The 64,245-nt window shown below is 41.6% G+C and overlaps 2 protein-coding genes and 1 long non-coding RNA gene across 3 annotated transcripts; 1 reads left to right on the forward strand and 2 right to left on the reverse strand.

Moving 5' to 3' along the window:
* Positions 1–28,290: 28,290 nt before the first annotated feature.
* LOC130550692 (uncharacterized) lies at positions 28,291–29,503 on the reverse strand. Its single transcript, XR_008962469.1, has 3 exons — positions 29,389–29,503; positions 28,877–29,209; positions 28,291–28,734 (listed from the first exon to the last, which is right to left on the reverse strand). It is a non-coding gene; the product is annotated as an uncharacterized LOC130550692 (long non-coding RNA).
* Positions 29,504–43,639: 14,136 nt separating this feature from the next.
* LOC130550689 (zinc finger MYM-type protein 6-like) lies at positions 43,640–46,255 on the reverse strand. Its single transcript, XM_057328189.1, has 3 exons — positions 45,444–46,255; positions 44,493–45,316; positions 43,640–43,932 (listed from the first exon to the last, which is right to left on the reverse strand). Exons 1-3 carry the CDS (start codon positions 46,253–46,255, stop codon positions 43,640–43,642), a joined length of 1,929 nt encoding a protein of 642 aa, XP_057184172.1.
* A 4,957-nt stretch (positions 46,256–51,212) lies between these two features.
* LOC130550690 (taste receptor type 1 member 1-like) lies at positions 51,213–57,857 on the forward strand. Its single transcript, XM_057328190.1, has 6 exons — positions 51,213–51,521; positions 51,876–52,616; positions 52,751–52,963; positions 53,056–53,176; positions 56,494–56,921; positions 57,840–57,857. The coding sequence occupies exons 1-6, from the start codon at positions 51,213–51,215 to the stop codon at positions 57,855–57,857; spliced, it is 1,830 nt and encodes a 609-aa protein (XP_057184173.1).
* The last annotated feature ends 6,388 nt before the right edge of the window (positions 57,858–64,245 follow it).

The following is a 64,245-nucleotide window of genomic DNA, read 5'->3' on the forward strand; positions in this document are numbered from 1 at the left end:
CCAAGTCCTGTTGGAAAATGAAATCTGCATCTCCATAAAGTTGGTCAGCAGCAGGAAGCATCAGAAGCGTCTCGCCTGGGCTAAAGACAAAAAGGACTGGACTGCTGCTGAGTGGTCCAAAGTTATGTTCTCTGATGAAAGTAATTTCGCATTTCCTTTGGAAATCAGGGTCCCATAGTCTGGAGGAAGAGAGGAGAGGCACAGAATCCACGTTGCTTGAGGTCCAGTGTAAAGTTTCCACAGTCAGTGATGGTTTGGGGTGCCATGTCATCTGCTGGTGTTGGTCCACTGTGTTTTATGAGGTCCAAGGTCAACGCAGCCGTATACCAGGAAGTTTTAGAGCACTTCATGCTGCTGACCAACTTTATGGAGATGCAGATTTCATTTTCCAACAGGACTTGGCACCTGCACACAGTGCCAAAGCTACCAGTACCTGGTTTAAGGACCATGGTTTCCCTGTTCTTAATTGGCCAGCAAACTCGCCTGACCTTAACCCCATAGAAAATCTATGGGGTATTGTGAAGAGGAAGATGCGATATGCCAGACCCAACAATGCAGAAGAGCTGAAGGCCACTATCAGAGCAACCTGGGCTCTCATAACACCTGAGCAGTGCCACAGACTGATCGACTCCATGCCACGCCGCATTGCTGGAGTAATTCAGGCAAAGGGAGCCCCAACTAAGTATTGAGTGCTGTACATGCTCATACTTTTCATGGTCATACTTTTCAGTTGGCCAAGATTTCTAAAAATCCTTTCTTTGTATTGGTCTTAAGTAATATTCTAATTTTCTGAGATACTGAATTTGGGATTTTCATTAGTTGTCAGTTATAATGATCAAATTAAAAGAAATAAACATCTGAAATATATCAGTCTGTGTGTAATGAATGAATATAATATACAAGTTTCACTTTTTGAATGGAATTAGTGAAATAAATCAACTTTTTGATGATATTCTAATTATATGACCAGCACCTGTATAATATATTATAATTGTAAATAGTATCATTGCTATACTAGAACAGTAAAACAGTAGATGGTTTAAAACTTTTTAAATCTAAAAATAAATGATGCTCCTTAAAGTCTGGGTAAAGTGAATTCTGAGAAATGTTCCTTAACACATTATAGATGTTAGAAATGTTTTGCTGAAACACATTACAAAGAGTTAAAGCGTTAAACAGTTTTTCACCAATTCTCTGTTCAGGATTTTTTGGGTGGGGCTAAAACGTGGGATCGATGACGAAACGGAGGGTCCGAGCATGCATGGCCCCTCCCCTATCACTAGAGTGCCTAGCATCAGGTGTCTGCTCAATCACAAGCTCAGGGTTTTAAGCTTTCACGCACACGCTTTCAGGCTTTCACGCTCTCCACCTGCTCAACTAAACAAATCTCACGCCAAATAACAAGCAAATGGTAACACAGATGCAAATGGACGGGGGAGAATGACTGCGCATGATCGCGATGTGCTTCAGTGAATGATGTTTAATTAAAGGAGTCATGTGACACGGCTAAAACTAATATTATGGTTTGTTTTAGATGTAATGAAATGTGTATACACAATTTAAGGTTAAAAAACACTGTATTTCCACATACCACGCATGTTTGTATCTCCTCTTTGCCCCGCCTCTCTGAAACACATGAATTTTTTATATTGTATGACATAGCATGATAGCTCCTCTTCAAGTTTTCTTAAAGCGGAGTAAATTATGACCGATTTTTCCATTTTTGGGTCAAGTACTTATAAATGATGAAATACATTAAGCTCCTTACTCGGTTTTAGCCATGCTCGCTCCTCAAGAGGTAGATGGGCACAAAGAGGGTACAGATCATCGTTGTGATGATGTACATTTTGCAAATGAATCCTTATTGACCTTCATTTGACCACGGTTTCCTCTCCAGTCTTTGAAGAGACTCTGCACTAGTAGAGGTGATTGACAACACTCTTTCTCCAGCATCACATTCTTTCCCCAGTGCCACTATTTTCTTTGCAAGACCTTCGACAATGAAGGCTGAAAATGTCAAATTAGCTCAAACCAAGAAATGCATCTTAACTAAATTTCTTATCCAATAAGAAAACATGCATGGATCTGCACGCTCTGAGACATAAGTCATTTTCACACAAAATTATTATATACAGATGCTTCTCCTGTTTTTTTAATCCTGTTATAAAGGATATACCCTTTGATACATACCATGTGTCATAATAATGCCGGATGTCTGGTCGCTGCTCCCTCGGGTACTTTTAAATTGAGAGGTGGCGATCAGTGACAAGTGCACCAATCTTCATCCCTGCAGATTCTAAGTAGTTGATGCTCCTCTTGAATCCTTTTAGTTCCATCCGAGAGCTTGCACCCACCTCATTACTCTGACAGAATAAATTATTTTATATCAATCCTTTGAGACATTCAATCTCTCCTAAAAAATTATAATAATGTGGTAATACTTTTATTTACCTGCACTAACTGTATGTCCACAACCCTGCTGTCATCAAAGTTCATCATCGTGTAGCTACCGTACTTTGCACAGTGTCCTTTAGGAGAGAATAAGAAAAGTTGTTTTGTAATTGCATATGTCAGTGTCTTATTAGTGACAGCATGAATAATGGCTTCACATTTAGACAATTAAATACTAAATGACACTCAAAAGTATCACAAACCTGGTGAATCAGCTCTCTTATCACCACCCAGAACTACAGCCTTTCCAGATTGTTTTGCCTTTTCCAAAAGTGTTTTTTGTGCTAACCTCCAGTGACACAAAATGGTTGGAAAGAAGAAGGCCTTTTGATGGTTAAAATATGTCCTGAGACACATCCATTCCAGACGCAGAGCAGAGAGAACATTAAAAACCAACATAATAATCATTACTGACTGTCTGGGAGCTTTACAGAACGATGATACATACAAATTTGGTTCCAAAATAAGATTGTCATGATTCGGGGTGAGAGACACGGAGATACAAGAACTCCACATGACTGGACATGGCCTGGATGTCAACGAGACAGGGGGGAAGTCGGAGGCTGGGCAGCGCTCTCTGGCAGCTGGGCTGCGATCTCCGATGGCTGGGCAGCAAACAAGGAAAGACACAACAAACAAGACAAGGGGTCAACTCAACAGGCCTGGGTAACAGCTGGGACGCCGGCAGGGATCCGTGGCGGGAACAGGACACTGGCAGTCTCGACCCTGGAGGGGAATCCAACGACCTCAACCCTGGAAGGGAGCCCAGCGGTCTCGATCCTGGACGGGGTTCCGGCAGTCTCAACCCCGGAAGGGAGTCCGGCGGTCCCGTCTCTGGACAGGAGGCCGGCAGCCTCAACCCTGGAAGGGAGTCCGGCGGCTTCGACCCTGGAGGGAGTCCGATGGTATCGACCCCTCCCGCTGAGATCCCTCTGTCTGCTGGGTCCAGAATGGTTGGGTCATTCTGTCATGATTCGGGTGAGAGACACGGAGATACAAGAACAGAGGACCCAAGTGCAGACAGGAGGTAAGGGGTTAACAAGACTTTAATACTAATAAAACATGGACAAAACAAAAACCCACGATGGGGTAAAATAACCTAGATATAAACAGGAACACGGACTAACTAAACTAGACAGGACTAAAAAAATAACATTTACCATATAACTACAAAAGACTAGACTACACTGACAAGACATGAACTCACCCCAAGCAACATGACACAGCACAATGACCAAACACAAGACAGAGAACACAGGGGCATTAAATAAAGGGACAAATCAAAGGGGAACAGGTGTGGGGCATGAACTAATAACAACCAATAACAAGAGATACAAAAGGGTGGGAACACAGACAAAGACATGAGAGAGTCTCGAAGACCAAAAGGGTCAAAAATGACTCTCTCCACAAATAACAAGGGATCCTGCTATGATTCTGCCACAAGATCAAGAAAGACATGACAAGATGAGGCAGAATCACGACAAAGATAACATTTTTTTATTTTTTTAAAGCAGAGTTTTTTGTACATTAAAATTAATATCATTCAAACTGCATTTGGTTTGTTTTGATTTAAGTCATAATAACTCAAAAAGTACAGGTAACTAACTCAATAAAACGATAAAAACATAACATAATAAAAAACATGATTTTTGAAAAATGTAAAAACAGAGTTCTCATTTTGGAACCAAACTCTTCATTTGTACACACATATAAAGAGCAACACAAACCATATAAAGAGCAACACAAACCATATAAAGAGCAACACAAACCATATAAAGAGTAAAACAAACCATATAAAGAGCAACAAAACCTTATGAAGAGTAACACAAACCATATAAAGAGCAACACAAACCTTATAAAGAGCAACACAAACCATATAAAGAGCAACACAAACCATATAAAGAGTAACACAAACCATATAAACCACAAACCACATCCAGCACACTCACACGTGCACTCACACACATCACCAACACCTCCCTGCTCACCGGCACCTTTCCATCCACATTCAAACAGGCCCAGGTCACACCCCTACTGAAGAAACCCACATTGGACCCCTCTACTACCGACAGTTACAGACCTGTCTCTCTTCTCCTATTTATTGCAAAAACACTTGAAAGGGCAGCTTTCAACCAGGTGTCGTCCTACCTATCCCAGAACAAACTACTGGATGACAAGCAGTAACACAAATCTTATAAAGAGTAACACAAACCATATACGTAAAGAGTAACACAAACCCTATGAACTTGTGTATAGGACGGCCCACTGAAAGCTACTGCTGCTGACAATTGCAGATTGCCTGCTAGGATATTGTTGATGTAGGGCTGTCTGTTTCACTGTCTGTTTTGTCTTTTTGGAGACCGTGAGAACATAACTGTGTAATAGGCAATACTATTTCAATAATAATATGTGAAAACAAATGTTCAGTTTAGCATTTTTCTTTTCTTTTAAATAACTTGTTTGTAACTTTTTTCACGTGAAAGTTATGATCACCTGTGTGATAGATAGACACAAAAGTGCCACTGAAAAATTTGGTCACAGTGCAGGTATGCATACATGCTGAAAAATTCCTAAATAGATCTAAGCAAATTGTCCTCATAGACCATGTATTTTGGTGGACTGTAGAGAGGTTGGCAAACCCTATACAGAACGCAGGACACATAGGCTACACATTTGTACAGAACAATATTCTGCAACTAAATAACAAATTCAAAAACACAGCACTAACGTACTTTTGACTGTCCTCCTTAGTCACATCGGGCTCATATGTAGAATCACACGTTGTTGATCCCCTTAGTGTACTCAAAAGAGGTGTTTTTGATCTCAGCCGCGCTTTCTTCCAAACGTGGCCTTTTGATTGGTGTAGATGTTAGCAATGGAGCATCAAAGATGGAGCCAAAATCCTTCACAGAGCAGGACACAGAGCAGCCAACAGGTTTTAACTGAATCGCTGAAATTTCAATAAAAAGAAAAGATCAATCCAATGACACATACTATTCACTACCAATATCTAAGCTTTACAAGTAATAGATTATACTGTAACTTTACCTTTACTTCGTAGTTTTGGCTTTCAACGTGAGATGGCTGCTTGCACTCCAGTGCACCTCACAGAGTTGATGGGACACTGGCATGCCACATCTCGTGTAAGTGGCTGTCAGACGAATTCAACGTACAAAACGGCATTTAAAAATATGCAAGTAGACATGCGATAATTTCTAGTTAATAGCTATACTAACCTTCACATTCATTGACACTCCAACCGTGTACAGAAATGGCACAGCCGTGTCTGTCAAATGCAGACACCTGGCGCTGCCCATTTCATATTGACTCAAATTTGTGAAACAGTCTTTTGTAAAATGCCTTCTACACACACGCGAAGACTCATTTATTCCTCCTTCTTCAAAATGTAGGAATTCGAGCCAGCGGGAACGCAGAGTTTGGGGATAGAAAAGAGAACTTGGGGAAGAGCGCAGCCAAATACACAGCGTACCACCATTTTTTTTGTGACTGACACGTGGCCTGGAGAGGACGGCTAAAAATGCCTGAAGGCCATTGGACAGTCATTATAGTCCTACCCCCTTTTTGCTGCTTACGTCATGTGGTGAAGAGGGGAAAGGGAGCTCTATGTTTTTGATTAAAGATTGCGAGTGCAATTTAATTTAAAAAAAAGTGTAAACGGATAAATCAATTATAATAATCACTGCAACACTGTGTAAAACAGTTAGAATTTTTCAGTTTGATTTCATGGCAACTTTAAGCACCAGGGGTACAGAGTACCCGGTCAACCCAGTTCTTGACACACTATCTGAAAGATGCACAATTGCGTGTTCTTCATAAAAGCACTGAGTCACGGCAGTGCTGCTGATGTGGTGGCTCTGAAACAACTTGTTCACAATAAAGGAGGGAAGAGCCATGTATGGAAATAATTTGGATTTGAGGCTGACGACAAGGGGACATCGTTTTCAGATCGGTTTTTGATGATTAATGATGTCAAATTTTTCTCTCAAAAGGAGGAAACACTTCAAACTTAAAAGGGAACGCACCCTGGAGAAAAAAAAGTACACAAAAAGTATCCTCATCACATTGCGTTGCATTCTACACTGGGTTCCAAATTATTATGCAAATGATATCTTTCTCTGGTTTTCCTAATTTGTCGATGCAAATGACAGTCAGTATAATTTTCAAGTAATCAACAGTTAGGGTACATTTGGAATTTTATTGAACAAACCTCCCACTGACAACAGTATTTATTTAAAAAATGAAAAACTCAAAATGCACTGTTCCAAATTATTATGCACAACAGAGTTTGAAAACATTTCATAGGTTGTAAAAAACTGAAAATGGTCATTTGTTGAATTTGCAGCATTAGGAGGTCATATTTACTGAAATCAAAAGCTATTTCAATCAAAAACATCCTAACAGGGCAAGTTACATGTTAACATAGGACCCCTTCTTTGATATCACCTTCACAATTCTTGCATCCATTGAACTTGTGAGTTTTTGGATAGTTTCTGATTGAATTTCTTTGCAGGATGTCAGAATAGCCTCCCAGAGCTGCTGTTTTGATGCTAACTGCCTCCCACCATCATAGATCTTTCGCTTGAGGATGCTCCAAAGGTTCTCAATAGGGTTGAGGTCAGGGGAGGATGGTGGCCACACCATGAGTTTCTCTCCTTTTATGCCCATAGCAGCCAATGACACAGAGGTATTCTTTGCAGCATGAGATGGTGCATTGTCATGCATGAAGATGATTTTGCTACGGAAGGCATGGTTCTTCTTTTTGTACCATGGAAGAAAGTGCTCAGTCAGAAACTCTACATACCTTGCAGAGTTCATTTTCACACCTTCAGGGACCCTAAAGGGGCCCACCAGCTGTCTCCCCATGATTCCAGCCCAAAACATGACTCCGCCACCTCCTTGCTGACGTCGCAGCCTTGTTGGGACATGGTGGCCATCCACCAACCATCCACTACTCCATCCATCTGGACCATCCAGGGTTGCACGGCACTCATCAGTAAACAAGACTGTTTGAAAATTAGTCTTCATGTATGTGTGGGCCCACTGCAACCGTTTCTGCTTGTGAGCATTGGTTAGGGGTGGCCGAATAGTAGGTTTATGCACAACTGCAAGCATCTGGAGGATCCTACACCTTGAGGTTTTCGGGACTCCCGAGGCACCAGCAGCTTCAAATACCTGTTTGCTGCTTTGCAATGGCATTTTTGCAGCTGCTCTCTTAATCCGATGAATTTGTCTGGAAGAAACCTTCCTCATTCTGCCTTTATCTGCACGAACCCTTCTGTGCTCTGAATCAGCCACAAATTCTTCACAGTACGATGATCTCGCTTAAGTTTTCGTGAAATATCTAATGTTTTCATACCTTGTCCAAGACATTGCACTATTTGACGCTTTTCGGCAGCAGACAGATCCTTTTTCTTTCCCATATTGCTTGAAACCTGTGGCCTGCTTAATAATGTGGAACGTCCTTCTTAAGTAGTTTTCCTTTAATTGGGCTCACCTGGCAAACTACTTATCACAGGTGTCTGAGATTGATTTCAGTGATCCAAAGAGCACTGAGACACAATACCATCCATAAGTTTAATTGAACAATATAAAATTAAATGTTTACGACACTTAAATCCAATTTGCATAATAATTTGGAACGCAGTGTAATGAGGAGTCAAGAAAGCTCCAAAACTACATTAACTTGCGTTCTGCGGGAAAACGGAGGTCTCTAGAGACAGGGGCGTAGCTACATGGTTATCCACCCCCTGAATGATGGATGGCCACCTATCTGGCCACCTCTGTTGTGCGAAGCAGTTTTAAGATGCGTGTGGAGTTTACGGAGTGCTGCGCAGATCATTTAGCTATGCCCTGAAAGTAAGCGAGGACATTACTCTCGCGTTAATATGATGTCATACGCTGACGCACTGACGCAAACAGTCGGAGCGCTATTATCTGAACAGCTGCTAACCTCTTCGCTTCGTGACAGTGTACTGTCTGTGTACCATGGAAGTTCATCCGTCGCGAGCAGAAGGATCAGGGTAGGGTTGCACCAGCCATTCGTAAGTTCTTTCTTAAACGTGAACGTAAAGTCCACACTAGAGGCTTAGTAACTACTACTAGCTAGTTTGTAACTAAATCTGTAATCTGTATGTTATTCGGTTGCACCATTTGGTTTTAAGGCAGAACGTAGCTATCATAAGCTCTCCGTAAAGTAATGCGTAGTGCATAATATGACGTTTACCTTCAACAGTCCAATAGCAGCCTTTAAATTCGTGAGAAAAAGTTGTTGAAATGTTGTGAATTTCAAAACATTCTTGATTTAAACTTATTTTACCTCACATAATAACGGTAAAATCGGTATATAGAATACTACCTTTCATGAATAACATATTTAAAAGTAAATTTAATAAACAAATGCTGTTTAAAACAATACAGCCTACTTAATGCAATAATAAATGACATGCAATATGGGTGATTTCATTTTACTGCCAACCCCAATTAAATAAAAAGAAGATTATTTCATTTGACTGCACAACACAGCAGATATACACACGGAGGCGCGCTAGGACGGTTCCTGTTAGAGCAGTCAAAAATTAAATGTCATCACATAATGTTCTCTATTTTAAAAGGTAAGTGACTGTAAATGTCAGCATTATCATGTGTGTAAATCATTAAAGAATGTCGAGTGAAACAAGAGCTTATTCCGTTAGTTCAGAGAGTATGCGATTTTATTCCTACAGTTATTCCTGATAGGAGGCTTCCATAAATATTTAGTTTTTACATATTATTACGCTTCAACTAAGTTGAATGGTGCATCTCAAAAATATTTTGTAGTGCGTAAGTTGTAACTTAGTGCCCGTTTAAGTCAAAACTACAGTAGGCTAAGTTGTAACTTACGCACAGCTGGTGCAGCCGGCCCCAGGTCAGTAAAATCAGTCTTGTTTAACTGTATTTCATTCATTCATTATATTTTCGCGAAAGTTTAAATTGGGGTACTGCAATGTTTATTTACTCTAAAAAATGCTAACTTACTCCAAATGATAGCTAGCAAATTATTTTAAAATAATGTTAGCACATGAAAGCATTGCAAATAAATTGTTTACTTTACGTTCTTTGTGTATGTTTTTGACCAGCAAACTATGTGTAATGAAGAATTGATGTTAATTACAGTAGAATTTAAAGAATTTCTGTCTGTAAGGATTTTTGGTCACCCTAATAAAATCACTGGGTCTTACCTGGCCACCTCTAAAAAAAGTTCTGGCTACGCCCCTGCCTAGGGATGTTAAACTGCTTGAGGGTGAGTAATTAATGGCAGAATTTTGGTCAAAGTTCCCCTTTAATAAAACTCCTCAAAGACCGATACATGGACCTAATGAAGTAGTGGGTTTGATTAAATCTTATATGTAGCGATTACGTTATAATCACGATCACCACTTGTAGTGCCACAAGAGAGCATTCTGCCCATCACCCGGACTGCCATTACACACTACACTCCCATGATCCAATTTTGGACTCATTATGTTGATCACGATCACCGGTGTCTTGTTAACCTGTTTCACTCCATGTATTTAAACCCTGTTGTCACATTCAATCATTGCAAAGTCTTGTATGTGTTACAGCTGCATTTCTGAGTGGTCCCTGTTGGAATAGTTGTTATTTATTTGATTGTACCAAGTTTTGTGAACATCTGCTGCCTGCCCCGCCCCGCCCCTTGCCTGTTCTGTTTTGAAGTATTAAAGCTTCATTTACATCTTCATCCTTTGGAGGCTTAAACCTGTATGGTTGGATAATTCCAATTAAGCTATTAGAGGTAGCACCAGAGTCAGAATCCAATTCAGAGGACATTGACCGGCTACCCGAGAATCTACCTCATCCCTCTCCGTCTGCAACAGAATGGTATTTTTTCTTCCTTTCATGCAAGTCAGCAATATGTAACTAGCACAACCCTAGCAAAATAAGGTTAGGTTATCAATAAATGATTGTTCATACTAGGGATGGGCGATATGGCCCTAAAACTCTATCATGATAATTCCTGGTATTTGTTGCGATAACGATAAAAATGACGATATATCCATAACGCCATCCACCGCGGTTTTTTGCGCCAAGTGATAGTAGCTTCATCATGTAGTCTAGACCCTCAGAAAAACAAATATTATCAAAAAGTAAAACTTACCCCAAATCAAACAGCTCCTAAAATATACCTACAGTATTTTTGTAAATATAAAATATAATAGTGAGATTCGACTTCAAAAGGTTGTAGTAAAGAAAAGTTAAATGATAAATGAACTAAAGCTCAATAAGCACATCATGTCAAACCTAAAACTGTATCTATTGTTGGGTGGAAACGATCGATAGCATCACGCTGTCAATCACTCTCTCTTGAACTGTGTGAACCTTCTCTTCTCACAGCAACATACACTGAATCTGTCTATGACTCGCGCTACAGAAGGAGAACAGAAAAATGCGGATAAAAGAAATCTAATTAAATATAACATCTAACGAATGTTTAAATAAATACTTTTAGCCAAACTAAATGTTGTGGTGTAACGTATTATGACTATCACCGAATACTTAACAAAACGAATTAAATAAAACGAAAGTGAAACTAAACATTAACTTGTACGCATTTACAGTGCCAACCTAAACGAGATTTAGAGCTCGTCTTTTAGTGCAAACTCTTTCTCAGCTTCACGTCCGCCCCCCGCTATACCCGTTTTCGCTTCACATATGAGCTGTGAATAGGTCTCACAAAGAAATACGTCATCAACTAGAATTTATCGTTTAAATCGCGGGAAGACCAATTCCTATCGTGTGGGGAATTCCTACCGGTATATCGCAAATGATATAATATCGCCCATCCCTAGTTCATACTATAAAATTGACAACTCAAATGGATGTTAATCCCTTTAGTCACACTGTGAATTAAACTGCAGGTGTAGCCTACATGTGGTGAATGCAGGACAACGAGAACATATGAGAACCTCTGCTGCAAAGACCTTAATGCTGTATGTAAAGATAAACACATGTATTTTCCACAATCATCGTTTCACTAGTTCGCCTATGCAGATAATATTGATGGTAGCAGGAGTAGCGAGGGTATGCTTGTTTGGCGTGCTGTCTGGGGGGCGGGCCACGAGCTCGCCGGTTCCTGTCGAACCCAGATCACTCCCCCTCGATGAGGGGAGTGCGCCGAGCTCAGAACCGGCCCGAACCCTGTATACCCCCCCGGTGTCCTGCGAGAAAAGTGAGTTCGGGGAGAGGAGCCGGGGTGGTGGAGGGATGTCGAAGACTGAAAAAGTGCAGGTAAGACGGTTACCTATTTATTGAATAGTTCGCTGGGTCTGATAGGGTCGAAGTCATGATAATTGATGCGGATCAGCTGATTGCTGATGCGTGGGACAGAGTGCGGGCGTGGGCTTTGGACAGGGCTTGTCTGCAGCGGCAGAGCGTGGGCTTGTGTCTGCAGCGGCATAGCGTGGGCTTGTGTCTGCAGCGGCAGAGCGAGTGCTAGATGATTTGCGTGATGAGGGTCCGGAGCGCTTCTCTGATGAGGGAGCGGTCTGACCGGATGCATGTTTTGAAAGATTCTGATGACCAGGGGCCCAGCGCTTGGATCTGAGGTTGTGAAAGGCCTTTTTGGGCGGCTGTAGTTGCTGTGCCTATGCGGAAGGAATGGCATGAGAAATGGTCTGCGGGGATGCCGGATTGGAGCAACACAGGATGTAGCGTAGGCTTGGGACAGAGTGCGGGCTTGGGACAGAGTGCGGGCATGGGACAGAGTGCGGGCTTGGGACAGAGTGCGGGCATGGGACAGAGTGCGGGCGTGGGCTTTGGACAGGGCTTGGGACAGGGCTTGTCTGCAGCGGCAGAGCATGGGCTTTGGACAGGGCTTGGGACAGGGCTTGTCTGCAGCGGCAGAGCGTGGGCTTGTGTCTGCAGCGGCAGAGCGTGGGCTTGTGACAGAGCGTGGGCTGGGACAGAGCGTGGGCTTGGGACAGGGCGTCTGTTTGGGACAGGGTGTGGGCTTGGGACAGAGTGCGGGCTTGGGACAGAGTGCGGGCTTGGGACAGAGTGGGGGCATGGGACAGAGTGCGGGCGTGGGCTTTGGACAGGGCTTGGGACAGGGCTTGTCTGCAGCAGCAGAGCGTGGGCTTGTGTCTGCAGCGGCAGAGCGAGTGCTAGATGATTTGTGTGATGAGGGTCCGGTGCGCTTCTCTGATGAGGGAGCGGTCTGACCGGATGTATGTTTTGAAAGATTCTGATGACCAGCGGCCCAGCGCTTGGATCTGAGGTTGTGAAAGGCCTTTTTGGGTGGCTGTAGTTGCTGCGCCTATGCGGAAGGAATGGCATGAGAAATGGTCTGCGGGGATGCCGGATTGGAGCAACACAGCTTTCAGATGTTTTTGGAACCAAAAGCGTGTGACAGGGCAGTTGGAATCGTCGACGAAGAGGGGGTCAGATGAAGATTTGGCTTGTGGTCTTCTGAAGCGAAGGTAGGCTAGGAGGGTTTGGTATGGTTGGATTGGGGACTGGAGATTGAAAATGTAGATGAAATGACCTCTCCTGGCTTGATCCGTTTTACTTTTCTTGATGAAGTAAGCAATTGTCTCTGAATCGATCACTGACAGGTCGGAAATCGTGGGGTGAGCTGAGTGGTCGAAGTTGGAGGTGATGAAGATTTCTGAGCTTCTGAGAAAGCCGAAGAACGCCAGGATGAACATGGCATCGAGACTGCATGCAGTGTGCGAAGATTGATAGCCTCTGCGGAGGGTGGACACGCATTTTGTCAATATTTCTAATGTTAAGGGTTGCCTAGCGTCTGGGCGGGTGGGTTGGGTTCTCTAAATGCCTTTGATGAGCATCGTTGTTTGGGGGCTGGATATGACTGGGGAGGGTGCGTTGAAGATGAGTTTGTGGAAAAATTGCATGCCGCTCAGGTAGCCCTTGATTGAGCTGGCTTGAAGTTTTTTTGCGATGTTGAGGAAGGAGATGAAGGAAGTGATTGTGAAGAGAGAAAAGTCGGGGAAGGGAAGGTTGTAGATATTGTGGAATGATTTTAAGCTCCTCCATGCAGCCAGGTAGGATTGGAGGGTCCTGGGTGAGACGGCTTGGATGATGAAGTTGAGAGAGGCCTCTAGCAGGTTTTTTTTGAAGGTGATTCGCTCGAAGATCCACTCCGAATATGGAGGGACCGGTATTGGCATGGGGTCTGCCTCCGGCGCTAACAGCCTGAATTTCTGCTAAAATCTGGGTTCTGGTTCCTCCGGAGACGAGGGGTGGTTCCAAGGCTGGGGCATGGTTTGGGATTGGCATGGCTGTTGCCAATGAGTAATGAGGGCGGGCCATGGGGATGGAGAGGAGGGAGGGAATTGCAGCCTCCGGAGCAGCTAGCGGAGGCAGCCTCGCGCTAGCGGCATCCGGGGCAGGGGCATGAGGGAAGGAGGGGAGGAGGGATGGCGGGCCGTGGGCCTGAGGGAAGAGGGGCCAGCTGGGGGCTTGAGTTGCTGGCGAAAGCCTCACGCCAGTGGCCGAGGTCGGCGCTGCTGGCCAAGAGTTGTCCAAGGGTAAAGGGGATGGGTGCGAGTAGCCTGTTGCTGGTGGCGGAGGCCTGCTCGCACTGCAAGGGCGGCTGTAATGACTAGCGGCTGGGTTGATGCCGCCGGGACTGGGAAACTGGAATGCTGCTGGAGGGAGCAGCTGCTGGGCACCCACAGGTTGCTCGTAGGGGGCGCGGCCTAGGCTTGCCGAGGGTCTGTGGCGGCGATCTGAAGGAGTCGAGTTTTGCCACAGGTCGGCGGAGGATGTCTTGGTCCGGGTGGAAAGAGTTCTGTGTGCTGGTCTTGACTGGTCAGTGGCTTGGGTCTCTGATGAAAGCCACGTTGGAAGCACTCCTGACTGCAGCGAGATGAGAAGGCCGTATAGTTCCGCATTATTTAACTTTCTGTTGAAGTGGATGTCTCGGTTGGAGAGAGCTTGATGTAGGCTTCCCTATGGGTGGTACGGTGAATTGCGCCGAAGTGTAAGATGACACTGTTCGAAGGACGTTGACGCTCGGCAGAGCTAGGTGGCGACTGATGTCGGCGCTTCGAAGCACGAAGAGTAGAGCGGTGGGTTGATCGACCGCGTGGTTAAGCTGGTGTCTTGGTCGCTGTGTCCTTGCCGGGGCTGGAGCGCTGGACAGCGCTTGAATGAGTCGGCGTGACCTGGGCGGTACTTTCGTTTTCGGCTGAAGACGAGGAGTCTGACATGATGAAAACTTTTGAGCTGTCGTAGACTTGAGCTGTTTCACAGACTTGAGAATGTCGAAGACTGAAAAAGTGCAGGTAAGACGGTTACCTATTTTTTGAATAGTTCGCTGGGTCTGATAGGGTCGAAGTCATGATAATTGATGCGGATCAGCTGCGATTGCTCATGCTGATCAGCTGATTGCTGATGCGCATCAGCCGGGCTTGATTATATGCTCCGGCTCCTCCCGAACTTTGTTAATAAAACATCATTAAAAGCCTGTCTGCCTGAAATTTACTGAACATTACATAAACATACCATCAGACGTCACTTTTCAAAATCTGTTTTATAGTTCACCATTTAAACAATGTTGTTGTTTATTTGTTGTCTATTTTTGTCATTAGGAAGTCAACTCAATGGAAGAAGAGAAAGCGGCCCAAACACCAACTTCCAGAGCTAAGAAAAGTTATGTTGCAAGATCAATGAAAACAAGTGCAACAAAAATTCAAATTCTATAGTTAATATTGTTTCTAATGTTAAAATACTGTGTGTCAATAAAGAGTTTACACAAGATGGTGGATTAACCATTAACACAATACAGAGTTTGATAGCATGTTAGTTTTGTGAATCATTTATTTATTTTGAATGTCTTGAAATCACGTGTTGATCAAATGTCTTTCTAAGAAATATGTAATTTGCCGTAAATAGGCGCTTTAAATGGGCAAACAAAGTATAATGATGTTAAACTAATAGTAAACAGTTTACGGAGTGCATCCCTCATCTTCCTGAGCAACATCCACTGTCTTGTAGAAGTCATTCTGCAGCTGTCCTATTAGTGGGCTTCTAAAAAGGAAATCATTGGATTTTTTTGACAAGTGTATTCTCTTCTTAGAGACATGTTCTTCAAGTGGTTGGAGTAAACTGGAATTAAATAAACATATTTCAAGCATTTATAGTAACGCCAGCATTTTGTCAGCTGTAATAGTCACTTAGAGTATTTATAGTAGAAGGCTGTGCATGCGTATGGATGGACTGAACCAGAGAGTGAATGACTACGAGATAACAGCTCTGCAGACTTTTATTTTCCTTTTTTTGATTTGTGACCAATGTGGGCTGTCTTAGGTTTAATAAAGCCGCTCACACCGTCATACTTGTCAGGATACAGTAGGTAGTCAACCAGAATGCCTACTACAACCGTTGGGGAAGGGCGGCAGTTAAAAAACATTTACATGTCAAACTAGTTTGCGAAATTTCCGCGAGAAAAACCAGGAGTTTGCACCTTCAGTACTTAACCACATGTACTGGGAAACAGTGAAATTCAGTGTGATAAATTCCTTATTACATGACAGGAGGCAACACAATAAAGATTAAAACAAGATTTATTCACGTTTCAACGTGTTGGTTATGATCACAGAAGTTCATATAAGTATTTTTTTTTCTGCCAGTCCAAAACGACTACATGTGCCTGATAGTTATAAGAACAGTCTTATAATGAAAAAAAAACCACTGTCTTTTCTGTCCTTATACAAGCAAACGTTCCATAACCACAGTTTAATACGTCCCTATTCGCGGGTAAGCTTTTATAATAAATGTATCTTTATTTAAGGATAATCTCATTTCCACCACAGCGCAAACGCAATGATGTTCAATATTACGTTTTATATTAACATTAAACAGTCTTCATTTACAGTTTTTTACAATCACTTTGGCACTAATTTCAGAACCTTGACGCCATTTTTCAAAACTCTAGACACAAAACTCACAACCAATAATAAAAATGCACATTTTTCAAAACTCTAACACTTTTTTCAATTGCTTGGATACAATACACATAAAACTAAGGTCATTTGTTCATTTAACAAAAATCACCTGTTCAATGACACAACTTAACATCAAAGTACTACTATTTCAAAAGGCCATTCACACATTACATTTCATATGAGTGTCTATTCATTTCATTACAATGATCCAACTATCAATTGATACAACTGCTCAAAATGATAAGTAGCTGTTGCATTACTCTTAATGCATAGTTGTATTGAAACAGACAAACAATATTCCATGTTTAGATCATGAAAGTTTCAAGATAACGAGATTCATTTTCACCAATTAGCATGGAGCATGAACCAATTACACTACATTATCTATGGATGTAATATTTCATCATCATTCTTTACATTTAAGACGCCGTTTCTATGGTCCCATGTACCACCTTTTCAGACTATTTACAGAATTGACAGTACTGCACTGTATGGATGCAGGCCCTTGTAATTGCTTGTCCAATTCTGCCAACTTGTTACTGATGATTGAGTTCACATTGTGGAACGAGTATATAAAAAATAGATTGGGATCCACTTGCAACAACATAGCGATACGTAACATGGAGCCGGCAGGTGATTCAGGTCACAATAGAGGTCAAGCAGTGGTGGGAGGAAGACGTGTTGGTCAAAGGAATGGCAGGGGACAAGCACCCATTCTGAGAGGTGGTCCCAGGCCTCGTTTGAGAGGTGTGGGGGAACATGGTAGAGGACAAGGCCACGGACCAAGACAGCGGAAGCAACAGCAAAGAGTGTCATTAGTTGTAGACCATGTCATAAATCATGGGATGACAATGACTGGGGGCTACAATGATAAAACCAAACCTCACGGTCAACCGTGGCCTCAATAATCAGAACTTTCCGCAATGAGACTGCTGCTGACCAACTTTATAGAGATGCAGATTTCATTTTCCAACAGGACTTGGCACCTGCACACAGTGCCAAAGCTACCAGTACCTGGTTTAAGGACCATGGTATCCCTGTTCTTAATTGGCCAGCAAACTCGCCTGACCTTAACCCCATAGAAAATCTATGGGGTATTGTGAAGAGGAAGATGCGATATGCCAGACCCAACAATGCAGAAGAGCTGAAGGCCACTATCAGAGTAACCTGGCCTCTCATAACACCTGAGCAGTGCCACAGACTGATCGACTCCATGCCACGCCGCATTGCTGCAGTAATTCAGGCAAAAGGTGTCATGGTCGACAAAGCTGAGAGAGACCCAAATGCGGGAAAAAGATTTATTAGAAAAAGGCAACAGTCAATAATCCAAACAACCAAGGAAGGCACAGCCGCGGGAAGCAGAAAGATACACCACCGGAACGGGAGAGGCATCCGAAGAGCGTCGAGCATCCCCCGCCGGGGTAAGGGGTCAGTAGTTGGGGTTCGAGGGATTACCTCGAACCAACTCTCAGGAGGAGAGAGAAGTGGTAGCTCGTGACGAAGACGACGCCCCTGATGCGACTGTTGCCAGGTCGGGTGTGGAGCGAGGCCGCCGGCTGGGACGCCCACGGACACTGCGTAGACAGAAAGCAGACCTGGGACGTGATGGGAGAGAGGTGAGAACAAACTGGAAAGGCTAAGGAATAACAGAGTCAAGAGAAGCACGTTCGTGAAGACCAGATGACTAGAGGAGCTAGGACTAAGGCTATGACTAGGACTGTGGCAAGGCTAAGGCTAAGGAATCCAAGAGGATATAAATGTGCAATAGGTGAGCCGCAGCAGCACCTAGGTCAGTCTGTAGTGGAAAACACACAACGGTCAGACACAGGACAAGAGACACCAAGGGATTATAAAGGAAACCTAGATGGGCTGTAATAGTTAACAGGTGTGGGACAATAGCGGGAACAAGCGGGCTTAATGAGGGAAGTGAAAACAGGGGTGTGAGAGCTGAGTGGAAAAACACCAGTGCAAGGAAAACCCTAACGGAGACATGAGGGCGGGAACAGTGACGCAGACTCCGAGCACGTGATCAGCCGTCAGTAGACAGCTTCCACGTGCTTGACAAAACAAGACCGTTCCCGTGCAGACAATTACCCCGACCTGACCTGGGTCGTGACAAAAGGAGCCCCAACTAAGTATTGAGTGCTGTACATGCTGAAACTTTTCATGTTCATACTTTTCAGTTGGCCAAGATTTCTAAAAATCCTTTCTTTGTATTGGTCTGAAGTAATATTCTAATTTTCTGAGATACTGAATTTGTGATTTTCATTAGTTGTCAGTTATAATCATCAAATTAAAAGAAATAAACATTTGAAATATATCAGTCTGTGTGTAATGAATGAATATAATATACAAGTTTCACTTTTTGAATGGAATTAGTTAAATAAATCAACTTTTTGATGATATTCTAATTATATGACTAGCACCTGTATATACTATAATAAGTGCACACAATATATGTATGAGTTTAAGCACTGAACACATGAGCTGCACAACATGTTTTTATTACACTAAAGCACATGAAAGGCCTAGAGAAAACTTGGAGTCAGGCTGTGAGAACATATTTGAGAACTTGAGATTTCTGTATAAAGTGTGGAGTCAGATGTACAGTTGTTAGATCACTTCAGATGAACTCTGAATATCTCACTTTGCTTGCTCGAGCAAATAAAGTTTGAACACGGCATCTGGAACCCTTGTCTCTTAGATTTCTTTCTGCGTCGGAAGGTAGATTCGTCTCAACACAACGCAAACAACTTTGGTTTTATCAATGGCACCATTGGAATGAGTTTTGAATGTAAATTTTCCCTTCAGAATGCCATGCAGGTCTGTGTCGTCGTTTTATATCAGGCTCGACTGGTCACTGCAGCTTGTTTCAATACTAGATGTGTAAGGTCTGGGGCTGGGCGGGGCAGCATAGGGATGCGTTAAAATGTTTAATCGCGTTATTTTATTTAATTATAATTAACGCGTAATGGAAAAATAACACGATTAAATGTTGCAAGGATCTGTACAGTACACAATTCATGGAACCTAAAAACATCCCAGTTCTTGCATGGCAAGCATACTCACTGGACATGTCACCCCATTGAACATGTTTGGGATGCTCTGGATTGGCGTATATGACAGCGTGTTCCAGTTCCTGCCAATATCCAGCAAGTTCGCACAGCCATTGAAGAGGAGTGGACCAACATTCCACAGGCCACAATCAACAACCTGATCAACTCTATGCGAAGGAGTAAATACAGTAAAACTGCACATTTTAGAGTGGCCTTTTATTGTGGCAAGCCTAAGGCACACCTGTGAAATAATCATGCTGTCTAATCAGCATCTTGATATGCACACCTGTGAGGTGGATGGATTATCTCGGCAAAGGAGAAGTGCTCACTAACACAGATTTAGACAGATTTGTGAACAATATTTGAGAGAAATAGGCCTTTTGTGTACATAGAAAAAGTCTTAGATCTTTGAGTTCAGCTCATGAAAAATGGGGGCAAAAACAAAAGTGTTGCGTTTATAATTTTGTTCAGTGTACAAACATCGAAGTATTTATTATAATACATGTAATTATATTCTACATTTTCAGCCTGGATTCCTCAAAAAGTCCTCAACTAAAAATCCTGGCAGGCACAGTGACAGCCAAGGACAAAATGTGTGGGCATCAAGGACCATATAGACTACAACAAGAAGATAGACGCCATTGACCATAAAAGCAATGGCCTTTGGAAGTAGAGATGGGAGATAATGTGGAGAAAAAGGTCCTTACTTGTGTTAGTGGATTTCTGAAAATGTGGATCTACAGAGATGTGGAAGCTGCAAGGATCTTTTAACTACTATATTGGCCATGATATAGTATATCTGCTATATCAGTGACAAGTTGTGAGTTTAAATTATTTGTAAAATTGTAATATCACATAAAATATTTGTGGTTAAGGCACCGTTTCCATCCAACAAGTAAGTTGCTAATAATTTGGCGGCAAATAACACAGAGCTAGATGTAAGTAGCAGCAGTAGGAGAAGCTACTGTAGGTTTGTTTTCTTATATAATAAGTTACATGCGCCTCAGAGTGCACAGATGAGCAGCAATACACGCAGTCCTATCATTTTATTTGCAGAGGAGGATACCAGTAGTTTGGGAACGCAGTCGAGTAAGACAATTCTGGGAGGTAGTTATACTGAACCACTTTGATGACAAACTTTGGCTGAGGCATTTTCGAATGACTAAAGCCCTATTCGTATGGTAATTGTTTCTCATAGGGACGTAAGATATTTTTCCATTTACAGAGGTACATTGGTGATTTTATTACTATCCAAATCCAGAATGTCTGTGTTTTTCTCCCACCACCCGCTGAAAAATCTCTGGCCGTATTACCTACTGTTTTTTGACAATCACCAAGGTTGTGTGGTAATTTAATTGCCGTCCGAATCGACATCTCTGAGTTTATAACAGGTGATAAGTCCAAAATACGTTTTGTAAATCCGTTCTGACTACTTAAAGGCAGGGTAACCGATTTCCGAATTACGCTTTAGACAACTGAGTCAGGCTGAGTACCAAAACAACCTTGTAGCCAATCAGCAGTAAGGTGCACAGGATGGACATTAGCCGAGCCGAGCGCTGACGAAAGTAAAAGATGGGGGTAGGGGTGTGTTTGTTTTGGTGATTTGAACATCAACAACGGCTAAGAGAAATCGGACACCCCGCCTTTAAAAGCACCGTAGAGTGTAGCTCTTTAGGAGGTCCAGGGATTATAGTGTCTGATGCATTAAAAATACCGTATGGCAGCATAAATAGCACAACATGACTCACATAACGTCACATCTGAAACGCTTCCGCGAACGGAGAGAAACAGTTCACAGGTGGCAGAAAATGCATCCTATTGACTTTCTTTATTTTACAAAAGCACAACATTTTGTGGTTATCGTGGGTGTACGTAAATAAATGTAAACCCTTTCGAATTATATCATACGTATCTGTATGAAGACCAGATGATACAGAGTTTTATAAGTTTCGGCTGTTAAAGTGATTGTGTAAATTCCCCTTCAGTCGGTCTCTCCACGTTGTGTTGAGAGACAGACTGGGGTTTGATCTTGAGAACCTATAATGTCAAAGAGGAATTTAAAACGCCAATGGGCTTTGGCGAATGGCACACGCATGCCAGTCCCCGCCCCGTGCATACAGGTATAAAAGGGAGGTGGCGGTGGCCATTCACTCATCCTTTGTTCTTCGGAACCTGCATGACGTACATGTCAAGAGCTCCATCTCTTCGAGATTTCTTCCAGACTGCTGGATTTACGACGCGAAGCAGCGGATTTCTCCCTCTCGATGGCGGACTTCCCCTGGGCGTCTCGGCAGCGAGCCGCAGATATTTCAAAAAGAGCAAATTTCCTCTCACAGTCTGCGCTGTCTTCCGGCATGTCTCGCAGTTGTGTTCTTGGGTATGACAGACTCATCCCCAAGTCCGACGGGCACGACACCTCTATTGCATGTTGGGGGTCCAGCATGCAGTGGCAGGGCTCGTCGATTAAGGTGTTGCGGTCATGGTTTGCTAAATTCTCCGGAATGTAGCCGCAACCCCGTCTGCTTCCTGAGCGTGTTCGACTGCCGCTTCGGCGAGGTCGACCGCTTCAGCGAGTGGCGGGGGTGATTCGGGATTCTCATGGATGTCACTCTGCCAGTTTCAGCTCGCGGATCATCCGTGCCCCGGCATGCTCACCTGGCTCGTCCCTGATGGGCGGCGGTGTACCATCCCCATAGCGGGCAGACTCGACAACGGGATGGGGACGAACTTTCTGTCATAACATCGGACAGCTAACTCCTGGCATTGGATGCGAAGACCCCTTGGAGCTCCCACCTCCGGGCGGTCGAGCCCAAGATGAGGCGACGAAGAGATGACGACCGTGCATGACCTGGAGGTGCATGAGGAGCTCACAAAGACGTGGAATATGCCGTTTGCGGCGTTCCCGTCTGACAGGCTCAGGAGCTGTTACTTCCCTGGACGGTGGGGCAGCTAAGGGATATGTCGACGTTCCCCAGGTGGAATGTGCAGTCGCGGTGCACCGCAGACACTGCCACTTGGAGGGGTTGACCAAGGCTCCCTTCCAAGGCATGTAAGCTCTTTGACACTTGTGTCGAAGACTTACGATGCTGTGGGTTAAACTGTTTCCGCCCTCCACGCTATGGCGGTCCGTCAGGCCCATAATGCTATGGCAACCCATTTGGTTATATGTCAAAGCGTTAGGATCTGGTTGATGGGAAGGCTGACCCGGCTTCGCACCGCCACAGGCCTCGCGTCTCGTGCGACGGAGGTCATGGCGGGTGTGCTTTTGCGATCTGCGCCTACTGAACAAGGACCTACACAAGCTGTCGTTCAGGATGCTGACGCAGAAGCACATCTTGGGCTCAGTTTGTCAACAAGATTGGTTTGTGGCAATCGATCTTGATGACTGGCTTGTCTTGGCACACTTGCAAGATGTGTTGTGTACGCACAGGGACCTCGTGCTCCGGCACCTAGACCGTCTGGGCCTGCGGGTCAACTGAGAGAAGAGCAAGCTTTCCCCAGCACAGAACTCCTCTTATCTCGGTATGGATCTAGACTCTGTCCGTATGTCAGTGCGTCTCACAAACGAGCGTGCGCAGTCGGTGCTGAACTGTCTGAAACTTGTCAGGCGGACTCCAGCAGTCCGGCTGAAACATTTTCAGAGGCTCCTGGGGAACATGGCGTCCTCAACAGGGGTAATCCCTCTCGGGTTGTGTGGAAGATTTTCAAATGTGGTGTTGTGCCTCAATTATGGTGTTGTGCATTATGAGCAGAATTATGAACTAGTGAGTTATATTGTGTGTGTACACATAACCATGATCCTATAGTAATAAGGAAACTCTCAGTGTCTTTTGGTTAGAATAAGGAGACCTACACAACCTATAAATAAATTTAGCTGTATGACCTTACAAGTCATGCAATGTATGCAAAGTTAAATATGTGAACATCCAAATATGGTATAGAGAATAATGTAGCAAAAATACATATGTTGCTGAGAATGCAACAACAACACGTCAGGTTACAGGCATGCTAAAAGTAACATATGGGAGGCAATAACGACAAAACAAGGTCTTTAGTTGTTCAGCAGGCAACTCGGCTTTGTATTTTTGATATTAAAGTCTTCCTTTGGTAATGGAACCCACAGTTTTGAGACTGATTCTTCATAGTTGACAGGAAATCCGCGACAACAGGAAAGGTCTAATTCTCCTAATATTGTAGAGGATGAATCTACAGGACCGGGTGGTGCTGGCAACATGGTCTGCGAAGTTCAGCTGATCATCAATTACCACTCTCAGGTTTCTGGCCATTCTGGAAGGAGTAATGGTTGATGAACCTAGTTGAATGTCCGACTGCCTTACCCAAATATATTACAGTAGCTCTGGCAAACTCGCATTTAGCCAGATTTACTGAAAGATTGGCCTCTACCAACCGCAAAAGAAGAGCACATACCCAACATAAATGTTCACCCCAAGTTTCACTATAAACAATCACGTCATCAATATACACAGAAGGTCATCTCCTGTGCACGAGACGTCAATGGAACCTGATAATACCCTTTAAGAAGATCGATCTTTGTGACAAACTTGGCAGAACCATTTTTGTCGACGCAATCTTCTATACGGGGTAGAGGAAAAGAATCCGGCTGAGTAAGGTCATTCACCTTCCTATAAACAGTACAAAAATGTAGAGTATGATCAGGTTTTTCTACTAACAGGCAAGGTGATGCCCAGCTAGAACAACATGGTTTAGCTAGATCATTATCCAACAGTACTTAACCTCTTGTTCCAAGTGACGCTGCTTTTCAGGAGACACTCGATAAAATGACTGACGAATAGGCGAGTGATTTCCCACATCTGTATCATGATGTATTAAATTTGTACGTGAAGGAACGTCAGAAAACAGTGACTCAAATTCTCGCAAAAGCGTTGCGAATTCAGTGCTTTGGTCACATGTTAAGTGACCAAACAAGTTTTCCAATTTCGTAAGAATTTCTGAATTGCATAATCTCAGTTGAAACCCCACTTTGTCAGGTACATCCTCTTCTTCCGCAAGTTGACGCCAAAACCATTAACATAATCCAATACATTTGTCGGTAACAAGGTTTCGCTGATTCATCAAACAATGTAGCTAAAGGTCCTCTCACGTCATGTCCAAATACCAAAGGACTAAAAGCCCAAACTTTCTTGGGTTACTTCCCTAGCGGCCAACATCAGCCAGGGAAGATCTTCTTTCCAGTCTTTACCAAGTTCGATACAATAAGCACGCAACAATTGCTTTAGTGTCTGGTGGAAGCATTCCAATATGGGGTCAGAATTGTTGCTTTATTCTGAATAAATAAACTATGATCCGTAAATAAATGTAGAGAGTTTCACAAACATATTTTAAATCCACATATGCACAAAAAGCGAACCATAAATACATGTTAGACGTTCCACAAAAAGAAATGGAATTCACAAATAAATACAATGAGATTTGCAAATAAAAATATATTTACAAATATATTTTAATGGCATTTATTTGTAGATTGCTTTCTGCAGATTTGTGGATCGCTTTCTGCGCATTTGTGGATCGCTTTCTGCGCATTTGTGAATCGCTGCACGCATTTGTGGATCAGTGCACGCATTTGTGGATCAGTGCACGCATTTGTGGATCAGTGCACGCATTTGTGGATTGCTCTCTGTGCATTTGTGGATTTTGAAACATTTCTAACGTCAAGACGTGCTCACGATCCACAAATAGGTGGACTCCGCCCACTGTCTACTCAGCCAATCGGACAGCGGTCTCACGGTGCTGACCAATCGCGGCACGTTTTCCCTCCGACCAATCACGTTTTGATTTACAATGCAGGGCGGGAACACAATCCGAAGTCGTCTCGCAACATGACAACATACTATATGCATTTCCTACCTCAGTATTCCACTGTGACATACCCTCTTTGCCAGCTGCTAAAAGAAGATGCTCCCTGGAACTGGTCTCCGGCCTGTTCTACTGCTGTGCGCACACTAAAGGAACTGTTGACCAGGCCCCCTGTCTTGGCCCATTTCATTCTTGACTGCCTCACACTGGTAACTTGTGATGCTTCGGCCACCGCTGCTGGCGCTGTTCTTTCCCAACTCCAGAATGGCGTCGAACGGCCAGTTGCTTTCGCTTCTCGTGCATTCAACCTGACAGAACAGAAGTACTCAGCTGGAGAGAGGGAAGCGCTGGCTTGTGTATGGGCCTGTGAGCGCTGGCATGTGTACCTTTATGGATGGAAATTCACCCTTCGAACTGACCATCAAGCCCTCAGCGCACTTATGTCTCCTTCTGGGTCGGGCCACAAACCCCTGCGCCTGTACCGTTGGACGGACCGTCTTCAACAGTATGACTTTACCGTACAGTACACATCAGGCAAGGATAATGTAGTTGCTGACTTGCTGTCCCGTTCTGTGTCATCAACCACTGACCCCTGTCACATAGCTGAGGAAAATGACCTTATCCAACTGGTGCATACACCCCTCACCGCTTTCGTGTCCTTGGAGGAACTCACAGAGGCGTCAGCTGCTGACTCCACCCTCTCGGCTGTCCGTGAGTATGTCCTGAGGGGCTGGCCGGCTCAAGTGGCGACAGATATCCAGCCATATGCCCGTGTGAAACACGAATTGTCATGCTGGAATGATACATGCGTGGCCCGTGGACACTGTGCAATTATTCCTGCTAAACTCAGAGGACGAGTGCTGACTATGGCTCATGAGGGCCATCTTGGTATAGTTAAACTGAAGCAGCATTGTAGGGACCTCGTATGGTGGCCAGGGTTGGACAAAGACATCGAACATCTTGTTCGGGACTGTACTCCGTGTCTTCTCAGTGGGAAAACTGGCCCACCACCCTCGCCGCCCCTGGGGTCTTTGCCCTGGCCTACTCAACCTTAGGACCACATTCAGCTGGATATCTGCGGTGAACTCCATGATGTGCCCCACCATTTGCGTTTTCTTGTAGTTGTCTATGATCTACACTCAAAGTGGCCAGAGGTTGCACCTGTGGGCTCTGTCACGTCCAGTTCCATCATTGCATTTCTGGAGTCACTCTTTTCTCGCTGGGGCCTGCCAAGCACCCTGACGATAGACAATGGTCCTCAACTGGTGTCTGCTGAGTTTAATAGTTTCATACAAAGCAAGGGGATCAAACACATTCTAACGTCTTATTTTCACCCACAGTCAAATGGGGGTGTAGAGAGATTCAACCAGTCACTGAAAAACGGTTTGAGAGCCCATTTGGCACAAGGGTTCTCTTTCAACGAGGCCTTGTCTCAGACTCTTCTACACTACAGAGCGGCTCAGCATGCCACCACTGGGGTTTCACCAGCAAAACTGATGCTAGGGCGGGAGCTGAAGTTACCCTTACATAGACTTTGCCCTCCTACTTCTCACGGTGGAAATCCTGTGGTGAAAGCCAGGGTGCATGGCCAACAGCTCAAAGCGCAGGAAAGATACAATACAAAGAAAAAGGCCAGAGTTCCCCAAATCTTCCCATTGGACTGGGTGCGAGTTCTGCGGTCGCACCGGAGTAACAAACTCCACACCTTCTGGTCGCTGCCACAACAAGTAAAAAGGCAGTTAGGTCCAGCTACGTTTCAGTTATCTGATGGTTCCCGTTGGCATGCCAATCGACTTCGGAAAGTCCAGTGCCCTTCTGGTACGGATCAAGCCCCAGACGCTAGGCTCTCCCGCTCCCTGCTAAGTCCACCATGCCCTCTGCCCCTGGCACATTATCAAGTGCCTCCGCAAGGAACGACTCTCTCAGCATCTGCAGCGCTGCAAGGAAGACCCACGAGATCGCACACCCGGCCTGCACGTTTTCAGGACTATTTAACATCTTTTTATACTTAGTTCACTGGGAGGGGAGGGGTAATGTTACATGACTAATAATCTGATGTTTGAGTAAAGTTATTTGGTTGTTACTGTATGTCATAAAGAGAATGAACGTCAGTCACTTTAAGAGTTACGTTAAATAGGAAGTGACGTTGACGCGGTAACGTAAGAAACACAGTTAAGTAAATACAAAAGTTGTTGTTGCGGTTGTCGAATAAAGAAGAAAGGAAAGTTCGAACCGAGTCGTCTTTTCAGACAGAACACTGTTTACCAGGATTGAGCGCCTTTGGCGGGATGTTTGGATGTGTCACTGGACTGTATTATGACATTCTACATCGGCTTGAGGACTGTGGATATCTTGAAATAAGCAACTTCACCCACCTCTTTTGCTGTCATTATGTTTTTTTACCGCGCATACAAGCCAGCCTCAATGCTTTCAGGGATGCTTGGGATAACCATTCCATGAGGACAGAGAACAACCTGACCCCAAATCAGCTGTGGGAAGTTGGGCAGTATCAGAATCCAATAAGTGACCCTGAGGTAATTTACTTCACCCTTAAATGCATTACTGTATATTTCTGGTTGTTCCGTTTTCTGTAGATAGGGACACCCTACAATTGTCACTGTGGTAGATATACTGTATGTTAAAGGTAGAGTCTAAAATGACCAAAATCACATTAATTTTTTTTGTTATAGATACATTTTCAAAACTCTGCTGCAGCTGAACAAGAACATGGAGATGTTGAAGCTGATCACTTTGGGGTCAATGTGCCTGCAATTCAAATGTTGCAATTGACAAATGAGCAAATTGAGCACCTCGTATCGCAGATAGACCCACTACAGGAGTCTGTTTTATTTGGAGTAGACATATACCTTCAAACTCTCACATTTGTACAGAATTTGGTTGAAGGTTAGCTTGATCAGTATGTATGACATTGTATTTTACTTAATTTGAACAACATTGCAATGTGTTTATTTAGTATTAACTGCATCTAAAAACAGGACGGTAACAGATCTTTTCAGTATGTGGATTCAGGTTAGTGACCTTTAAAATAGATTTTAAGAAATTTTTAACATGCAAACTGTGCAATTAAAGTAAATGATTTTGGAACATCAAGAAATTTGAATGTTATTTCTTCAAAGTCAAAACTAACTCTGAGTAGAACATCATCAGAATCATATTCTGAAAGTGTTAAACCAATCCAAATCCAGTAGATGCTGTGTTTGCACAAGCTTGCAAAGTAGAAGAAAACTCATCCATTGTTAGTATGTCAGCAGGAAGCATTAGCGTCCGGCTGCACGTGGAGGCCTTGAAGAATTTTCCCTTACACACATTAACCTGCAGACTGTTAGATGGAACCTCCCATCCAGTCCAAAATGACATGAGCTTCTGCAGCTGGTCTGAGGTGGCTGTATAGATAAATAATTACAAAGTATATATAAGCATATCTTTAAAACTTCTCACAGTATGGTTTGATACACCAAGTTACAAAATTATGTATAGTATTAATAACAGCATTTAATTTAAAAAAAAAGTGTACTGCCGTTTTACCTTCCTGAATATATTCCCGAAGAAAAGTAATTTGACGAGTGACAATTTCAGGGTGCAAACTTTCGTCGTCATCATCATCAGAATCAGCAACAGGCCAAGCAATGTGCTGAAGAATGACCTACAAATAAAATGTAACAAACTCAAACACTGTATAAGAGACAGAACTTGTGTCTAATCAGGTAAAGGATAAACCTCTGGACCATACTGAACTTAACACGCCCTTGGGAAGACAACTTTAATTGCATCTTCTCGTGCCGTGATCAATGACCAAACATTGGTTTCTTTGATTCCACGCCTCGGCTGCTTTATTTGACATTTAGTCCTATACAAAACCTAAGGAAAAAGAACACAAACTAATTTAAGCAAGTCCATTTACTATCTTTACACATAAGAGTATCTATGATTTACTAAATCTGACTGAGGAACAGCAGTGTTTCTAACGTCAATGAACAGTCCAAAAGACAATAAAACAAAAAATAAAAATAGTATCAATAAAAGATTAAGACACTCACAGCGTGTTGCAGCAACCTATTAAACAGCCATTTCCGGTGGTGTTCAGAAAACCCAGGAAGGTCCCATGACACAGCAAGTCTGGTTACTTCCTCCTTTTCCTCTTATGAAAGGTTATGGTTACCTTGCAACTAATGAAAACATTTAACTTGATGACTTTCCAAAATCATGCAAGTACAATGCTTTATTTTAATTACCATCAAAAACCTCAACATAAGATAATTATTCTGTATATATAACTGTATAGGTTCACATGCTACACAGGGAAATAATAATATAGTTTAATAATTAGTATTTTTTATAGTTTAAACTATATATGTACTGTGTATATGTACTGTGTAATTTGGATGTTTCTTAAATATAAATAGTCTTGACAAGTAATGTTTTGCACCTACCAGTTGGATGGTATGCCTTTGTTCCAAATCTGGACAATCCTCTAATTTAATCTCTGCAGTCTCGATGGGACCACCATCAACACTGAACTACGGACTGGACTAATTCCTGGAAGCAAAGGGCCACCATGAAGAAATGAGTGGCCTATCATGCCCCAGCAACCACAATAAGTATGGCAAGCCGAATTAGCTTTTAATCATTCTCAGGATATGAATTTTTGATATCAACAATTCAATTTTTACTAGTAAAAATTATAATTCATATATAGAATTTCTACTAGTAACAATTGCTATTTTTGATATCAGTAATTACATTTTCATTAGTAAAAATGGAATTGATCAACAATGACGTCATCACTCGCAGAAATGTGCATTCTTGATATCAAAAATTGAATTTCAACTAGTAAAAAAGTCATTCTTGATATCTGTAATTGCATTTTTACTAGTTAAATATCACAATAGGCTGCCATTCAAATTCAATTTCAGATATCAATAATTCATTTCTTACGTGTTAAAAATCTTATTTCAGATATCAGAAATGCAATTCTTACTAGTAAAAAACATAATTTTTGATAATCAAATAGTAACTCGTTGCTAGTAAAAATGCCAATTTTGATATCAAGAATTCAATTTTTACTAGTTGAAATGCTCATTCTTGATATCTGTAAATGAATTTTAACATGTTGCATTTGGTATTTCTGATATCAGGAAATATATTTCAGATATCAATAAATCTGAGAGTAATTGTAGATATCTAAAATGGCTTTCTTACTAGTAACAATCACATTGTTGATATCAAGAATTAACATTGTCACTAGTGAAAATGTAATTACTTGATATCAGAAATTGGCATTTTTACATGTAGTAATTCAATTGTTGATATCAAGAATAGACATTACACTAGTAACCACACAATTGTTGATATCAAAATTATGTTTTTTACTAGTAAGAATTGCATTTCTGATATCTGAAATAAGATTTTTAACACGTAAGAAACGAATTACTGATATCTGAAATTGAATTTGAATGGCAGCCTATTGTGATATTTAACTAGTAAAAATGCAATTACAGATATCAAGAATGACGTTTTTTACTAGTTGAAATTCAATTTTTGATATCAAGAATGCACATTTCTGCGAGTGATGACGTCATTGTTGATATCAAGAATTCACATTTTTACTAGTGAAAATGTAATTACTAATATCAAAAACAGCGATTGTTACTAGTAAAAATTGAATTGTTGATATCACAAATTCATATCCTGAGAACGATTAAAAGCTAATTCGGCTTGCCATAAATAAATCACTATCAATCAGAGTTTGACTGCAACACGGAACAAGGTGATCCTGTTCACCCTCAAACAGGAGTGTTACATCTGCTATGCCTGAAAAAGAATGTAAATGTGTTTAAGAAATTCTTTATCCTTTTTCCATAAATTAAGACAGTAAAGTTTAAAACATTTCCAATAACAGCATGAATACCAAAATTCAGAGAAAAGCCTGTCCTCAGCTTCTCAACAGCCATACTCAGGAGATGTCTATTGACCCCATCACCAATGGCTGCATCTCCTGTAAAATATGTTTTAAATTAATTTTAATAGAGATACATTATTAAAGATGGTATGAAAAAACATTGCAACAAATGTAAAACAGAAAAACAACAGAGAAATGTTTGGATTACAAAATCTATAAATCTGTGAATATACCTTGTAATATGCACTTTAGTGGAGCAGCCCAGTTGACTCCCTTTGCCTTATAGAAAGATAATATGGCTCTGTCTTGGTCTTCAGGGCTATCTTTCAAATCTAGATAAAAACGCAGTGGCTTTTCCTCACTCTGTTCTCTCAGCAAAGTCCTGCAGAACAGCAGAGATGCTATGCGTGGATCTAAAATCCCCATCCATTCTATCAGGAAGTACAATAATAAATAAAATAATCAGATCAGCCATTGTCGCATGAACAAGAATAAATTAGCCCCTTAGGTTATTTATTTGTATTGGTAAGAGTAGTATAATAATTGTTGCCCTTCAAAGGTTACCTTTCTTTGCCTCTTCAAAGTTAAAGGACCTCTCCAAGTATCCAGATGATTCCACTGCTGATGATGATGGTCCTGGAAGATCTTCATTCTGATAGGGACTGCCATTTGTGTCCTCCCTTGGACTATTTCTTATTTAAAAAACAAAAGTAAATCTCAGATGTTCATTTTTAAAGTTTATTGATTTAAAAACCACCTAACTTGGGTAACTCCACCCAAAAATGAAAATTCTGCCATTCATTACTCACCCTCAAGTAGTTTAACATCTGTATGACCTTTATTTCCCCCCAAAATGCAAATTAAGGTAATTTTGGAAGCTTTCTGACTCCTCAGATTGCAACGCGACCAATCTTCAAAGCGCTGAAAGTGCGTAAAGACACCGTAAAATTGTCCACGCGACTCCGGTGTTTCAATATAAATTAATATGTGACAAGGATACTTTGTGTGCAAACAAAAAAAACTAATGGTTATATTCAAAAACTTCCCGATTTGAGTGCATGTGGTCGATTACAGTGCATCCGGTGTCAGAACCGCTCGACACATGCGCGTTCTAACATAGAGCCTGGCTCTAGCGTGTGGCTCCCGTGAACGCACGCTGGAAACTAACAATCAAATCAGGAAGTTTTTGAATAAAGTCGTTAGTTTTGTTTGTTTGCGCACAAAAGTATCCTCGTCGCATTATATTAATTAGTATTATATTAACTACTTGATGGTGAGTAATTAATGGCAGAATTTTCATTTAGGAAGTATAACTACCTGTCAATGCATAAATTAACATGGGTCTGGAGAAAATCAGTCAGTATCACTGTCTGGCAAATGGGGCAAGTCTGTAAAACAAATGTAAGCATTTAGGAAAGGTTAATGCACTCAATATGAAAACACTGATGTAACAGTCTTCAGGATAATGTGAAATTATAACTACCCCAAATGACTCTTCAGCATCTGTTACCTCAACATCAGGAGGAGTATCGTCTTCTAAAATCTCAGACTCCGATTTCTATTTCACAGGTTGCATGAATTATTTATAGAATGCTCTAAATTATATGTAAAAATATTTTAATAAAATTAATGATAAAAGTAAATTCAGGATGAAATAACTTACTGAACATTCGTCTGCATGTAAAGCCAACATCTGAAGGGGCATTTTCTGGCCACAAGAGACACAGTTGGCTTGGGGCATTTTAGAGAATTCAGGAGCATCATAGGGTAGAGGATCTGTGGAAAGTGCTTCCTGGATTGGAACCAAGTAAAGCACATGTTTCCCATTGTTGGAGGCAGATTTTAGTGCCCGCAAAGTGTAGCCCTCTGCATCAGTTAGAATCATCGACAGTTTTCGGCGCCCACTTCCACCTTTTTGAACAGAATGTAAATACAGTAATATCAGTGTCACTTTAAAAAAAATAATTTACATGCATTACAAACACCCAGCATTAAGTTTTTATTATTTAGATAATTATTTTATCACGTTGTAATATATTCACATAAAATCCGTAATGTAAATAAAATGAGTACCAGTGGCTTTGTAAAACATCCAGCTTCTCTTCAGACTTTTTAACTTCGGAAACTCTTCCTCCAACAGATCAAAAATCTAATGAACATATGATAATTGTACAATAATTATTATTTGTTCAATATTTTTGTAAATGACTAGTGGGTCTTAATAAATGATAATTTACTCAAAATATATGTTTAATACACCGAATTATTCAGTAAGAAAACATTACATTACTTTTAAAACATTACTATTGCTTGAAGTGTTCAGGTCAGAGCCAAAGTATAGAATTGGACCATGTGATACTGCTTTATTATCTGTGGGTACAATCTTCAGTTTTTTTTATAAATTGCACATGTGCAGCACGCTTGTTTAAGAAACACTACATCATCTTACCTCATCATGTTTAGCAGACTCTGTAAAAGTGACAAGCCTCTTGCCAAGTCCGGCATGTGCGAGCACAAGCTCCTCTGAACCAGTTGGGGTTAATTTGGGCGTGTTTGAAGCAGCGGGTTCAGATAAAACATAAATCTGTAGTTCGGTTGTTTTGATACGTGGAACCGTGTGTGTTGGCTGTGAAACAAACCGTCTTTTGCCTTTGCCTCTTGAATGGTCACTACTAGAATTGAAAAAAGCAGGAAACTGCCTAAAAATGCACAAGCCAAAACAACAATTACGTTAGTGGGTTCTGTCAAACAGTAAAAGCTTATGAAAGCTGTTTAGGTGGGAACCGCACTAAAAAAAACAAGAATATTGTCCCTCTTATACTGTATATGGGCCAAACCTTTTCAGAGCCTGATTCACCCTAACGTCTGAGGAGAGGTTGGATGAGGGCAAAGAAACAGAGGGAGAGGGAAATGTGTCTGTGGGGGATTGGATGTGGGGCGACCCGGTGTTAGATCCTTTGCAATTATCTGCACTAAAGCCCGAGCTGCTCTTTCCACCTGTGCAGAAAGTTCCTGCACAAACAGTGACACAATCTTAATAATGTCATACAGAGTCGTCATTACATTAACACATACTGGTAAAACAATTAATTGCTAACTGTTATGGTTTTTACAGGACTTCGAAAAAACCTATTGCAAGCATGGTAAATAATATCTACCTAGCTATGTAACCCAAGCTGTCCTTTTTCTTTTTCCTTTTCTTTTTATATCTTATCATCCCCCATCCACAGTCCGCCGGCAGCATGATTTTAGCTAGTGATTTGTGTTAAATGACTAATAAGACTCACCTGTCCTGATTCTTCCCGCTCCGCCATTTTAAGCAGTCGTTATTGGCGAGACGACTTCGGATTGTGTTCCCGCCCTGCATTGTATATCAAAACGTGATTGGTCGGAGGGAAAACTATGAAGGTATTTTTGGTGCAAAACTACTGAGCACCTGTGAGAATGGAATTTGTAGTTGTAGAGGTCGGCCACACGTGTATCAGTAAATTTGTAGTAAAAATTCGAAGTTGCAAACTTGTAGATTTTTTTTCTCTCCCGCAAACACAACACAACAGTTACACCTTCTTGAATCCTTCAGTGCAAGTGCACAAATCCAGTTCTACAAATCACAAACTGAGACACTCGTGCACTCACATTTTTTGCTACAAATGCTGCAGTAAATATGGTGCAAAACACATTCACACACCTGCACCAAAAGACGTGCGTTCACAGATGAGTTTTGCACATCCGCAAACAGTATGTGAATTCATGCAATGAGAGTTGAATGCTTGTCAAATATTTTCTAACAAATTAAAGGTTTTATTCTTGCACATTGTTCTAGCACAAACACAAGAGCATAACTACAACTGCTTGAATCTGCTGCTGTGAGTCTCTGACACAAGTTCGCACACACTCTCATTTTGCACCACATAACTGTGTGATATATGGTGCAAAAGTGATTTGTGCATTTGCAGCCAAACGAGCTAGGTTTGGCCCCCAGCAGGTGGCGCCCTAACGCGCAAGTGAAAGACTCTGCGAGAATCATCCTGAGCTGCTTTATTTTCCTGAAATCACTAATCGTAATAGAGTACAAGTGCCGAACCTAGACATCTGGGGGCCCTAAGCAAGCCTTTTTGAAGGGCCCTTGTCATAATAGTTCAAACTAGATATAAACATAGCTGTAGACTATAAGAAATAAAACATATAAATCAATTAACACACTTAAACGAATAAAGACTGAAAGATAAAAAAAACATTAAACAGACAGTAAGAACAATTAATTCTAAAATAAAGTTCACATTTTGTTTGACATGTAAATTATTTTATTATTGACATGTAAAAATTTTCCTTAATTAACACGTGGCTTGGAACCATCTAGCTGTAAAAAAAACTATAACGTTATGTGGTGTGGCATAACTATAAGTGGTGTGTTTTTCTAACCAAATGAGTGATTAACAAAAATAAAGCATGATTCAATTCAATTCAATTCAATTCAATTTTATTTATATAGCGCTTTTCACAATGTGCATTGTTCCAAAGCAGCTTTACAGGAGCAAATAAGTTTACTTAATAAAGCCAAGTATACGAAAACACATCAATAATTCTCTAAATTTTTTACATATTATCATAGGCAAACCAAATGCAGTGGATTGCAGTGGTGTGCATTATAGCGGAAACTCACATGAACAATGTAGTTGTTTTAGTCCTGTAAATCATTCCCTCTAAATGTTATTGAGCTGTAAATATATATATTTTGAAGGAACCCATATAGTAGATGGGTATAATATACACAGCAAAACACATGGCAATATTTACTTATGACTTCACAGTTTGCTGTAATAAATATAAAAAATCAAAAGGTGTGCATTATAGCTGACACCCACATGAACACTGTAGAGCTGGTTTTGTGGTCTAAGTTATCCCCTTTAAATGCTACGGAAGTTAGAAACGTGTATTAATGTGTATGTAACATTGAAGATGGTCCCTAAATTCACGAATATCAAACGTCCAACCTCAAGCAACGAACTTAAGTGTGTCCATTCTTAATTTGTAAATACGTTCTTGCATAATTTGGCAAAAACTAAACAAGAGTTTAAAATACTATGAAAACACATGCCTCTTGTTCTTTTACTTTGCGTTGTTGGCGTTTACCTTTTTTTTCGCTCCAGACGGATGGCGCCGTTTAAAACCATGGCAAGGGACATCAGCAGCACATCACGCGCATGTCATTCCCTGCCCCGCACTGATGTCCAAGAATGTCACAGTCATTAAATAAATTAAGTACTAAAAGTAAATTTCCAAATAATGCCTCTAAAGTTGTATCCACAAATTATAAAAATAGCATCTTAATTGTTTACAATAGTGTTTTTGATTCGGTACTCAAGGGGCCCCCTGGTGGTTTAGATGCCCTGCGTAGTCTGCGTATAGGCAGGATCGGCTCTGAGTACATTGGTTTAGTTTAAATAAATATGCTGGTCCGCTACGTGACAATCCCTTACGAAAACTAATCATGGTTTTACTACAGCAACCATATTTTTGTTGTTGTTTTAACTGTAAGAAAAACGTGTGTTTTGTTTGTTTAACTGTAGGCCTGTAATTTTCATAAGGGATTGTCAACGTAGCTGACCAGCACACTTATTTAAACTAAACCAATGTACTCTATTACGATTAGTGATTTCAGGAAAATAAAGCAGCTCAGGATGATTCTCGCAGAGTTTTTCACTTGCGCGTTAGGGCGCCACCTGCTGGCCGCCAAAACTAGCTCGTTTGGCTGCAAATGCACAAATCACTTTTGCACCATATATCACACAGATATGTGGTGCAAAATGAGAGTGTGTGTGAACTTGTGTCAGAGACTCGCAGCAGCAGATTCAAGCAGTTGTAGTTATGCTCTTGTGTTTGTGCTAGAACAATGTGCAAGAATAAAACCTTTAATTTGTGAGAAAATATTTGACAAGCATTCAACTCTCATTGCATGAATTCACATACTGTTTGCGGATGTGAAAAACTCGTCTGTGAACGCACGTCTTTTGGTGAAGGTGTGTGAATGTGTTTTGCACCATATTTACTGCAGCATTTGTAGCAAAAAATGTGAGTGCGTGAGTATCTCAGTTTGTGATTTGTAGAACTGGATTTGTGCACTTGCACTGAAGGATTCAAGAAGGTGTAACTGTTGAGTTGAGTTATGGAGAGAAAAAAAAATCTACAAGTTTGCAACTTCAAATTTTGACTACAAATTTACTGATACACATGTGTGGCCGACCTTTACAACTACAAGTTCCACTCTCACAGGTGCTCAGTAGTTTTGCACCAAAAATACCTTCATAGAAAACGTGCCGCGATTGGTCAGCACCGTGAGACCGCTGTCCGATTGGCTGAGTAGACAGTGGGCGGTGTCCACCTATTTGTGGATCGTGAGCACGTCTTGACGTTAGAAATGTTTCAAAATCCACAAATGCACAGAGAGCAATCCACAAATGCGTGCACTGATCTACAAATGCGTGCAGCGATTCACAAATGCGCAGAAAGCGATCTACAAATAAATGCCATTAAAATATATTTGTAAATATATTTTTATTTGCAAATCTCATTGTATTTATTTGTGAATTCCATTTCTTTTTGTGGAACGTCTAACATGTATTTATGGTTCGCTTTTTGTGCATATGTGGATTTAAAATATGTTTGTGAAACTCTCTACATTTATTTGCGGATCATAGTTTATTTATTCAGAATAAAGCAACAATTCTGACCCCATATTCCAAGGAACCTTGACTTTGTGGATGGTACGCAGAGATTTTTGGGGGTTTTACACGCAACTGTTTCAAAACTTCAACAAACATTCGGGACGAAAAATTTGTCCCTCTGTCCGATTGGATTATTTTTGGATTTCCGAAGATCGATATGAACTGTGTTAAAGCCTTCACAACAGATTTTGTGTTAATAGATCGCAAAGGATATGCAGCTGGATATCATGTAGCCTGACACATTATTGTCAACATGTATTTCGAACCTGATTTCGAAGGATTTAACGGTCCCTCACAATCAATAACAATGTGTTCAAAAGGTTTCCCTACAGCTGGAATTGGATGTAAAGGAGCATGAGGTATACCCTAGTTAGGTATACCTGTTATTTGGCAGATATGACAGGTCTTAATAAACTTGGCAATGTCTTTCTTAAGACGGGGCCAAAATTCCAAAGTGTCCTGCAACATAGCCATGAGCAGTCTGCAATACCACCTCACGCAAATTCGAGGCAATTACAATTTGATACAATGATCCACCCAACACTATATCCTTACATGAGGTCCATTTTCGAACCGATATACCATCCTGTATAAATTACCCATTTGAGATACTTTTCATTTCTTCAACACTTTTCACATTCGCACGTAAATCTGTTAAATTTGAATCTTGTTGTTGAGCCAAAATTAATTCGTCAGCAGACACAGATGAAGGAAAGACAGGCAAATCAATCCATACTGGTAAAATATTTTCCTGCACATCATCAGCCTCTTTTAATACAAGAGCCCTTGCACGTGTCACTGCACAAGCTGAAAATACACCAGGAAAATCCTGAACACTTTCACCATCCCTAATTTGAAAAGAAGGTATCTGGTTAACAACAGGGGGCAATGGAATATCATGCCACACCTGTCCCCCATCCAAATTATTACTCAGGATTATATTTAATTCAATTCAATTTTATTTATATAGCGCTTTTCACAATGTGCATTGTTCCAAAGCAGCTTTACAGGAGAAGATAAGAAAAACTGAAAAGCACAAAAAAGGTAAAACATAGCACAGTGTATGGTGTTTATAGAACAAGCAAGATTATTCTAGTAAATAATATCTATTGAATGCAGTCTCCCGGTGGTTTATTTAGCATATTTTGCATTAAGTGAATGCTTAGCTGAAAAGATGTGTCTTTCATCTAGATTTAAATTGGGAGAGTGTGTCTGACCCTCGAATAGTATCGGGAAGGCTATTCCAGAGTTTAGGTGCTACGTATGAGAAAGCTCTACCCCCTTTGGTGGATTTAGTTATTCTAGGTGTTATCAAAAGTCTGGAGTTTTGAGATCTTAGAGAGCGTGATGGGTTGTAGTGTGGTAGAAGCTCTGTTATGTAGGTAGGTTTCTAAACCGTTTAAGGCTTTATAAGTGATTAAAAGAACTTTAAAGTCAATACGATACTTAATGGGTAACCAGTGAAGCGTTGATAACATTGGGTTATGTGATCGTATTTTCTGGACCTGGTTAGAACTCTGGCAGCTGCATTCTGAACTAACTGTAGTTTGTTTATTGATGATGCAGGACAACCACTAAGCAGTGCATTACAGTAGTCAAGTCTTGATGTCACAAATGCATGAATAAGCTTCTCTGCATCAGCAACACATACAATATTTCGTAATTTGGCAACATTTCAAAGGTGGAAGAAGGCTGTTTTTGTGACATTTGAGATGTGATTTTTAAATGACAGGTTGCTGTCTAATATAACGCCTAGGTCTTTAACTGTATTTGTTGGAGTAACAGTGCAGCCTTCAATTTGCAGGTTATAATCCGAAATATTCTGCTCACGTGTCTTTTGTCCGAAAAGTAATATTTATGGTTTATTTGAATTTAAAAGAAGGAAATTACAAGTCATCCAATGTTTTATATCTTCGATGCACTCTGCCAATTTGGATAGCTGGAAGGAATCATCTGGTCTTGATGAGATATATAGCTGAGTATCATCTGCATAACAGTGGAAGCTAATTCCATGTTTTCTAATAATGTTTCCAAGGGGCAGCATGTATATGTATATGTATATTTCTCAGTCGGTGCGTCACTGAGCAGGGCAAACCTGTTCGAGACTGTAATCGGAACGGTTGAGTGATGTTTTGTCCTGCGAGTACGCCGTCTCACAGTCACGAAGTTTCCCAGCTGCACGGAATGTTCAACCGGAACCGAGCTGTGTGCGCTAATGATGCTCGCATCCAAAGTGTTTTCTATGGTCGTTACACTCTTACTATCCTCAGATAAAGATTGGATGCGAGACTCTAATTCTAAGATCTTCTCTGTCAGCCTAACAGCCTAACCAGAGAGAGAGCATGACATGTCAAAACAGACATTACCATGTCTTTCTCTACACAAAACATGAGGCTCTGTCATGATTTTGCCTCCTCATGTCATGTCTTACTTGGTCTGGTGGCAGAACCATGACAGAAATGATTCACAAAGAAAAAGGATACTTATTGACTGAGTTCTTTAAAAAGTAAATGAGTTAAAATCACAAGTACAAGTGCAGTTGGTATTAAGCAGCACAATTCTTATTTATTAAATGCACGGCTTAACAAATGTGTTTTTATCCTGGATTAAAAATGGCTACTGTTGGAGAACATCTGGAAGTATAATGGCTAAGGGCTGACATGCCTTGTTTCGAGTGAACCCTTGCTATTTCAAATAGCCTTGATACAAATGATCTGAGAAGTCTGTTTATAATAGGTTTATATTCAATAAGCATATCTGCAATGTATTTAGCTCCTAGGCATTTGAGTTATTGATACTTTTTGAAATTGATCCTAAATGTAACAAGTAGCCAGTGTAGTGCCTTGAGAATTGGGGTGATATGATTTTTGTAATGTTAGTTAATGCCAATACAGTTGTTCATGTTAATTCATTGTGCATTAATGTTAACAGATAAAATGTTTAATGCATGTCATAGTAAATGCTGAGAGCAAAGATAAATATTAGGAAGTATTGGTTGTTATTAGCTCATGTTAGCTAAAGAATGATCAAATGTAATTAATGTACTATATAAATACTGAAGATACATTAAACTGTGGCTGCTTTGAAGGATTAACTGCATAGACTCAAAGTTGTGTTGCATCTTATCATTTCAATCTTATGAATTGAGCGACATTTATACACCACTTACATCTACCATGCAACTCAGATGAAAACTGTAATGTTTGGACTAGGTAACATCAGGGCCGGATTATCCAATGGGCATTATGGGCACAGGCCCAGGGGCCCATGCGTGCTTGGGGCCCAAGAAAGGGGGAGAAAATGTTTTCGCAATATTCATTCTGCCGTGTGCCTCTCTGGCCACACACACGCAAGTGCGCACACAAAACCGTGTTTCTAACGTACGCAAGTCTGTCTCTTGATTTAGTAACTTTTACAAGCCCTTTAGCAGCTTTTGTTGAGAAGCACAATGCGATAAATCAAGCGACTTTCCGATAAACTTTAGCTTTCAGTGGGAAAATGTCCCCCACGAGCGCAAGGTCTCTCTTTCCTCGCGCAGGGATCGTCTCATTGAGCGGCAGGAAGAAGCAGCACATTCCACAGGTGACTCCTGAATGAAATGAGTACAAAACAGCGTTTCCAACAACCTGTCACTGTTATCCACTGTTTGAATGTGTAAACATGAACCCATTTCGTCTGTAAATATGCACATGGTTACCATGACAGAGGCTGTGTGAAAGAATATAGCCAAAATCACCGCTTTTTATAGAAACTGAAAAGATGTAAATGAGAACGGCTTTATTGTTGTGAATATAAGATATAGGTTAAGTTAGAATACCCTCACGGTTGTCTTTAAAATCTTAAAAAGGTAAGAGTTTTTTTTTTGACATGTATTTGGTGTGTCTTCGCCAATAATTAATTTTATATTGATATAATGTTGATCAGGTCTAACTGCCTTAATTTACCGATTTTTAGCCTAAGTTATTAGAAAATCCAGAGTGCTTTTACATACATTGCGAAATGTTTACTTACACAGACTCGTAACAGTATAACTAATATTCGTTAATGCCGTTTACCATTACACGCTTACATAAGAACGTGAGTCGTGAAGTGCTTGTTACACAAATAAAGTTGAACAAATGGACAAATTACTCTTATAGTATAATCATTGACAAAGTCTGCCCTTTTATTCTTAGAAAAATGAATATGTTTATGTATGTGGGGGGGGTCTACAAGACACTTGTGCCCAGGGGCCCCTGAATTCTTAATCCGGGCCTGGGTAACATACAGTACCTGTCTCAATATCAGTACCTTGCTGTTCGGCTGTAGTTCCACTCCCCGTAGTTCCTGGCTCCTCTTCTCCTGGATTGCTCGAACTGTTAAGCAGCTCTAACGGCTGAAAGCTGGGTTTATCACCCAAAACCCGATCAAGCTCATTATAAAACGGGCAGGTGACCCGACCACGACCGCTTCGTTGGTTTGAGTCCTTAGCTTCTTTAAAGGTGTCATGAACTGGCCTTTTTATTGTTTTATACTGTTGTATGAGGTCTACTTATGACGTTTGCATGGTTTTTACATTCAAAAACATCAAAATCAATGAGTAATAAGCTATTTTCTACCCGGGTTTTGAGGCCGGCTCGACAAACGCTTGGTTTTAAGGGGTGTGCCGCATTGAAGACTTGGAAGTAAACGCCCACTGCTATGATTGGATAGCAGTTTGCGTAGTAAACTTAGTTGGAGCCTTCTGTGAATTTGTAACGCTAGGTTACACATTATCAGGACATACAGTATCAATCGATCTCTAACAAAGCAATAGTGATGCATAGTACAAATATGTTTTACTCACATAGGAATGCTGCGCCATTCCTATCCACCATTCCAAACCATTCCACCATCTAGTTCCGCGCAACTTGTGTTACTTCAGTACTGTCATGCGTGAACCAGTGGGTGGGGCTACAGAAGTAGACTTGATATTCTTCTGTGGTGGCGGTGTTTAACCTATCTATGATAGGTGCATTCCAGGACCTGGCGTTCGCTGCGCCTGGTGTCAATAACAGTTCTGTAAGAAGGGGCGTTTTCAGTTCTGATGATGTTCGCTTGAATACGATTACCTCTTATATCAGGGGTTCTCAAACTTTTTGGGGCCAAGGACCCCTTACAGGGGAGAAAATTTTCCAAGGACCCCCTTATAATCCTCATGCTCATTAAACAAATGTTTACTGACATTTATACTCCTAGATGCCGAAGGAATTATTTATATTTTAAACTTTTCAACCTAAATACTTAAGGCGAGTTTCATAGAAATGTGTCGGGATCCATGGGTAGCACTCGTCTGTTCTGTCATTATTGGGTGAATGTGTGTGTATGCCTCGCCAGCCGCTAATCATCTGTCCCTCGTTACCCTCAGTGTTTTCACCTGGTGTCCATTAGTTTTTCCCTATATATTCTCTACCACTCCTCACTCCCATTGTGCGATCGTTGATGCTGGTCTTACCCGTACCTTGCGCTCAGTTAACTAACTTCCAGTTTAGCCTTGTCTTGTCTTGCCTTTGTTTCTGGTTTCTGTCTTGTCGTGTGTATGCGTCTGTTGGATGTTGGATTACCTCTTCCCTCTTGCCCTGTCCAGTGTTAAGGCCTCATCACCCCAAGCTCTTCAAAGATTGTTCCCCGCCCTCAGTCCCACGCTCAGTCGACCACTCCGGCTAGAACGGATCCTGGATTACGGTTCCGGTTGTGTCTACCGACGACTGATTGCCGGCTCAGCCCACGGAGGTACTCGGAACGCGGGTTGCCTACTCTGCCCTCGCCATCATCCTCGGTGGGTTCTGCGCCTACCATCTCTCTTCGCTGGGACTGTCGAGGACTTTCTGCTGCCGTCTCCCTACACCTCTGCTGGCGCTGCCGTACGCTGGGTTTTCCCAGTTGGTTTCGTAGCCAGCTTGGACAGTTGGGTCCTCGGCTGATTCCGGTTGTGTGGACTTTTCCAGTGCAGAGCTTTTTTTTGGTTGGACGTTAATAAAACCCTTGTTTCACCCCGCAACTGAATCTGTGTGTTTCTGCCTCGTGACAGAAATGAACTTAAATTGAATTTGAATAAATAAATGTTAATACCATTTCTATACTTTTGAACACAGGGTCATTTTTATTCAGATTACATTTTGACCTCACAGCATTCCTAATTTTCAAGTAACAGATCTTAAAGCTTTCAGAAAATGAACAGTAACAAGACCGGCAAAGTCCTAATGAACACAGTTAATTTTTCAAGTTTCATGGCTAAAGCGCTTTGAGGAATTATATAAAACCAACAATTGAAAAATCAACACATTCTCGAGGAAAGGAATAAATATTTACATGGTAGGGCCATTCAAGCCTTATAAGGATGACATATTTTCACATTTTTATAAATATAGACATTACAAACATTTGCATTAAGCTCTATAAAAGTATTATATCACACAAATCAATTCACACATCACTCACATCAATAACTCACTAAATTAGTGAGAAGGATGAGCCTGTCTCTCACAACATAATTTACCTATTCTTGGAGTGATGGTTGACAAACAGACTCGAAGATCATCCTCCTCTTGTAAACGAGCCCTGTACTTATTCTTCATTGCAGTCAAAGTGGAAAATGATGATTCACAGAGGTACGTTGTAGGAAAAGGGAGCAATATTTGCATGGCCTCAGCAGTGAGTTCGGGATACTCATGTGAGAGGGAGGGCCAGAAGTTTGCCAGATTAACCTGCTGGAATCGGGCCTTCAATGTCCTATCACAGGATAAATCCAACAGCTGCTCTTCTGCCTTACCTGTCAGGCCATTTGCTGTTGCAGCTGGTGCAAAGGGATCGTGCACCCAGTCCCAGGCATCAGTGTTCACATCGGAGAAGTATGAGCTGAAGTGCTCGCTCAGTGATGTGAGGTGTGAGGTCGCAACCTTCCTCACTGTGGCCACAGACAAGTTGTTTGTGTGGAGAAACTCACTCAGTTGGGGGAACATGTCTGTTAACCCGTCTTGTATCCTCCTTCTCCATAGGACTGTTTTCTTCATGAAGGCAGTGATTTTGTCGCTGACTTCAAGGATGGATGTGTGGCCTCCTTGGATGGAGAGGTTGAGGCTATTCAGTATGTTGAATATGTCGGCAAGATATACCAACTTGGCCATACTCTCCGGGTCTGTAAAAAACTGTGCGATGTTGGGTTTTTCCTCTCTCATAAACTCTGCCATTTCTCTGCGTAACTCAAACACCCGCTGCAAAACTTTACCACGAGAGAGCCATCGCACCTCACAGTGATATAGCATGTCCAGCATCCATATCCCGGCAAAGTTGTCCAAACAAACGTGATTGCAGTGCCCTTGACTTCACAAAATTAACTGCAGTCACAGCTGTGTTCAAAACAGAGTGAAGATCTGGTTCCATGTCTTTGGAAGCGAGTGCTTGCCGTTGTAGCATACAGTGAGTCGCCATAATCCTCGGATTGACAGACTTTATCCGCGCCGTTACTCCACTCTTTCGGCTGGTCATCGCCGCTGCGCCATCCGTACAAACGGCCACACATTTTTCCCAACTCAGTCTCGCTTCAGTCATGAAAGCATCCAGCAGTCTGAATATTTCCTCACCTGTTGTCTTGCCTGGCACCTCCTTGCAGAACAGAAAGTCCTCCAAAATGTCTCCTTCCCAGGGATAGCGCACCAAAACAATCAATTGAGCTGCACTGGAAATGTCTGTTGATTCGTCCTGCTGAATAGAAAATTGCTCACATGAACGCAGTCTATCCAGTAGCTGTGACTGAATGTCAGCCGATAGTTCTTCAATTCTCCTTCTCACGGTGTCATTTGAAAGCGGTACAGCTTTGAGTTTGTTAGCTGCCTCTGTCCCAAGCACAGCTTCACACATTTCAACTGCCGCTGGAAGAAGAAGTTCTTGTCCAATTGAGTGCGGCTTCTTACTTTTTGCGAGCCGTTGAGCCACCAAATATGAAGCCCTCTGTGCTTTTTCTGAAGTTGTGGCCAGGTTCACCAGTCGTGTTTTCTGAAGCATGTATTCCTCACTCTTTCGGCGGAAAAAATCTATTGTTTTGTCCTTAAGCCCCGGGTGCTTCGTCTTCAGATGCCGCTTTAGCTTGGCCGGCTTCATGGCTTCATTAGCTAGCACCTGAAGACACACGACACATTTTGGTCTTCCGTCGCTGCTCTGAATAAAACCAAGCTCGAGATAATTGTCGACATATCTTCTCAGTTTAGTTGGTTTGGGTTTAGCATCACTTGATGAAGTGGACGGTCTTAAATAGGCATCCATCACCACTAGCTAGCTAAACATCAGCAGGAGCTGTGCGTCCTGAGTAAAGTGATGCGAGTGAGTGATGTGTGTCAGATTTATGTGATACAATCATTTGAGTTTTGATTGGCCCAAAGCTAACGTAAGCGGGAGTAATTGGATCAGTATTTTTGTTTTATTGGCGCAGTGGTTCCCATGTGTACTTACGCAATTTTTAATGATATGGCATAACTTTAATAATTTATTGCAAATTATTTCGCGGACCCCCAAGCTATGGCTTGCGGACCCCCGGGTAAGCTCGGGTAAAATTGATGTCTTAATTCATGACACCTTTAAATATAGATTTAAGGCTCTTTATCTTTCTTTGGCATTGCAGGCATGTTTGTTGGTGTGCCCGTTCGGCCATTTCTGTGGCTATATTTTCAAACACAGCCCAGTTCCTATACGATCCCTCAAATTTTGCTTGTATGGAGCTGTCACCCCAAATGTTGATCAAATCTAGCACTTCACTGTCCCTCCACTGACTAAACTACTGCTCTCCTCCATGTTGTCATGATTAAACATGTGAGGCGGTAGGTCGCACCGGCGCAGAATTGTGACGCGGGTCAATCTACAATGACGCAAAAGTGGCATGACTTCCGATATGAGCGTTCAGACTGAGATAGCATTGTGAAACATCAGACATGTATCTGGTTTAGGACCACATATCGAAGTGGCTCAGGTCAGATTTAAAAAGATCGGATTCCATGTGGTTTGTCCTGATCACACAGTCATGCAGTAAACAGATCTGGGTCACATATGAGCAAAAAAAATCTGATTTTGGTGGCAGTGTGAACGTAGTCTAAGTGCACTCCTCTGTGCTGTGATTATATCCGCTGCGGTAGAGAACACTCTTTCTGAGGAGACACTCCAGACAGGGATACACAGGTATATTTTTGCAAGATTATATCCCCTGCGGTAGAGAACACTCTTTCTGAGGTGACACTCCAGACAGGGATACACAGGTATCTTTTTGCAAGGTGTGACAAGAGTCGATCCTCGCAATTTTACTATCAACAGAGAAGAAATGACAATTTCCGATATTTATGGGCCAAACACTGATGATGAAAATTTCTTTCACAGGCTGTGTCCGAAATAGCCCCTATACCCTAATATAGTACACTATTTGAGGGGACATCCATTTTCAGTGGTGTCCGAATTCACAGTGGATATTATTGAGTGCACTCATTAAATCCCATGATGCATCATAATAACGAGTGTGCAACTGATGTACACTAGCTGCTAGCCACTAGCCATCTATGGTGAGGCTCGCGCTGAATGAATTCCCATGTCCCGGGAGAAGATGGTGCCCACAGCGCTTCCAGTGCACTGTCCGAATTTACTCACTCGTTTTCACTCGCTCCTTAAAGTGGACTATATTAGTGAATTAATGTTGGGAATAGTGAATGAGGGTATAGGGGGAGATTTTGGACACAGCCATAGTTTTTTTTCGATGCTATCTGACACTTACAGTCGAGTAAAACAATAGGAGACTTTAACACAGTCATAAATCCTACACTTGATCAGTCTAACATCTCAAATCACGTGAAAACCTGGCATTCTTTATCAATGCTAGTTAATACAAATGCAATTGTTGATTTATTTTAGTTCACTGTTCATTAACTAATGCTAACAGATAAAACTTGGATAATAAATGCATTAATTAATGTTAAGATTAACATGTGCTAAGATTAAAATATTCAGCAGAAGTATTATTCTTTGTTAGTTGAAGCTAAATAAATGTATTTAACTAATGTCAACAGATAGAACTTGATTGTAAAGTGTGACCACGTTTTATCCTTTTTTACATTTGCCACCACAATGTGAATTAAGAGTGCATTAAGATGCATTATGAAAAATAGTTTGTGGTCATTATGCAGTTTTGTATCTCTTAGAGCTTAGTCTTTGTCAGTAAGTCAACTGGAACTGGGTTAAGCAAATGTATTTCAAATATAAAAAATGCAAATAGTGTTCCTGGCTAAAGGTCTGTCATGAACGTGGATGGTGAGGACACGGAGACAAGGACAGAGGACCCAAGTGCAGACAGCGGGTAAGGGGTTAACAGGACTTTTAATAAATAATACACCAAACTCAAAACAAAGACCCACGTGGGGGTAAACATAACAAAACAGAAACAAGAACAAGATTAACTAAACTGACAAGACTAAACTAATAACACATCACAAAGGACTACTTCAAACTAGACTAACAAGACAAAAACTCACCCACACGCAACATAACAGTACAATGATCCAACACCAGACAAGAGAACACAGGGGCATTAAATAGAGGGACAAATCAAAGGGGAACAGGTGTGGGGCATGAACTAATAAACAACCAATAACGAGAGATACAAAAGGGCGGGAACACAGACAAAGACCGGAGAGAGTATCGAAGGCCGACAGGGTCAAAATGACTCTCTCCACACATAACAAGGGATCCTGCCGTGATTCTAACACAAGATCAAGAAAGACATGACACGACGAGCCAGAATCACGACAGAACCCCCGCCTTAAGGAGCGATATCCTGACGCTCCAAAAGGCACAAACAAGACAAGACAATGACAAAAACCATAATACAAGACATGACAAAAACATGATACATAAAAAACCAAACACTGACATGGTGCCGGCTGGAATGCCGGCTGGACAGTACATAGCGCCGGCTGGATGGCAGGCTGGACAGTACATGGTGCCGGCTAGATGGCCGGCTGGACAGTACATGGCGCCGGCTGGATGGCCGGCTAGACGGTACATGGTGCCGGCTGGAAGGCCGGCTGGACAGGACATGACACCGGCTCGACGGCCGGCTCGACTGTACATGGCGCCGGCTGGAAGGCCGGCTGGACAGGACATGGCGCCGGCTGGAAGGCCGGCTGGGAGACCAGCTATCCCCGGCTGGGCAGGCCTGGATGTCGACAGGACAGGATGTCGGCGGCTGGGCAGCGCTCTCTGGCAGCTGGGCAGCATCTCCGACGGCTGGGCAGCGCTCTCTGGCAGCTGGGCAGCAAACAAGGACAAACACACAAAAAACAGTCGACTCGACAGGCCTGGGCACCAGCTGGGAGGCTGGCAGGGATCTGCAGCGGGAACAGGACACCGGCGGCCTCAACCCTGGAGGGGAATCCGACGACCTCAACCCTGGAAGGGAGCCCGGCGGTCTCGATCCTGGACGGGGTTCCGGCAGTCTCGACCCTGGAAGGGAGTCCGGCGGCATCGACCCCTCCCGCTGAGATCCCTCTGTCTGCTGGGTCCGACGTTGGTTGGATCATTCTGTCCCTTAGTCTTGTTGTCTTGTCTACCCCTTGTCATGTTCACCATGTTTGTCTGGTTTTTGTCTTTGTCTCGGTCTGCCTTGTCTTGTCCGTCTACCCCTTGGTGAGCACCTGGAGGTGCTCATTAAAGGGGGGGCTTCTGTCATGGCTCTGCTTCCTTAGTCATGTTTTTCTTGGTCCTGTAGCAGAGTCATGGCAAAGTCTTTGGTTATGTGTGGAGAGAAACATATTATTGTCCGTTTGACAGTAATATACGTTCTCTCCAGTGTCTTGTCATTGGCCCCATTCCTCTCGTTTCCTCGTTATCCTTCCCTGAGTGTTTAATGTCTCACACCTGCCCCATGTCGTTATCCCTCTTTTGTGTTTCCTTTAAATACCCTCTTGTTTCTTTGTCTTGTGCTCGTGCATTGTATGTATTCAGTGCGTCTTGTGATCGTCCAGTGTACCCCTGTTCTTGTTGAATCCTGTGCTTGCTGTTTTGCCTGTTCATGTTCATGTTCCTGTTCCTGTTGTTGCTGTTTCGTGAGTCTAGTAAGTGTCCAGTTTAGTTTGTCATGTGTGGTTTATTTTCAGTTTAGTGTCAGTTAGTCTTCGTCCCGTGTATCCTGTTATCCTGTTTATCTGTTATACCCCCTCGTGGGTTCTTGTTTTGTGTTTTATTATTTAATAAATCTTGTTTTGTTAACCCCTTAATCCCCGCTGCCTGCAATTGGGTTCTTCCCCTGTATTTCATGACAAGGTCATTGCATTTCCCATTTTAAATAGCAAAGAATTTTCTATTTCTGTTTTTCTTACTCTTCTTAAGATAACAAAAATAGTTCCAGTTGGTTTAATCAACAGGTTGCTTTTTGTTTTCTTTATACTGGATTTATTTGGTTGCTTCTCAGACTAAGTTAAAATGAATAAAGTGTCCGGTGCTGATAGTCCTGTGGTTAGGTTATACGAATTATTTATAAAATTTGTTATAAATAAAGCGTTGTCAATCAGAATAAACTTGTTTTACATACTGTGAATTGACTTCATAGATTTTTATTGAGAACTAACACTCAGGTCAACATGAGATTATATTAAAGTACTGGATGAGTGAGATGCTAGTTAAAATAAATCCCCATTGCCCCAGTGTATTTAGTTAATATTTTGCATTATCTGATGTTAGTGGTGTGGTTTAATGCTCTACTTAATAACTGATTAATGTATGCTTTATGAATTTAGATATGAAAATTGACATTTGTGTCAGTAAATAAAGTGGTTTAAGCAAATGGAAGTATACTATATTAACAGCACACGTCCCTGTATCACGAGCAACAGTCCGTCTCAAACCATGCTTCAGAGTCACATTTACACTTTCCTTGTGGGCTTTACTCATTGTGTGTTTTTTAAAGTTTCTTGTTCATCATCTGAATTCAGCTTAGATGGCGATTACTTATTGGGTGGCCTTTTTCCAGTACATGAAGTTGTACAGTCGACAGTCATGCTCTCCCCAGAGGGTGTTGAATGTAAAAGGTAAGCAAGAAGCTTTTAGTTGCTTTTGAAGTATGAGTCTGAGGATAGCATCACAAGGCAGTATTGTTGTTTTTACCTGAATTAATTTAATTGAAACCGAATTTTTCAGAGTATTTTATCAAAACAAATTGAAACAAATGGTTCTATTAACTATCTTACTAATGTTTTCCAGGCATCCGTTCTCAAAATCTGGTTATCAGATGTTCCAAGTAATGAGGTTTGCTGTTGAGGAGATTAATAACTCTTCCTCCCTGCTGCCCAATGTTTCTCTGGGCTATGAGATTTTCGATCATTGTTCTGAAACTAAGAACTTCCCTTCAGTCTTCAATTTAATCTCAGAAAAGGGATTGCTAAAACCTCAAGAAAAACTCAACAGCCATCGGCCTAAAATAATTGCTTTAACAGGACCATATGGAAGCACAAGAACTCTTACCGTTGCACCATTAGTCACAATGGACCTTATACCATGGGTAAATTATGTTTACTTCAACTTTGATATCGAACTTGAAAAAAAGAGAATGTATGGCAAAGTTTCACTGTGTATGTTTGGTTATGTGTCACAATTTAGCATGCAAAGTATTGTGATTTTAACACTTTTAAGCAGCACAGCCATTTTCAATAGTGTTACAAATAGGACAGGTTTCTTGTCACAATTAATTGTTTTAAGTACACTGGAGTAATAACTGTTAAAATTAGACTTTACCATCACAGATGATGTATACATTACATTATGCTACTTGAAAACAGTGTCCTACTGTCATTAGACTCATTAACATGACTATGCAACCTTGATATTATATACAATCATTTATTTTCTTTTAAAGGTTCAATATGGAGCTACCAGTTATCAGTTAAATGATAAACTTCAATATCCAACTTTCATAAGAACAATCCCTAGCAACAAAGACTTGATACAGATGATTATTCACATCATACAGTGGTATGGATGGAACTGGGTTGCCTTTCTTGGAGGTCCAGACAATTACAGTGAAGATGGTCTAAGACTGTTTTACAAGTATACTAGCAATACTGGCATTTGCTTGGCCTATCAAGACATTATTAGGCTACGGGGAAATCACAATCAAACACTTAAAAATATCAATATGCTAAACATTAATGTCATTGTGATTTTTGCTTTACCAATATATGCAGAAACCATATTGAAAGCTGCCATAGCAAACAACGTCCGAGACAAAGTTTGGATTGCTAGTCAAACATGGTCTATGAGTCAGCAGCTTCCAAGAGAGCCAGGAATTCAGAAAATTGGTACAGTTATTGGCATTACAGAGCGATTATTGTCATTACCTGGATTTGATAAGTTCATTTATAAACTCAAAGCAACAACTAATAAAGATAATAATAGTAATGTTTTAGTACAGGGGAATATTTGCAATCAAGAATGTAAGGAAAGTGCATCGTTGACTGCAAAAGAAATTATAAATGAAAATCCCACATTCTCCTTTGCCATCTACGCTGCCATATATACCATAGCTCATGCCTTGCATAAAGTTCTACAGTGTGACGCAAATGAATGCCGCAAAAATACAACCTTTAAACCATACATGGTGAGTGAATTATTTTCTCAATAAAGAAATGAAAATATATAGTAAAAATAAAGTTAATATGCCATTAATTATACAAAGTACATACAGTACATACTATAGTATATGTTCTTTTTGGGAATGTTTTTACTGCACAGCTTCTGGGCGAAATGAAGAAGTTGGATTTTCCACTCAGTGGCCGTACAGTGAAATATGATGTTAACGGCAATCCAACCATCAGTTATGCAGTCGTGCTGTGGCACACTGAAACAAATCCTCCACGGACTGAGATGGTGGGCACCTATGACACGTATCCAGAAATTACTTTTGCAATAGACAACTCTCTCATGCCCTGGCGTAACAATACTTCTGTAAGTCATTTATCTTTACGAGTATCATTTTTACTCTGTAATAAATGGCTAATAAACCATCTAACATGAATAATCTTTCCTGTTCTTTAAAGGTTCCTTTCTCAAACTGCTCTGTTGAGTGTAGGGAGGGATATTCAAGGGAACAAGAGGGATTTCATGCTTGCTGTTTTCGGTGCAAAAAATGCCCACAAAACACCTATGTGGATTATTCTCGTACGTACCGTCTTGGTATTTTTCCCTTTAAAATCCCAATTTACAACTTTTATTTTGGATAGTTCAATATAACGAGGACATTTAACTTGTGTAATTGTGTCAGATTTTTTAGATTAAAGTGTACTATTAGGATATTCTGGAAATGTTAAGATTTTTTATAATCACATTCGATTAATTGAAATGATACAGCAACGGATAAAACGAAGAATTTACTGTTTATAATTAAGTGTTTAGATAAAATGGTCATTTTTGTTTTAATTTGTGAACTAGTGACAACATTTCACCCAAATTCCAAATGAAAACATTTGCAGAACATTAAAATGGGACAATCTTGTCAGAATAAAAATGCAATGTTTGCAGATCTTGAATACTGCACAGAAAACAAGTTCATATTCAAGTTTAAACAACACAATACTAATGTTTTTGAGTGTATTTTAGGATCAGGTCAAACATTTATAATGGAAGAAGCCAAATTTTTTTCATAACTTCTATGAGTCTTTCACATTGCTGTTTGGTGACTTCATGTAATTCTTGAGGTTTGTTTCTGATTCAATTTAAATGTGTCATGAACTGGCCTTTTTTAATTATTTTATACTGTTATATGAGGTCTACTTATGACGTTTGCGTGGTTTTTACATTCAAAAACATCAAAATCAATAAGTAATAGGCTATTTTCTATTTTGAGGCCGGCTCGACAAATGGTGGGTTTTAATGGGCGTGCCGCATTGAAGACTTGGAAGTAAACGCCCACTGCTATGATTGGATAACAGTTTGCGTTGTAAACTTTGTTGGAGCCTTCTGTGAATTTGGTTAGACTTGTAACGTTAGGTTACACATTAGCACCATTCGCAGGGGATTAGTATTATCTGGGGACCTCGTGTGATTCAGAAATTACCTCCCGACATCTGTATTTCATGTGGCGCATTCGCACGGGATAAGTGAAGCCTGTGATTTTACTCAAATTTACTGACTTATTTCCCGGATGTGATGGCAAGGCTTTGCGTATAGTTTGTATAGCCTGTAGTTGTATGGTGTTTAATGATATATGAACGTACCTGTCAGCATTTGAGACCCGTGATCGCGAACCGGACAGAAGATTACCACAATCGCGGGTCTCAAATGTTACAAGAGTTTCCATGATAAATAAACAAACGGGAGACTCCCGGTAATTTATGGATCACACAAATCACAGGTTTGCCTATTCGCACGAGACTGATATTATCACAGGACCTCGGTGTTCGTCAAAATATGTTAGGTAATTTGTGGGGGAATTTTTACTTTACTAATTACAGACATGGACGATTCGCATGGGATTAAGATCACAGACAACCTCTGCAATTATAACAAATGACTAGAGGTCCCCAGGTAATACTAATCCCATGCGAATAGGGCTCAGGGCATGTCAAGTGATTTCTAACAAAGCAATAGTGACGCATAGTACAAATATGTTGTACTCACTTAAGATTGCCGCGCCATTCCTGTCGGATCCAATATTGATCGCACAGCACTGCTTTTTAATTTTAGTCTCTCCGCAAATCCAGCGTCGACCTGTGCCTTGTTCACAAAGAAATCCGCGGTGAAATGAAGCGAACAAACGCTCAATGTTTTACCCACGTGAGCTGGAACGTCTTAATAAACTCCACCAAGCATTACTAATGTCGGAATCCAAAGGAAGGTTATGCAGCGACTGTATTCTTCCACAACCAGGTACTGCACAATATTTTGCGATCTATAACGGCATGTTTATTGCTTGCTCGCTCTATCTGGTTCCGCTCAACTTGTGTTACTTCAGTACTGTCATGCACGAACCAGTGGGCGGGGCTAGATAAGTAGTCATTGATATTCTTCTGTGGGGGCGGTGTTCAACCTATCTATGACAGGTGCATTCCAGGACCTGGCGTTCGCTGGGCCTGGTGTCAATAACAGTTGTAATTTCTGTAACAAGGGGCGTTTTTAGTTCTGACACTTACAGGATGTTCGCTTGAATACGATTCCCTCTTATATAACAAAAGCTCTGGTTAAAATTGATGTCTTAATTCATGACACCTTTAAAAGACACTGCAATAGTATTGCTATGATACATACAGAAATGCTGATTTAGAATGGTCTTTTAATTTGTTCCATATGTGTATGTCCACATAATGTAAGTGTGTTAAGGCAACAGTTAAAGGCGGGGTGTCCGATTTCTATTAGCCGTTGTTGATGTTCAAATCACCAAAACAAACACACCCCTACCCCATCTTTCGCTTTCGTCAGTGCTCGGCTCGGCTAATGTCTGTCCTGTGCACTGTGCACCTTACTGATGATTGGCTACAAGGTTGTTTTGGTACTCGGCCCGACTCAGTTGTCTAAAGCGTAATTCGGAAATCGGTTACCCCGCCTTTAAGCTGATTGATAAAGTTTACCCTCCTTAGCCTAAAGCTGTTAAACTGAATGTCCAAAGAGAAACTAACCTTTTACTGAAATAGCCACAGAATTATCAAGTGGTTTATCTGTTGATCAGATGGACTTTAAAGTTCCATTCGTTACTATATTACGTTTTCTTTCAGAAAAATCATCGCACCCCACAATCCAAAGTCATCAATAGCTTTAGTGATTCTGTTGCTTACTAACGGTTTTGCATTTCTAATACTCTGTTTGGATGGGGTTTTTTTACATGGGGAGATGGGGTGAAATAATTTTATCACAAGACGTCTGTAATATTAATAGCCAATTGGCACAGGATTAAAAATCTCGGGAAAAACTACCAGAAGTGGGAGGGTTACCCAATTTACGCACCACCATCAGCGTAACAAATGTTTTCTCCTACTGCATAGAAGGTAACGGAATGCTTCTTCAAGTGTCTCCATACTCCAACAACCGTGGAAAACTACTTAAAAACACAAATGACATAATATTTCTATTCATATCTACAGCTCATCTATTTGCACCAGATTATTATTACCTGAGGTAGTCGGAGTCAATATCCTAATTGGCAGTGCTCTGACATGTGCCCCCATGTGCATACGGCAACCCAAGTTTCATTTCCGGCTCGATGTCCTTTGCTAATCCTGCTTCCATCTCTCCACCCTATAGTTTTCTGTTCTCTTCTAACGTACTGTCATATTCAACAATGGCAAAAATTCCCCTAAAAGTATATTTTACAAAAAATACGTGAGGTAACTATTCCAGACCTATTCACAGAATGTAAAAATCACCGTAATTACAAGATATTTGAATTACGAATAATACTTAAGACTCTGAAGCCTTTTCTTAAGTCACAAGATTTTGGCTGTATAACAAAACATTCACTACATTTTGTTATTGTTTATTTTCAGGTGACCCTTATACGTGTTATCCATGTGCAGAGAGCGAATGGTCTGATGAGGGCAGCACGACTTGTAAGATTCGTTCTGTCGTCTATCTTCAGTTCACAGAAATCACCTCCATTGTTGTCATCTGTTTCACTGCATGCCTGATTACTCTGCTCATTTTCATCTTTTGTCTTTTCGCCTACAATTCTAACACACCAGTGGTGAGGTCTGCTGGTGGCAACATGTGTTTCCTTATGTTGGCATGTTTAACTATGTCTAGCATAAGTGTTTTCTTTTTCTTTGGACAACCCACGTCTGCAGACTGTATCCTGAGAGATTTTATATTTTCGTTTTTCTTCACTATCTGTCTCTCCTGTATGACTGTTCGGTCCTTTCAAATTGTTTGCGTCTTCAAAATGGCCGCCGATTTCCCTAAATTACACAGCTTGTGGGTAAAGCACAATGGCCAGTGGCTCTTCATTTTGTTTTCGTCTTTTCTTCATTTTATTTCTTGTGTTTTATGGGCAACTGTCTCACCTGACCATCCTGTCAGGGACTCAATTACTTTTAATGATCAAACTATGCTCGTTTGTGAAAGGAGAAACGCGATAACCATCAGCATAGTTTTGTTTATAAGTTGGTTTCTTGGTTTTCTGTGTATCTCGTTTTCTTACATAGGAAGAGATCTGCCAAAAAGTTACAATGAGGCCAAATCAATTACCTTCAGTCTGCTTATGTACTATCTGAGCTGGATTACATACTTCACAATATATCTCACTTTTAAAAGCAAATATGTCTTGCTTTTGAATGCATTGGCCCAAATATCCAGTATATATGGAATTCTCTTCAGCTACTTCATACCAAAATCTTACATCATGTTATTTCAGCCCAAGAAGAACACTGCTGCATACTTTCAAACATCTATTCAGAACTACACCCAAACCATTAGTAGGAGTTAAACCACAACAATGTCATATACAGTAGATGGATATCAAATCCTCCACAGGGAAATTTAGTTCTGCGTTTGTAGTCATCACAGATTTATTCATTAATTATGATTTATTTGACATGATTTATTCCTTTAAGCATTGTGTATAGCAACAATATGTGTACATTAACCATGTCCTTTGTAACATTCATTTTTATCTAAATACTAATAAGCTTATCCCTGGGACAATCTATTCCCAAGTAGTGGGAGTCCCCTCAAGATCACAATATTTTTTCCACCATGCAAAAATAAGAGTTTAATTTATTAATGATGTTTTTTTTGGTCACATGCTTTATGATAACTAAAAGATTTATTAAAATGACCAAATACAAACAATTATTCAAATTGTTTTCCTGTCTTTGTTTTTTTTATGTTATCCCAGATAGCAGACCAACATTGATCCACTATTGAATCAATGTTGATCCATCAACCAAAACATAATTGAATCAATGATGAAAACTCAATGTTAAGTTTCAACAGGTTTGCACCCTAGAATAATGTTAATTTAAAAAAAAAAGATGTGGAAACCAATCATTGATTGTTGTTTACATGTACCCAGGGGCGATTGTAGGTTTTCAATATTAGGGGGGCTCAGCCTCCAATGAGGATATATATATATATATATATATATATATATATATATGTATATATAGCCACTCTCTAAGCACCACATACTGTATACATTACTAAAATAAATAATTAAGAAAGAATATGCAGAAAAGCATACAAGATATTATATATCACATTAATGCAGATGTCATGTTAATGCACACACCTTGTAATGTTACTCTGCTTATGACATTCACTCCAATGTGCTGCTGTGAACTAAAGAATGCGCTAAATAATGCAGCCTAACGCCGTTTTCATAATAACAGTTTTAAAGGGGACTATAAAGAGATCTCAAATTCTTGTACAGATTACATTATTACTCACAATATTTTAGGGCGGCTAAGATATAACTTTAGGGGGACTTTAGCTCCCCTAAAAAGGACCTAGCAATGCCACTGTGTCCCACGATGTCCCTGTGTCTGATGGCTGCCTTCACATCTGCTACCGCTGTTGCTGGGTTCCATGTCCTCCCTGTTGCTACTGTTGGAGCAGCATCTCTTAAACAGGGATCACAGGATTATTTGAGCCTCATCTCCAGCCTTGTTTTAGTGCATTTATACTCTTCCACGAGGCTTGAAATGGGAAGAGAGAGAGCTCCATTCCCGTAAGACCCTATGTTGCTAAGGCATCTTGGTAGCCGAAACATTTCCTCACTTGTGTACTCGCCAATCTCTCCAGGTGCTTAAATGCCACCAGGCAGGCCCATAGTAGTCTCGCATAGCCAGACCTTCATGCTGAAGGTCTGGTAACTTTGGCCGCTTTTATTGGTCAAGGCCCGCCCAAAAGACAATATGACTTACAGGTGAAGCTACCAATCCAGTATAGTTTTGTGCTGCGTCAAGTTTAAAGGCGTGGAAATGTCCCCACAATTACAGACCGATGTGCAACTAGTTTAATCATTAATTCACGATCGTCTCCAAATTTACTTTTACAATGGTGCTTCAGTCTCCTAGAGCACCGGCTTAAACACACATGTAAATACACGTAACTAAAGCAAACTAATGTAAGCATAAAACAGCTGTTTAGTAAGTTTCATGCATTAAAACAGAAAATACACGAAACCTACTTGGCAGAGAACAATAGCATTACTTACCATTGTACAATAGTGTGCACTTCGTCGACAGCCATGCCAATAAGACGTTCCCGGTAAACATTTGTTTGGATCTCTCCACTTTTTAACTCCAACAAGCAGTTCTGGAGAACCAAACACAAGACTAAACCGTCCAACTGCTATGTCAGCGTCTGTTCTTTCATCTTGGCCCGCATATGCGGTGGATATCCCCTTCTCGTTGAGGTATTTTACTTGATCTTCCATAATAGATGTGAGAGGGAAAACAACAAGCAAAATTGGATCTCTATGGTACCCCGCCAAATTCTGGGAGACGGTCGGCCAGGCTTGAAAGATAAGACTTTTGCCATATCCAGTCGGCAAACATGTTAAAACATCTCTTTTAGACTCCACTAAGTACCTCAAACAAAACTCTTGGACGTCTTTTAAAGAATCTATACTATGAACCTCGCATACTTTTTAAAAAAGCAGCGTTTAGTCGGTCTTGATGAACACGGAAGCTTTCTAATTCGATCGGACCACTTTGTTTTGTTTCCCGGCAGACCGTTAAAGAACGCGACACACACGTCTCCCGGAAATCCTGTGGAATTTAATCAATCAGATAACGACTTCGAACTCGTTGAAGTATTTCCAAAAAAGTGTGCCAAATGTATCAGACGTTCAGCCAACGGATCGTGGGCGTGACGTCTGAGGCTGAGACTAGGCCCATAGTAGTGTATTGTGGGAGCGAAAGTTATCAGATAGCAGAATACATATACTATTATCTCAATCTATTATCCACCAAACACAACAGTTACTTTAAAAATACCTGGGATTTTGTTGCTAAAATTAAGACCCTGGTGATCAAGGAACAGGTTAAGTTTCTTTCCATGGATGTTACGAGTCTGTACAAGAATATAGAAACCGAGAAGGGATTGAGCACGGTCAGAGCTTGTTTTCGTAAGTACCCGGTGGTATAATGGCCTAATGGCCTAATGATAAACTCATTGACCTGTTCTGTCTCAGTTAAACGAAAAATTATTTTGAATTCAATGGGGAGTTTTACCTGCAGGTGAAGGGTACGGCCATGGGGAAACGTTTTGCACCCGCGTATGCCGGCATACAGTATATATGGCACAATGGGAGGAAGAGGCCTCGGCGAAGTGCCCCATCAAGCCGACTCAGTATTTTAGATATTTGGATGACATCTGGGGATTATGGGGACACTCGGATGCCGAATTTCATGATTTCGTGGCTAGGCTAAATAGTCACCATGAATCGATTAAACTTACATCTACCCTATAGGATCACCAGATCGACTATCTAGACGTATAGATATTTAAAGGGCCGAACTTCCAGGAAACAGGTAAACTGGATCTCAAGGTTATTTTAAAAGCATGGCAATGCATGCTCTCCTTCATAAACACAGCTATCACCCGAAACACAGGTTCCGAAGAATTCAATAGAATCTGTACCCAAAAGGACGACGAGGTGATAGCTAGAAAGGTTCTGTTTAAGGCCAAGGGGGTATTACCGTTCGTTTCTGAGAAATAAAGCTAGGCGCCAGGCACAAGCCAGCAGTGGCCAAGTTATACGACAACCAGATACGCATAAACAAATCATACCCCTTGTGGTTCCATACTCGAAGTACCATACGGGTATAGCTTGTAGGATGAAACGGATCTTTCATGATAAGGCTGATGAGACCTGGTTTGGGGACACCTTTAGACCACTTATAGCTTATAAAAGGGGTAAAAACCTTCAGGATTTATTGCTGCATAGCAAACTTCAGCCTCAAAGAGAGAAAAATAGGACCAGAGAACGCCTGGCTGCCAGCTTATCAACCAGGGAGCGGGGGTATTCTGCAGGATCCCGCGGAATGTCCCGCTTAGGCATGTGCCTGGTTAACCGCGGTTACCACTAAATCCTGCTGAAACCGAGTTGGCTGCGATAATGCAAAATATTGATTATTTTATTGATGCGTCGCTTGTCAGTGAAGCACGGCTCTGGGATCAGTAGGAAATGCTGCTCGATCTAAAAGCAGTGCGAGTTTCAGCCGCTTATAACGTGCATTTAAAAAAGCAACACCCGTCAAACATGATCATTATAAATATACTTTATTATCATGAAAATACCTGAGGAGGCTTGAGGATCAGTGATAAAATCATGTCCTTACGCATTTCCTAGAACTACTTGTGTTATGGTCTTCTTCTGCAGTGCGTATTTGGAGTTTCTGCACGAGAGCGCCCTCTGGCTTTCGGATGCAGCAGCATTTTACCGTACTGCACTCACAAATTGTGCATAAATCACGTAATATATATTTTCGGTTAACCGGGCATATGTCTAGTCCCGCTCAATAAAAGGAACTGTATTTACCTAATCACCTGCATGAAGTGTGGTATGAGGTACGTAGGGGAGACAATCACATCCATAAACACCAGGATGAACGCACACAGGTATAATGTCAGAACTGAGAAAATCACGGATCATGTTACATTTCACTTTGTTAGACATGGTGTGCAGAACATGTGAGTGACGGGGTTGGAGCATGGGGCCCACCCCACGGGTTATGCGGCAGTCATAAACTTCGGCGGACAGGCCTGAGCCTGGAGGTCCGGGTGTAGATGTATAGAAAAGGGGCCTACTCACGACACAGCCCAATACGAGTTCAGTGAGAGGGGGCGTAAGAGAAAGAACCTACATACCCTCCATCATAACACCGGACTCGGGTGATGGCCATTCCATGCGGGAGTAGAATTGCCACACTCATCCGAGGCCTGTTGGTTTTAACAAACAAGCACATATTTATAATTTTTACGACTCCTCCCGCTCGACCCTCGCCATATAGTTGATTGGTAGAATCTGTTTAAAAGGTGGGTGGGAATCGGTGGGATGGGGCTTTATCGTTTGGTGAAGGGTTGCGGAATAGGGGGTGCGCTGCTAACTGCGGTCCTGGGGTTGTTAGGGAGGCGTCTCTTTCGGTTCTGAAAAGCAAGTTGCTAGTTTCAGCCCGAGGCGGTTTTCATATTCCCGTCCTGCTCCGGGTTGTTTAAATAGCAAATGCTTTTGCGCCCATGGGCCTGCTGGTGTGTTCAGGCGCATTGTTGGCTCATTGCTATTTTGAGGAACTGAAAATATCGCAATATTGTTTTGTTATTTAAAGAGCTCGTTAGTAGAAAATGTGCCTCTGGGCGGGTCCACAAAGCGTGTTCACTTTGCTTATTACACAGTCGGAAGCGCAGCAGCACACAAACAATTTTAAATGTGAAACAATTAAAAGATTAAAATGTAAAAGATTATTATTGCGTACATAAATATAAAAATGCCTACCTGTCATAATGGATAGTCATTGCATGTATCAGAATTAACATTACAGTACAGTCTTCAGCAGGTCGGAGCATTCTTTGTGGCATGTTGTATGTTGCATAACATTGCCATACGCCATAGATTACAGGACTTTAGAAGGCATGAAAATTAACTGTTTGTGCCAATGCCAATTAACCAAAATCCTCAAACAGCAGCACAGGCGAGGAGAGATCAGCTGGCAGAAGAGCTGCTTCATCTGTAGGCTGGTAAGCTGAATTGTTTGCTAAAAGTGCAAACCTTACATTTATTTTAAATGTCTTTTTGTTGTTTTTTTCTCTGGATATGATGACAACCTTTTTTAAATTAGCCTTTTATCAAAACACTCGGTTACTGATGTAGCATAGATATGTTGTTACACCACATTATATATTCTTTTTTGTTTATACTGGGAACAGGGTATTTTATTTTGAAATGCATTCATGCTGTTTGTTGACACTGGGTTGCCGTATGCACGCTGGCTGACGTCAAGTAGAGGACGCAGTGAGATGGTGTGCGGTGGTCCTGTTTGTCCCTAGTTCTGTTTTCCACGTTTTTGCACCAGGATGCCCTTTTCCCACGCTCCCTCACCATGACTTTCAACTGTCCCTCGTCATTGTCTCTGCACCTCCCCATCATCAGACTCATTACCCGGACACTATTAATACTCTGCCTCTTCCTTTGTTCATGGTCTAGTCTAAAATGTAACATGTTTGTTTTTTGCTCCTTCCAAGTTCTTGTTCTCCTCGTGTTTTCCTCAAATTTTGGTTTTATTAAAGTTTTTAGTTTTTCATCATCCTGTGTGGAGTAACTGCATTACAGAAGACTAGACCTGAATAAAATGGATTACTTGCGGCTCAACATCTCTCCAGAGGACAATCTGAGATACCACCTCAGCCAGGATGGCCTTCCTCTGGAGAGATACGTGGAGGACTTCCTGGAACTGAGCCATCAGTTGAGCTTGGATGATCACTCAATTAACGTGTGCTTTGTGATGGGGTTGGATGATGGCCCCCAGCAGTGTCTGGCGCCCGAGTTCAGGGGCAGACCCGTTGGGGAGTTCATCGATCTCATCCGGTGGATAATGGGCTCTCACCTCTGTGTGAGCGAGACCATCCTGGATGAGATCGATCATCATCCGATCCCATCCAAACACACGTTGAGTGACCCAGGTCACCTCACCCTGAAGTCCTCCACCAGAGATGATTCCCGCAGTAATCCGGGGTTCTCAGAGCCCGCTGCCCAGCCGCCTGAGCCCGCTGCCCAGCTCTTCTTCAAGCCAGTCCCGTCCGGCCTTCCAGTGTGTTCCCAGACGGTCCCGTCCGGCCTTCCAGTGTGTTCCCAGCCGCTCCTGTCTGGCCTTCCAGTGTGTTCCGAGCCGGTCCCGTCCGGCCTTCCAGTGTGTTCCGAGCCGGTCCCGTCCGGTCTTCCAGAGGTCTTCGAACCGGTCCTGTCCGGCCTTCCAGAGTTCTCCAAGGTTACCGATGTGGCCATTGTGGCTTTGGCTTGCATCTAGGCGGTACAGACCAGTCCCCAAGGTTTCTCAATGCCCAGTCCCCAAGGTTCCTCAGTGCCCAGTCCCCAAGGTTCCCCAGTGCCCAGTCCCCAAGGTTCCCTAGTGCCCAGTCCCCAAGGTTCCCCAGTGCCCAGTCCCCAAGGTTCCCCAGTGCCCAGTCCCCAAGGTTCCCCAGTGCCCAGTCCCCAAGGTTCCCCAGTGCCCAGTCCCCAAGTTTCCCCAGTGCTCAGTCCCCAAGTTTCCCCAGTGCTCAGTCCCCAAGTTTCCCCAGTG

Source organism: Triplophysa rosa, unplaced genomic scaffold (genome assembly GCF_024868665.1).
Source record: "Triplophysa rosa unplaced genomic scaffold, Trosa_1v2 scaffold39_ERROPOS624925, whole genome shotgun sequence".
Lineage (NCBI taxonomy): Eukaryota > Metazoa > Chordata > Actinopteri > Cypriniformes > Nemacheilidae > Triplophysa > Triplophysa rosa.

Excerpts from the sequence above, each read along its gene's own strand:
- LOC130550689 (XM_057328189.1), bottom strand. The coding sequence starts at position 46,255 with ATGGATGCCTATTTAAGACCGTCCACTTCATCAAGTGATGCTAAACCC. Across the intron at positions 45,317-45,443 it reads GGAGTAACGGCGCGGATAAA|TCAAGGGCACTGCAATCACG; the intron begins GTCTGTCAATCC and ends AATTTTGTGAAG. Across the intron at positions 43,933-44,492 it reads AACCATCACTCCAAGAATAG|TCCACACAACCGGAATCAGC; the intron begins GTAAATTATGTT and ends GCACTGGAAAAG.
- LOC130550690 (XM_057328190.1), top strand. The coding sequence starts at position 51,213 with ATGTTTTCCAGGCATCCGTTCTCAAAATCTGGTTATCAGATGTTCCAA. Across the intron at positions 52,617-52,750 it reads CAACCTTTAAACCATACATG|CTTCTGGGCGAAATGAAGAA; the intron begins GTGAGTGAATTA and ends TTTACTGCACAG. Across the intron at positions 53,177-56,493 it reads CACCTATGTGGATTATTCTC|GTGACCCTTATACGTGTTAT; the intron begins GTACGTACCGTC and ends GTTTATTTTCAG.